Raw genomic sequence first — 69,813 nt, 5'->3', positions numbered from 1 at the left:
TTTGACCTCTGCATTTAACCTATATTATCCTTATTGCACACACAAGCTGGGCAGCACTTATCTGCAACCTTCCCAGGATGTGAACCAGCAGCCTTTCAAACCAATAAAACCCGAAAGATTTACATTTTATTCAAAGCAAATCTTTCATTTGTCAGTCAGTCTCCAGAGCGGCATTAAAAGTAGCTTGACAACCCTTAAGTTCAGTCAGGGACCTGCTTGTCTCGACCACAAATAGGCTCAATATAAGATATGACAGGTTTTACTTTTTCAACATGCTATTGAAAATCTTACAACATCTGCTTCTGGACAAAAACTTAAGTTTAATAATGTCTTTTAAGTATTTAATGCTCAGCTGACTCCACTGAATGAAGGAGCCACTGAGAACCACATGAGGGCAGTATTACACCTGATGTCACACACAGGGCAGTCCCTACAGTACAACACAAATAATGTACTACTGTAGATAATAGATAAAAATGATAAATGACCATAAAAAGAGTAATAATAAAAGTCGGACTGTTAAAAGTGAAGCTCCTTGATTAAAATATATAATATATATTCTTTGTTTTGTTTTTTTCAAAATAATCTGTTTATGCAGTGTAATCTGTTTTAATTGGAAATGTGCTTCATTGATATCTGCATCTTAAAGGGTAAATGTGACTGCATTAATAACTGTAATGAATGTTGTACAGTAAATTGGTTAATTAAAATCGCTGTTAATAAAAACAGCGATTGGTACCGACTTACACAGCATTGTCCCACTTGCTGTTCTCATAAATACTGTATATTTATATCAATGTCCCCGGCGACCCTCATGTGGAGGCTAAAGCTGTAGAAGATGACTGAGTGGCTAACTGATTAGCGTGCACGCTACAGTAGTCGGTGACACAGACACTGACTCTCACTGAGAATAAAGTCTTTTTCATGACCAACACACACATATTCATGGTTTACGTAACAACACTGAAAGAGACCTCAACACATTTAAGAGTGCTGTATTAGTTTATTAGGACAATTGCAGTAACAAAGCAAGCATTGACATTTAACCTCAAGAGGGTTTATTTTGTCCAAGATTGTGTGACTCCATATAAACCTTTCACCCACTCAAAGTGAAGCGACCCATAATCCAAAGAGGTACAAATCTGTGTTCCTGAAAAACTAGACATGTACAAACTAAGAGAAAATTCATAATTATAGCAGCTCGGTGTTACACACCTTCTTACATGTAGCACCACCACATCCCTAAATGTTTTCATTACATGTCATTTTCACACTCTAATAAAATAAGACTTACTCTATTACAAACCCCATTTCCAGAAAAAAATATATTAATATAGACACATAAAGTGCTTAACAATTTTATTAGACCACCACCAAAGGCCACAGCTGCCCTTAATTAACAGCATTGTTAATTATCAAAATAATTTTTTCATGTTTCTGTACTGGCTAATACGTAGAAGCTCTTTCTGGTTTACAAATAAAAATTTAAAAATTGTTGCAACATTGCACATTATTATTTCTTGATGGAGATGTCACATTATAATTATATAGCATTCCTGAACAGTAAAATTTGTTTTAGTGGTTGATTGTTGTGCTTGATGTCATCCTCCTACAATGATGAAAATGGCCACATGAGCATGGAAAAACCACTGTCACTATGTACACAACTTGCCACCGCATCAGCAAACACAACCTGAAACTGTACTAAACTAAGCCACACGTTCCTTTTACACAGAAACCTCACAGCTCTCTGAGCCCGAGCTCAAGTCCAAGTTTCAGCATGTGTTTGGAGGGAAACAGACCTCTATGTCAAAGATACACAATGCCAGGCCTCATTCTGCACGAGTTACAACAGTGTGGTTTAACTTAACTAGCCCTGTCTACAGTTCCAAATCATTTTCCTTTTTAAATGCACAGCAACATTAAGAGGAGGATCAGACAACGATGACCACAGATTGCTAAGTGGTTCAAGTCCTGTACACAGAGATTATGGGCAAACATTCATATAAATATACACAGAAATCTGCAACAATTAGTATATAAAATTCCCATAAAGTGTGATAAAAAACAGTACCATAGAGTACTGATTATACCCCAGTTTTTAAAACATGCATAATATGTCAGGCCTATTTTCCCAACTCATGATCTTGAACATTAGGCTACTTTTCCATCATTGTAGCGAGCAGCACTTTGGAACCACACTTTCTCTGTCTGGTCCTTGCCGAGCTCCCACATTTGAGGGAAAATTGAGATGCCCTTCTTGGATGAAATCATCAGATACTCTGCATTTTCTGGATGCAGAGTCACAAAGTAACGAGCGAAAAGCAATGACTGGCTGAAGCGGCACATCACCAGCACATAGAGGCATTCTTTTTCTACCTCATTGAGAGGAAGCATGCTTTCCCAGCCCGCGAGGACGGGTCCACCCACCTCAACAGGGTTAGGGTGTTCCATCATCATGTACATGATAGTGATCGCCAACTCGTGAATGTAGTAGCCACTGTGCATGTCCCCAAAGTCAAGGATGCCACTGATCCTGTAGCCATCGCTTCCATCAGATTGCACAAGCAGATTGAGGTCATTGAAGTCACCATGGTTTATACCTTGGAAAATAAATAAATAAAACATTATTGGTTATGGAACTGCAAATAACTCTATTTAAAGTAACTTTGCACGTCCCTTATACTGACTGTAATCGTGAAGCCAAGTATAATGAAGGAGAATTAAGCTTCTCATAGAGTTTACTGATTAACTTCTTTTAGGGAAGCATCCTCTTTCTTCTCTACTGTGTAAATCATGATTTAGAATTTACTATCTTCAAAAACATATACACGGTATCATTATACAGTATATTACTGCAGAAAGTAAAGTATGCATAATAAATGACAACAAAAAAAAATTCAAAGTTGCAGTGTTTTGCTCATATGGCCCATTACTTTGATACGGTTATGTGGTTTAGTGTTGAAAAGCATCTTTTAGAGCTATCTCAACAGTCAATGGAGATAATTTGACAATTAATTCAATGTTACAAATTGTAATTTAACCAGAAACAATGAAAAATATATATTATAAGTAAAGTATATATGAAAAAAGAAGTAATAAATAAAGTGTCGGGACAGTCGGGGTCACAGATGAGGACACAAGGGATAGGACAAGATGGAGGCAGATGATCCACCACGGTGACACATAAATAAGCCAAAAGAGAAAGAAGAAGCGATAAATCAAAGCTTTACTAAATGAACTAGGTGTTATTCTTCTTTTATTAGACCTCTGTAGACGTGTACAGGACTGTCCAACTGATGGAAATCCATTGCAGGGGTGGGAAAGTACAGTACAGTGCAGTAGCAAACGTGTGTGTTTTATTGGTCAATAAATTCATAACACCATCATGACATAATATAAATCAAATTGCCTGCACATGACTATAAGTGCTAGCGTGACCAGGTCCAGCTTCCTAATATATATTATGTGCAGTATGTGATAAGACAAGGACCAAAAATGTGTGTTGATTCTCACCTAAATAGTTTCATTTAGAAAAAGTAAAAATCAAAACTTATTGGTGGGAATCTAAAAGTAGTAGTACATCACACACACTTGCTGAAATACATATGACATCTTCCCTCTGCAGCACTGAGGTAAGGGCATGACTGCAGAGCTAATTAGGGATGCACTGATCCGATATTAATATTAATGTTAACTAAATTGGATAAAAACAGGTATCGGATAATGGGGCTGATCTATGATGCCAAGCTAAACACGGAGCAACACCATGGAGCAAGTTAAAGAAGCGGGTGTTAGGAAGTATTTTAAGCTTGCTACGCCAACAGGTTTGATGGCTACTTGCAATATCGGCAAAGTAAATGCTATGAGGGGGTGGTGGTAACACTGCAAAATAAAACACTGTGGATTTAATCAAGCTCCTCCAAAAGCATCATGCAAAAGAAAAACATTAAAAAAAAAAGGGCGACAAGACGACGAAGCAGCTGACTGCTCAGGTGCACTGCTAGCCGACAGCTTGAATGCAAAACTAGTGTAGAAAGTGAGAGACTGTTGTAGCATAATCTCTAAGATTGTAGATGAGAAAAGAAAAATACTCACACCAGAGAGAGAGAAGAAATGCTCCTTTTCATGAGAAAAGAACAGCAATTGATTATTCAGTGAACATTCTGGGTAGAGCTGTAATCCGGCCTTAATAGTTACCGATATTTAGCCAGACAAGTACATTTTGATTGACAGCTTTTTAAAAGCCTGAACCCGTTCACAGCCCAACATTATTAAATGTGTGCACACACAGCTCTTTTGTCTTTTGTCAAGTAATTTATACATTTACACAGGCCACTAATTTAGACTTTATTTCACAAAACTCTCCAACCAGGCCTCCAGCTTTTTTCCTGACAGCTTCCTTAGGACCGCCCACAAACAAAAAAACACAGCGCAAAGAACAAGTGAGGGAGCACAAAGAACAAGTGTATTTTCAAACAATAAAATACAATATTTTTGAATGATTCAATCGATTTTTTTTTTGCTTTGAAAATCAAATCTAATTCCATACAACACAACGTACTAGAGAGTGGTGAGTTTGTCAAAGATTGCTCTTATGTTCATGCCCCTCCTTGTTTACAGGATTTCACTAGATATGACTGCAGCTTTTCTAGAGGAACGTCTGACTCACAAAGTCTTGCCTTGAATCTGTCCAAAGTGATTGTAGCTGTAATTGTGCTTTGTGGAAGCGCACTCACTGTTTGCACGCTGTTTAGAAGCTAAGTGGTCGCTGCTCGTGTTTTTATGGGTCCAGTTGACTGTGTTTTGTGCTGGCAGAAATTACAGAACAACATATCACCTGACTCCGCGAGTTACTTTGTAATTTCGTAACTTTGTACACTGCGTGTTTGTCTCAGGTGGCTGTGTAACAATTTACACTCAAATTATGAAAAGCTCCACATCATTCCGTGTTTAACAGTTGTTATTTTAAATAAATTTTTTTACCACTCAATTCCACAATTCTGTCCGCATATTTCCTGCATCGAAGAAACCATCGGGCCCTAACAGAACGTGACAGGGACCAAAAAGTACATTGATGCTCACCTATATACTTTCACTTAAAAAGCACATTTCACATTTCACAGTGAAGTCAAAACTTCAAGGAGGGAATCTCATAAGTGTAAAACATACTCACACTTGCGAAAGTCTGAGTATTTCGGGGCCACACAGGTCTTGTACTGCTGAATGACAGACTTAATTATGTCCTGAAGAGGATTTCCATCAAGTACACTCAAATAGGCTTCCATAAGGGGAACATTCGACAGACTCCATATGAAATTCTCCCTCTGCAGCACACTGAGATGAGGATGTTCCATCTGGGGGAAGAATCAGAAGGCAGAAGAGAATATACAAAATATCAAGTAATCTGTAAAATGCAATCTGTTGCATATGAATGCCAAGTTTAGTAGCTTCATGAGTTCTAGTCTTATTTTATACATTGTGCTTCATAGTTGTGTTACCTCTTTCAGGAGAGTGTCCATTCTGGCTGCTGTTTTGCCAATGTCGTACAACAACTCTGGTGTAAGAGGGACCTTGGAAACAGTAATGCCAGGCAAATAAGTCAACAGCCGCACCAAGTACTTCTGAGAGCCATAGCCACAATCTGCCAAAAGTAGTAAATATAGATTATTATATGGGATTAGTAATGTAGCCAGGTTTGCGACCGGTGTGTTGTTCATGATCTAAGTTGATCATTTATCTTCCCCGGAGTGTTAAACTGGCTCACTCATAGATTAGCCTTTCATATGGATGCTTTATGGTAAACCAGAATTACCATCCAACAGTTTCAGTCTATACATTTATTTTCCAGAGCAGAATAACTTGCACCTGTTGACCATAATGACTACCACAATGGAATCAATTCACTGTCAAATTCAAGTGAACATTTGAATGACACAGACAACCTAAAATCATAATGCCTTTCTGCCACCAGTGTGGAGGCACATCAAACGGTTGTGCTTTAATTTTAAATCTCACAAAAGCCAATGAACTACACACATGTAGACACCACATACTATGAATTTTGAGTAACATAAAGTATACTATGTGTACTTAAAGAAAGGTTTCCCTTCAGTTAAGATTTTACTTGTTGTAGTGAGTGACATGACATGACACTAATGTGCATGCAAACATCAGTTCACTATGGAGAATGTTACAGTTGTCCATGAGGGGGCAGTCAGTATTTACCTGCAGAAGTGTACGTATGATATGCAGGCCTTGTTCAACAAAGGTCCTTACAACACCTAAGTTGGCCCCACAACTCCTCACACAGAAATAGGGTATAGAGGACAGAAGGGAAGGAAGGACAGATACTGTGCAATAATTAATTCACTCATTCATTATATTTTTTCATTCATTCATTATATTTCTGTTATTTCTTTCTTATTTTATTCTATCTATATTTTGTATATTTAGCTAAGAGTTTACTGTTAACTTTTTTATCCTATTGCTAAGAATTTACTGTTTACTTTTGTATCGTATTGCTAAGAGTTTACGGTTTACTTTTTTATCCTATTGAGTTTTTTATTTTTATCCTATTGCTAAGAGTTTACTTTTTTTTTATCCTATTGCTAAGAATTTACTGTTTACTTTTGTATCGTATTGCTAAGAGTTTACGGTTTACTTTTTTATCCTATTGCTAAGAGTTTACGGTTTACTTTTTTATCCTATTGCTAAGAGTTTACTGTTTACTTTTAAGCAGACTTTCTTTCTTTCTTGTACCACTTATAAGCTGCTGGAAATCTAATTTCCCTGAGGGAGTCCTCCCAAAGGATTAATAAAATTTAGTCTAAGTCTAACAGACAAATGAAGGGAATATCCCCTGGTGCTAATGAGGTATGTCGTTTCACACGTACCTTACAGGAGTGGCTGTGAGACAACGGTAACCACAGCGCCACAGAATGTTAAAAGCAGACATTTTTAACACCATCTCTGAGTTGTGAGCTGAAGATGTGTAATTTAATTCATCCCTGCAACTCCTACAGAGCAAGCCAGAAATCTTGGTGTAGTTATGGACTCAGACCTGAATTTTAACAGCCACATAAAGACCATCGCTAAATCAGACAGATACTGTGCAGATTATGGGATGCTTAACTTTTGTACTACATGATATTATACTTCAAGATATGGACAGTGTTTTGCATACCCATTTCTTCCAGACTCATGAGCTGTCCTGAAGTGTTGGGTAGGGCTGTTTGGGCAGGAAGTCCTTTCTGGTGCAGAAAAGACATGGCATATGTGTGCACCTCAACCAGCCTGTGATCCTGACTGTCCACTGAGTTCAGGATTTTTAGGACGTACTTGCTTCCCTCCTTGGTCTCCACATAGAGGTTTTGGTCATCGTAGCTGGGCAAACTGTGAAGTTCTGATGGTGTCAGTGCAAAAACCCTCTTCAATATCTCAGACATCTGAGAGAGACTGAAGTTGGGCTTGGCCTCTTTCGATGGCATCACTGCTAAAAGAAAAGATAAATCATCAGCAAAAAAACCTTTTGAAGCAAAAATGTGGTAGCTGTTGTATATACATATACAGTATATGTGTGTGTATATGTATATATATCTATATATATATATATATAGATATATATAAAACTTACAGTGAGGGTGGAATTATGGCTCAATGCAAATGTTCTTGTATTCTGTACAAATAAGTGCGAAGAGTGAAAGTTGGCTGCATGCCACCAAAGACCTTAGGAAAACTACAATCCAATTTCCAATAAAATACAAACAGTTGATTCAGTTCAATTCGACGAACTTAAACTGTTAAAATAAATTAATTTGAGTAAAAGCATCAGTGGGTGTAATACACACCACATCAACATGCTTCATATCATTACATACATGATATTAATATATGTATGCAGTAATAATAATAATAATGATACTAGGGATGCACCGATATGAATATTTCGGCCGATACTGATATCCGATATTAATATTGCTGCTATGACCGATAACCGATATCTACCGCTATCGATATATGTTTTTTTTTTTAAAGGTTTCTGAGATGATAAGAGTTTGTACAGACTGAAAATCATGCAAGCTGAATTTTTGAATGTCTTCCTTTATTTTCAAAACATTCTTTACCTCCAAATAACAAGGTTACAGGGCTACCATAAGACACAAGTAACCAACTACAAGTAAAGGTTTTTAGAAACCTTTACCACTTGTAGCAAGTGTGTAACTAAATTAAAGTACAGTTTAACTCCCTCAACTCACTAAACTCCTGTGAGAACGTTTGGATTCTCATAAATTACAAACATGAACATAAATAAAAATAATACCCTGCCAAAGTTACTGTAACCGAGACAAGGGCGTTTATACTGGGTACGTAAATAAAGTCAACAACCCTTCGGCCGCGCCACTTCCCTTAACAATAAAACTACACAACAGATATGAGAAACAATACCTGACAAGCTCTACTAAGAGCTGCCATAATAAAAAAAACATGTTATAATACTTTATCAAACTTGCCAGTATTCATGGCAACCAGATATTTATTAAATTGCAAAACATCGGAAAGGTTGCGCCGACTTGGCAGGAACCCTCGGACCTTCACTATGGAAAAGGGCTGGTCGTCAAGAGCAATCATTTCCATTACCTTGATCGTTATTGCCTTCCTTTGGTGTCTTCCTTTGGTCGAGTACTTGCTGTATTGGGCTCCCAGGTGCGCTGCTTTTTTGTCTGCTGCCTAACGTTACTAGCGTTAGCTTCCTGCCGTTGTTTGCGTACCTCGACTTTGCAAGCGTTGCATAATGCTTTTCGTGTATTTTCTACCGTTAAAAAACGCCTACACCACTGACATTTCTCGCTCCTCAACACACACACACACACACACCACGTGTGCTGCGCTTGCGACACTGTCACATGCCTAAACAAATGCCGCAAATGCGATATTGAAAATGTGCCAGAAGCCGACAGACTTTAGTGTTTGAAATGTGGAGAGACATTTCTAGCACTTAAATGAAGTCATTTGTACATGAAGTAGTACACATTAATTGTCCTGTCCATCTATGGATCCACATAATTATGCCAGCAGGTTTTCTCAAGGATTAAGTTATTTTTAGATTTCAAAAACGCTACAAACTATTTTTTTTTGTATATACAGCATATCGATATATACAACTTTATACATTTTATGCATCAAAGATGACATTTATTTGGGTGGAGAAGGGACAAAATGGCTCTTTTAATACTAAAGGTTGCAGACCCCTGCCTTAGGAGAACCCTGGTCTAACGTTCCTTGAACGTTTCGTGTTAGTAGAGCTATATGAAGTGTTTAAATCAAGTAAATATGAAGTTTTGCACCTTTAAGGTTCCTCTGATGTAAATAGTGATTAACGGTTAATGTTACAGTCCCAAAAATGTCGCTGCTCAGTTTTGTGACTGGGTTTAATGTGTTGCCATGAAAGGCTGCGCAGTTTAAAGTGATGGTAACATTCAATATCAGTGAAAATCACTGAAGGTGTCGCACACAGACATTCTTAGCAAACTTCCTACGCTACCGCTACTGTCTGAAATAAAATACGGCTGCATAAAAATCACAGAACTCACCGGTTACGTCTTATTCCGCCTTCTTCTTCTTCTTCTTCTTCTCCTTCTTGTGAGAGTGAGAAGTGCTGTGTCCTACTTGCTGCTCTTCCCTCATTCCTAACGGTCACAAGCGGCGCCGGAAGTGCGGTGCAGAGGGTAGTTTCAGACGACCGTAGTCTCAGGCGGTCACACGTTTTCTTCACAGCGCCACCGACTACAGTTTCGAAGACATGTTTTTTAACATACAGTTAGATCAACGAAAAAAAGTGAAACAACACAAAAAAAGTCAAGGAAAACCAAAACATATGTACAAAAATAACCCAAACAAGAGTTGTTCTGCACATTAACCCTCTCAAAGCGGCAAAACCACGGAACAATAATAATAATAATAATCTGAAGGAGCACAAATTCGTTCAAGGATCACTAAATAGGATCAATAAATAATATAAAATTGTATCACATCAGGGCCACACGGTGGTGTAGTGGTTAGCACTCTCGCCTTGCAGCGAGAAGACCTGGGTTCGAGCCCCGGTTGGAACAAGGGCCTTTCTGCATGGAGTTTGCATGTTCTCCCCGTGTGTGCGTGGGTTCTCTCCGGGTACTCCGGCTTCCTCCCACAGTCCAAAAACATGCAATGTGGGGAATAGGTAAATTGGACACTCTAAATTGACCGTAGGAGTGAGTGTGAGAGTGAATGGTTGTTTGTCTCTATCTGTGTGTGTGGCCCTGCGATGGACTGGCGAACTGTCCAGGGTGTACCCCGCCTATCGCCCGATGTAGCTGAGATTGGCACAGCACCCCCCGCAACCCTCTGGTGGAGGATAAAGCGGTTAGATGATGACTGACTGACTGTCTGACTAACCTCCACCTAACACCTTTCGCTAACTATAGTTCTAAGGTTTCATTCCAGCCAAATACTAATTATAAACATAAGAGTTGCATGTGGGGCAATCTAGAGCAATTATCTCATTATCAGATAAAATGTAGATGGAATCACAGGCGATGAAATTTGCAAGTTTTACTAAATCTCAACTAGACTCTGTAAACGGTTGTAGAGAAGAAAGACATATGCATTTATTTTATATAATAATGACTTAAGGAATTAAGCATGTAAATGGTTTGTTTTTCTCCTTTTTCCCAAGACGTGTTTCATAAGGTGTTTGGCCAATAATATATTTAAAATGTGTTCTGTTCAAAGTGATGATGTCACATCAAATGTAGGGTCATTGGTAAAAAGACAAAAAAGAAGAGAGAAACAATAGCACAGACAAGACAAGACTAACAGGGGTTAGGGATAGGGTTTTTATTAAGAAATTAATCACTGGTTAGATTAGATTAGATAAGATAAAATTTGGATCAGCACGTTATAAAATATGTACTTTATTGGTTGAAATTGGTGGCTGTGCCCCAAGTTGATACAGAAGATGTTGTGAGCCGTTGTATTCACGTGTCACATGAATACAACTAACACTGCATTATTTTCATTATTGTTAGTATTTTAGGGGGATGCCATCTTCAAATCAATCATGTCTTTCTTAATATTGCACATATTTCTACTGTATGTGTTGTGCACAATATGCAGTGCATCTTGCCTTTGAGGCTACAGGGTATGCAGCCGATCTCCCTGCAAGCTGCTAAAATGTAATTTAAGCTGCAGACCAAGATAATTCACAAAGCAAAGGTTAAAGATGCAGGTTCAATGTCTGCAAGGTTGTTAACAGCGCTGATAAAGTTTTATGGGCAGGAACAAAAAAGCCTTTGGATGTTTCCGGGTGAACACGACAACAAAATGTGTTTGTTAATGTTCAAAAATAGGACAGCCTCAGTAGCTTTCATGGTCCATGTTCAAATCAATGCCAAATTACACTAATGCCCACCCAAACCAGAGTTCCAAGTGTGATAAATATGTGTCATGTTTAGTGAGATAAGAATGAAGCTTTATAGTTCCTGGAGGTCAGTCAGTGTGTCATGATGGCGTCAGCAATGCCTGTCAATCATCTGCAGGCCCTGTTATTGGCAGGAAATTAAAAGGGAACACCTCCTGACAGTTAATGAACTATAGAATATGCCACTTGCCTCAAGTTTCATGTTGTCTTAAGCAATGAAATTATCTTAAGATAGATGTACAGTATGTCCACACATTTATCCATTGTACCAACACAGACATTTGCTACTCGTGGTGAAGCCACTGCTGGGAGCAGCACCAGCCACAATCCTGCACTAAATTATGTCTTTTTTTATTATGTGAGGGTTGGACTAAGCACGCTTGTTGAATTCTTCTATGTGTGACAGTTGCACCGATGAATGCAAGTAGGTGATTTTGGACAAATACCCAGTCAAACTGTGTGTAAGTGGAAAACATGCTCTTTTAGCAGCAGCACAAAGATGGAGGTTGTCGTGGATGTTGTGCATGCAGAGCTCAGCGCACGTTTTGGTGAGAGCAACAGCAACCTGAGTTGTGTAGCTGCTTTAGCTGCTTGGGAGCCATAGGCTGACAAGGGGAATGTTGTGGAAATCAAGCTCAACCATTAGAGGTTACAAGGACTAAACTGGTGAATGTAAGTACATCAGGCTGAGCTCAGAGGAGATTAACTTCCTTTGGATGAAGTTAAATTCAGTAGTGCCTGTTAGCAATGGGTTCTGTGCTTATTGCACGGCAGTGACACTAGACTGCTGTACTTCTGCAACTCTGGCACTGGGTCTGAAACCAAAGAAGTCAGACAAGCCACACCTGTTTTATATTGGTTAGTTGGAGGGCAGCCACATGCACATTTGCAAATAGAGTGACAAGAAGAACTGAGTGACTGTTAGTTGACTGTTTACTTTTTTTTCACAGTACAAACAATAACTCATCGGCTTAATATATGCATCCTTAAACTGTACGAGGTAAACTTTATTCACATCACATCACTTCACAGGCTCAATATGACATTTTCTTGGCATCCAGAAAGTAAACTTGCCATAAATCACAAATCTTTGCAAATCGAGGTTTTCAGCAAAACTTTACAGCAAAAAAGGTTTCACAAACTTGCTTACACAAAGTTAGTAGTAATGCTCGTACCATGCCACAGAAGGAGCAAAAATCAGCTGTAAAATATTCATCCGACAGAGGAAAAAAAGGCTCTATGACCTTAGCAAAATACTCTTTTCACAACACACAGTCCCTGAAGGGGAAAAGAGAGAAAAGTGAAAATTAAAATGCAGTGTGGCGCAACCTCCATCTAATGTGTCCATCCTGTTCATATTTATAAAATGGCCTTTAGCTCGTCCAGTCCTCACCACTATCCTCTCTCATGACTTGATCAAATACCCCGTGAGCAACATGTGTCAGCTCATAGCAGTGCAGCAGTGACACAGACAATGTTGGCTATCAATGTTAGTACGCTGAATATTTATACTCACTCGGGTAATCAAGAACAATGATCACCATGGGTCATGCCCTGCTGACTGATATGAATACATACAATGTGTGTTTAATGTTTACACTTGCATCCACTCTTGAACACAAACAGCTTTCAAAAAATCCTCCCCCTTTCTCTTTTGCCACAGAATCATAGATCAATTACAGTAGACGTGAATGAAAAGGTGTTCGATGGGGTTGAGCCAAGGAAGTTCTTCCACACCAAACTCATCAAACCATGTGTTTATAATCCTTGCTTTGTGCACCGGGATGGATGGATGGATAGATGGATAGATGGATAGATGGATAGATGGATAGATAGATAGATAGATAGATAGATAGATAGATAGATAGATAGATAAAGGTGGCATATGTGTGAGAGAGTGGAAAGGTCACTTCATCAACATACATCAGTCTGGTTGGGTTAACATCTGTTCAGCAGTGATTGGTTATTCATGTACAACAGTAATGCTGTGTGACACCTGTATGCTCTTGAATTATTCACTCTTATCAGCTGTCTAATAGACCTGAACTCAGTATTATTTCCTGAAATTCTTTTCTAAATGAAGAGTTATTAAATTATACTTACCAAAATGCGTAAATCTAAGTTATTATATAATAGGCTTGTAATTCAGAGATTCAGGGCTTATTTTAAACCTCTTACTTAGCAGTTAGAGTTGTGAATGAAATAATGTCTCTGCCACACTGACTTTATAAAAGTAAGATTATTAATATTATAGTTATTACTGTGAAATTTTAGGAACATGATCCATAAATGAATTAATGTATACATAAGATTTCTCACATCTCCAGTTAATAGAGCTCTGCAACCCACCAGACTGGAAAAACGTGTTTACTATTGGGCCTGGTACATTAAATTCCACTAGAATAAGGATAAGGAATATATATATACATATATATATGCATACATTTTTGTTTACAAAGTTGCTTTTGAAGATAACTTTTTAACATTGATGTAAGCTGCGGCACATTTGCTGATTCAGTAAAAAAAGAAAAATCTGTCCAGTGCAATCATCTACAGATCACTGAGCAGGAACATTAATGCAGCAGTGCTCTTAAGTTCTGAGGTCAAGGACATTATTGCACAACAGCACCTTAGCATCAAGGCAGGAAAGAGATACAAGACAAGCGGAGATTCAGAGAAAAAGAGAAATGTGATGAGGAAAACAGGAGCAGTGCACGGCAAAAAGAAACAAAATATGATGGCTTTTTTTCCTTTTTTTAAGCGTTTTAATAGTTTTCATATCAGAGCATCATTATAATTTATTCAGAATCAGATCAGATCATTGGTTTCCATGTAAGTGTCATCACTGCTCCTGGTTGCAGGTTGCATCAAATGCATACAAATTGACTCTGCCAAAGCCTCAGAGGCACTCTTTGTCACAGAGCAAGTACATGGCAAAACATTTATGGTAAGATTATTATTAATATTATTACAATTGTTGTTATTATTATTACTACCAGGGAATTATGAATACATACTTTTCATTCCATACCTTAGCTGCAAAGAGATCAGTTTTGTTCTGTTTGAAAGATGATGCTGATGGGGCAGAGTTTAATTAATTGAAAAGAGAATTCCAGAGGGTAGAAACATAATGACAGTCATCAACAACAGCACGGCATCATCACGCCTGTAACACTTAGGTTGGAGCTTGTGGACACAGAAAAGACACAAATAGCTTTCTTTTACCAGCACTGACAGGAGAGCTTGCTGCAGACCCAGCAAGATGATTTTTGCCCCCATCCACATGGAAACAGGACATAAACCTAAATTACCTTTGTTTTTTGGTAGTTTTTCAAAGTTTTTCCATAAACACAACATTATTTCTAGACAGTGGTGTGAGCAGAAATGTTTTTTTCTGGGCCTTTACAAAAGTAGAAGAATCAGGCGGACCATCTTGTTGCAGAAAGCAAAAAAGAAAAAGGCAAACATAAACAGACTGAAAAACATCCATAATTTTAATATGCCATATCATGCACTGCAAAGGCAATAACAGCAAAATATTGCCTATACAGTATATACATTCATGCTCAACGAACAAAGCTGTCGTACACAATCTTCAGGCCGGCAGAACCAGCAGCGCATGGGACTGTGACATTAGCATTTTACCAAAGTAGAGCTTTGATTGTTTAAATGAAAACTAAAGGGTGGTGTTGATTTTCTCACAGTGGGACCTGTTGCATATGGATAGAAAGCCGGTGCAATAAAAAACGTAAGTAGATTCACCAAACCTCGTGTGTACAGCTCCTGGGCCACATGATCTTAGGCTCCCTCCATCATTAAGCAATGATGATATATTTCAGCGAGGCACACAGTTTATTCCTCAGACCAGCCAACTGTTCTGAGAGTCACATGAGGAGCTGGAACCAACCCCCAGATGGTGTTGGGATAAGCAGCATGTCATACCCTGAACGAGATGATGTCAGTAAAGTTAATTTTTTTAAATGCTCCTGGACTCCATCTTGTACTCATTCCTCTCTTTGTAAATGTAATGTTTTGTTTGTAATCTACTGAACTCTGACTGTCCTGGGAGAGGGATCCCTCCTCTGTTTCTGACATTGGGTCGAAGGATAGAGGGCGTCACTTGCTGTACAGACTGTAAAGCCCGCCGAGGCATATTGTGTTTATGATGTTGGGCTATGTATATGGATATATATTGTACATGAAGACATGGACAAGAGAACCTGAACCAGAAGTTGAAATCCAGCATCAGAGCGAGGATGAAAGATGCTTTTAGTGACTTTGAACATGGCATGTTTGCTGGTGTCAAACGGGCGAGCAACTGCTGGTCTACTGGGATTTTCACTCACTGTCATATCTAGGGTTTATGATAGAATGATCGGGAAAAGAGAAAACACCCAACGAGAGGCAGTAAATCATGCCTCACTGCTTCCATTCACAAAATAAACAATAAAGACTATAACATATTAAAGGTTAGTATTGCTTTTGTTTGTTTTGTCTGTGTGAAAGACACGCACACCACATGTCATCACCTTTATTACTGTATTTGTGTGGGCAGCATTATAAATGTAGATTTTGAAGGTCTGCACATTTATGTGTGGTATAGAGAGGATGGGGGTGAGTAAGAATGACGGAGAGTGAGAGAGAGGGAGAATGAGTGTGTGTGTATGCACTATATGTGTGTGATCATGAGTGAGGCTTGAGGAGAAGGAGCGGCAGAGCAGTAGTACAGTGGACGGAGAGCAGCTTCTTGTTAACCCACCTCTTTAGACAATAATCTGCATTGACTCCAGGGAAAAACAACACAGGAACCCATTAGAGGTAAGACGATTTATGCTCCTTGGTGAAAACTAGACAATTAAAGCAGCAAAGTGATTCATTTTACTGTAAATCCAATATTTCCCATTATTATGTGCTTTAAATATAGCAAGGAATCTTATCAGTTTCCTAATGTAATTGGCCAATTCATTAACCTGCAACTGTTGTAATTTACCCATTTATTGCGACAGCTATGTTTTGAAGAGATGTCACGTTAAAATGTTGGAAAACACATTTAGCTTAATCAAAGATAACATTTTAAGACTAATTGATCATGCAGTGGATCGTTATACAGCTATTTGCTGTAAATAGTAACATTCAAATAAAACAAAACACCAACAAAAATCATGTTAGAGGTACTTTTGAATATTGGGTATTTCTGTTATGTTAATGTTTGTCCATGGAACCAATAAAAAAAAAGCATTTACTGAGGTTACATCTCTGCGGCTATAACTTAATTGGTGACTTCATTTGTCTAAGTGGTGACTTTCTGTTGAATCAGTGGCAGGTTCAGTGTAACTGGATTGTTGGGGGGGGTACACTTACATTTAATCAGACTGCATTGTGAAGTAAATGCATTCAAAAAAATTAAATGTGAATAAGATACTTCAAAAAGAAATTAGACCTCGGGTGTAGGGACTGTCGTATCACTCGTAAATCACCTGGTTCCTTCTGCTTTTAACGTTGCAACAATACAAAATATGAAAAGAAAAATACAGTGACCAGAAAAGCACAGCACTGTGTAGCCAAATATGAGTTATCATCGTTTTAAAGAAAATATGCAGTATTTTCATACAGAGCAGGGACACAAATGTAACTGCACAAATGCAACTGAACCAAACATGAATGTACTTTATTTATTTATATATTAATGTACTAATTAAACCCATTTTGTCCATTGGAGCGATCTTTTTGACCCTCAGGCAGCAATTGCATATTTACTAAATAACATTTAAAGCACATTTTAATGGCAATTAAAGCAGATGACTGTTCTATCTTATTTTTCCTCAGAGAGCAAGTGCACTGGGGCAAAGTCAGCAAAGACAAAGATGTCAACTTACAACTGCTCCCTTGATCTAATACCTGAAAGAGGTGGGTGGCTTTGTCCTCTCGGGGAAAAGTGTAGCAATCTGACGCCAGGAATCAACGGCAGCCACGTCGACCTGGATGAAGCGTGTTTGACAGACTACCTGGAAAAATACCTGGGTCCTCGTCGATCCTCTGTGTTCCTCCCAGTCTGTCTCATCTACCTGATCATCTTTGTGGTAGGTGTACTGGGGAATGTGCTGACGTGTACTGTTATCGCACGGAACAAAGTGATGTGGACGCCGACAAATTACTACCTGTTCAGCCTGGCAGTGTCAGACCTGCTGGTGTTGCTGCTCGGCATGCCACTGGAGCTGTACGAGCTCTGGCAAAACTATCCCTTTCTCCTGGGGAAGGGAGGGTGTTACTTCAAAACCTTTCTGTTCGAGACAGTATGCTTGGCGTCCATCCTGAACGTGACAGCACTGAGTGTGGAGCGCTACATTGCTGTGGTGCACCCACTGCGAGCAAAGTATGTCGTGACGCGCACCCATGCCAAACGTGTCATCCTCACAGTGTGGGGTGTGTCAGTGTTGTGTGCCATCCCCAACACAAGTCTGCATGGGATCGCCATCCTTCATAGTCATTCCACCAGCCAGGCTGGAAACGTAAATGTGGAAATCCCTGACTCGGCCATCTGTACACTGGTGAAACCACTATGGATGTACAATCTGACCATTCAGGTGACCACTCTGCTGTTTTTTGCTCTGCCCATGCTCATCATCAGCGTTCTCTACATGCTGATTGGGCTGCAGCTCAAGCGCGAAAAAATGCATCAGGCACTGGAGGTGAAGTTGGAGTTTGGACAGGAGAGCTTTTGTAACGTCCGTACGCAGCAGCAGAAGACACGTCGCCGGCAGGTCACTAAAATGTTGTGTGAGTATTTAACGCTTGTATTATTTTACTGGGAAGTGTGTCCTGGAGTCATTTGTCAGAACATATTTATGTGACATTTGTAGCACAACTGAGCCTCAATACGTTCTTTGGGGTCAGTACCAATATTTGAGAGTTAGAGGATTTAATTTCTTTGCTATAATATGGGGGCTATCTTGGAACATATATGACCATAGTGCTCCTGGGCTTTTAAAAAATGTACTGTTTGAAACTTCCTCTGGCTGAGTCAGCAGATCCTCTGAAGGGATCCAATCAAAGGAAATAATAAGTCATTTTAGAGGGGGGTTTTACAGCCCTGCCCAAATTTGTAGCCCAGGGTCATTTCTGTGTCAGTGAAGGGGAGATGGAACCACTAACCACAAATCTCTCTTTTAAGGAGTAAGGTGGGATTACCAAATTGACTTAGTGCTGATGGAAATGTGAAAAGTGAAGCGTTTTCATAGTTCCGTCATTGTCTCGCCACATATTCATTGATTCACCTTTAAGTGTAAGAACTGTCATTGTTGTCTGTGTCATGTCTTTGTAAATGGAACATGTTTCACTCTACATTTACATTTAAGCATTTAGCAGACACTTTTATCCAAAGCGACTTACAAAAGAGGAATAAGCTACATAGAAGAAGTCTTGGAAAGAAATCCACTAGATAGGAACAGTGGACTGACAGAGGGTAAGAATGCAAGTGCAGAAGGAAGCTAGGACAGAAGATCCTCTTGGGAAGAGCTGGGTCTTCAAGTTCTTCTAGGTCATTCCACCAGCGTGGAACGACACTTGAATAGAGTCTGGATTGTCTAGTGCGGGCTGTTGGCACGGCCAGACGACAATCCTTTAATGAACGGAGTAGTCGAGGGGTAACATTAGCCTTTAGGAGAGCATTTAAGTAGGTGGGAGCAGCTCCATGGAGCACTTTATAGGCTAGCTTCAGGGATTTGAATTTGATGCTGGCGGGCCAAAGATAGCCAGCGGAGCTCAACGAACAGAGGGGTGACATATGCCCTTTTAGGCTGATCGAAGACCAGACAGACCGCCGTGTTCTGGACCATCTGTAGTGGTTTCACAGCACAGGTCGAGAGGCCTGTTAGCAGGACGCTGCAGTAGTCGATGACCAAAACCTGTTCTAGGAGCTGGGTGGCCTGTTGGGTTAGGTAAGGCCTGATTTTTCTTATATTAAATAGTGCAAAGCGAGACTCTGGATCTGGACACTGGATTTATGAATTACACTTTTTCATTACCCAAGTACCCAAAAAAAGGTTAAGTAACCATTACTCAATGTTTAACTAATCATTGGTTAATGGTTACCTAATCCATAACTAATAATTAACCATTAACTAAACATTCACTAATATTACCTAATGATTACTTAAAAAAATTACACAAAACCTTTTGTGTGTACCTTATTGTAAAGCATTTCAAAATCGTGTTTGATACATCACTAATAAAGGAGATGGAAAACTAAACTCCCAAAGGTCTCACGCTTGACATCTGTTGCCACTCAGTGTTTAATGTAAATATAACAACTATATAACTTTTCTACTCTTGACATAATACAATAAAATCATGCATCTGTATAATTCAGAATACAAATGCTAAAATAAACAGTTTTTACTTCCACTTATTACTTATTACTACTTCAAAATGAAAGGTTACCTAAACAATGCTGATCCTTTCGTCTGAAACATCCTTTCATCTGTCATCATCTGTCATACAAGTGTGTTTATTGATGTAGGCCATGTGTGCTTCCGCATCACTCCAGGTCAGGCTCTCACATCAGATGTTTGGTCGCTGTTGAGACTCTGAAGTGCTGCATAAATAAAATCACACTTGAAGACAGAAGACACTAAAACCATGAAGCCAAATGTGTGTTCAGTCATGGAAGTATTTCCTGAAGATTGCACAATTTCCTCCTGTGTGAATAATAAATACTGAAAAACAGAGTGCAGTCATTTTAGAAAATAACTGAGCCATAATAAATAAATACATACAGGACTATATCATATTTCAAATTACTAAAAACTTTGAGACATATTTTCGTATAATTTAGTGACCACTACTTCAGTCCAGTCAGTTGTCTAAGTCAGTCATCTAGAACTTCCTATGAAACAACAAGAAAGTATTGAATTTAGAATTTTCCCCTTTAAAACACTGCCGTAAGATATTCCTATGTATTGGGTATGATTAATTGGAAATGCTGGAAAGTTCAGAGGTTGCATTCAAAATTAACAGGAAAAATGATTAACTCTGATTTTGCTTTTAATGATGTCACTTTGCTTCCACTGTAATTAGCATGCTAACCAACTAGCCTCAGGTCATCCTGTCTGTCCTGTTAATTGTTGATAATTATTTACAATCACATCCGTCCTGAAAACACTAGTGACGCTCAGAGGGGATTTTATAAACCCTTTGTCTGTGGGCACCTTGTTCTTCAGTAGCAAGCTGTAGGCAACAACAACAGTGGGTTTGCTCCTGGGCTCCCCCAACAGTTGGTCAACAGTATCATTTATTACAACTGTTTTACAATAATGTTGAGGTACTGTGTGCATTTGACAAGCCAATGATACCAGTGAAATCTGAAGCAGGACTTCTAATATGAAAACAACCATGTCTTCAGACCAGGATGTTATAGCATGCATTGTGTTGCTTTAATGTCTATATCTGTCCAATAAGTCACAAAAACAAAAGCTTCTGTTTCAAAGTAAAAGCACTGTATTTGTTTTAACAAGGTTATATATATATATATATATGTATATATATATATATATATATATAAAAAAAAACCTTGTTATATATATATATATATACATATATATATATATATATATACATACATATTACAAAGTAATCTTGAACTTTCAAGAGCTTTTTAGAAGAAATATGTTCTTTCAATGCAATCTTTCACACAGCTGTTACAACTGTTTTGTGAGAGTCATTAGATTTTCCTTCGAGAACTCTGTGAGGCAGATAAATCAGAAGGGGCAATTGACTTTCCAACCACAATGACACTTGTGAAAATGTAATTTTGTTTTTGTATCTCAGGTCAAGCTCTTTTATGAGGAGCACTCAAAAACTATTAAGGACAAGTACTGGTCTCGCACAATGGCATGAGCAAGGACTATTTTCCAATTTCTAGTCTAAAAATGAATTGTTGGCTAAATAAAAGGCTGCATGTTGAGGATCCTCTGAATCATAGACACACAGCCCTCAGAGGGACAATTTAATTGAGAACAAAGGGAGCATGTTGGCAAAATCAATCAATGTACTGCTACATTAAACGACCCCCGGGCTGTTACTCCTGCTGTGTTTTTCTCTCTCTCGCTGTTTTTTCCAGTTGTTTTAGTGGTGGTATTTGGGATCTGCTGGGCGCCATTTCACACCGACCGGCTCATGTGGAGTTTCATCCATGACTGGACTGAAAACCACCTGGAAATCTTCCAGTATGTCCACATCATCTCTGGAGTGTTTTTCTACCTCAGCTCAGCCGTTAACCCAATCCTTTACAACCTCATGTCCACCCGCTTTAGAGAAATGTTCATGGAAGTCATGTGCCACCGGCCACATCACGCAACTCCGAGAAAATACTCGCTCAGCGTCACCCGGGTGACGCTCCGCAGCACACTGAGCGACGCGCCTCTCAACAACGGAGCGGCTGTTATTGAGGCCGAGGCAGAAAATGGAGTAAGACATGAGACCACTTTTTCAGCTTAAGGGGTTTTTCAAGTGTACTGTGGTGTCCAGGTGTCCTCATCTGATTCACTGCATCCATCAGCTGTAATCAACATCCAAACTAAATAAGTGCATCAGCTAAATATCTAATTGCAAAGTGGAGGAAGTGAACTGGAAGCACACTCGTCTGACGTCTGCTGAAACTGCCATTTTAAGTGTTTATTACTAGGCTTCTTGTAACTCACTGGAGATGAACTTCTGTGCCACAGTCCAAACAGGCCTGATTCGAGAATGCAACTAACGAGATGAACTTATCCATGCATTAGCGGATTGTTTGAAAAAGTAATTGCGTGCTCATCTGTTTTAGATGTAGGTCAGTGCTCTCAAACCTGGCAACTTAGTAAGTCCTACCAATACTGTAATTAAGTGAAAAAAGCTTTTTGTTGCTGTTGATGTTATTATTCTGCCTCTGTTTGGTCGTCATGACTATGTACACGGTAATATGTAATATGTACACTGAATCCTTCAACTGGAAAAAAAAGGTCTATCAAGCAAATAGAATCAGACACTGCTTGAGGCTTATAGTACAGCACAAGAACAATTTACCCCTGCTGAATGACCGGGTTTTTGAGCAGAAAACTGCTCTGAACGTCTGAAAACGTTTTCTGTCACACTCTAAAATGTACGCAACAATCTCGCTTTACTAGTGCAATGTCATGACCTGCAATCTAAACACCACTGAGAAACACAGGAGCAGTTTTGTGGCGATGAGAGGCTTACACTCATCTTCACAAAGGTTTAGCCTTCACTCTTCATTACAGGTAAATGAGAGTAAATAAAACATAACAGTGTCGAAAGCAATGCAAAACAAATCATTTTCAATGCTCCATCCAGTAGAGTTTGCATTTCCATTTCCCTGCATAATGGGTAGGGGTATGATTATGATTTCAATGAAAACACGCAAGTTCATTTATTAGGAAAAATACAGCATTACCCTATGTTTGAATTGAAATGATACAAACTGACAGTTTGATGTTGAAAGTGTGTTTACTCTTTGTACAGTTTTGTCCGTGTGCAGTAAGACTAATTCTGTGAATTTGCTAAATGTATGTTGCTTTTTTACAGTTTATACGTGTGTTGTTCTTTATGTTGCCTGTGTAATTTCTCTCTTTTGCATTGTGTTACGTATGATGCTGGAACACAGTGTTTTCAAGTTGTTTCCAGTGATTCTCAGAACTCTCAAATCATTTCACGCGTGATGTTTTAGATTGCCAAACTTGGACAATGCGGTGATTTCACCGCCTTTCGTGACCTGCCGCATTAGTTTCAATCTTTTATGATGTTGACTTATTGATGTGCCCCTTGCAGTGTTTCAGTGTACGCACATCATTAATTAATCTAGTGAGCAAAATGTTATTGTACTCCAATGGATGGCTCACACTGCACAAATAAAGATTTTAAAAAATCCTTTAAAAAAGTTAACAGCCACCATGGTATTCTTATTTAAAGCTATTCATGTGGATTTGTCAGAGGTCCACAGTCATGTTAACTGAGGATGTCTATGGGAAGCATTTGGTGCAGAGCTGCTGTTGGTCCTTCATCAGTTCTTCAAGCAGAAGGCAACAGGTGCAGTACCATGAGCCACAACATGCTCAGAAACAACAGCAATTTCCATGTGTTACTCAATCATAATAATTAGTAGAGGTGTTGATTTACTCTACCCGCTTAGATTTACTTTACTGCTGAAAGGGACCTGTAAAAGCTTTGCTGCAGATACTAAGTCGTCCCATGAGGCAAACTAACGTTATCACCTTTAATCTCATCTCTGCTCAGCTCTCTGTCCTTACAGTTGGGTGATTTAATTTATATGGATTTCAAGGTTGTTGACAGAAATCCCTTGCATTCAAAGTCTGATTATTCATTGTATTCCTGTAATAACAAGCCAATAAAAAACACAGAAGATCAATACTTCATTTTCAGACACGAGGTGTGCTAAATAGCCTTCTACCCCATGAAAGAGCCGCAAGGATAGCCCACCTGTATGAGAACAAACAATGGGCCATTGAGTACCATATCTAATGGCCCAAAAACCACTGTGACACAGCCATGTGGGTAATGGACAACCTGCTCCCCCTGCAGAACCATAGCTGCTCACACATTATTTTTTGCAACGGAGCAGTGGGTTACAATTGGATTACTCTGTCACTGTGGTATAAATTCAGATGTAGCATCATGGGTTGCAAAATATCATATAATCATAGGATAATACTCAGTAAATAGGAGGCATCTGCAGGAGCCTAGTCTATAAAACGCCCTTATTTGATAGTTGATTACCACGGGCTGCACTCAAGTACAAACACACTTTAGATAGTATTTTGTGGTTGAAAGTGTGAAGCTGTAATTGCTGTTTTTTTGTGCGTGAAACAATATAGACAGCAGTCACATGTTACCGAGAGTGAGGCCTTTTCTCATGGTAGTGGCAGAAGTTGTCTGTGAACAGCTACGTACATAAAACTCCTGAAATCGGCAATAACGTTGGAAACCTGATCATGTAATAAAGTCAGGGATGACTACATGTCACTACATGTGAGAGTTCCTCGTGATCTGAAGCATTGTAGATTGCACAATTCACACTTTGACACTCTGTAAATGTAATTATACTAACCCAAGTCTGACAGTAGAGCCTTAACACTAGCTTAAGGCGAGGTTCAAGAGTAATGAAATGCCACTGATTCATGAAATGTCAAGATCTTGACTCAGTAAACCACCACGATCTGTGCTTTTTGAGAATTAAAAATTGACGTGAGGTGTAGTTGAGCACAGTCTGTGGATTAAGATGATTTTAATGTGATGTAAATGTTTGATATATTGGGAGGTGACCTTGTTAACCCTTGGAACTTCTAATATTATCATCTTAGTCACACTTTTTTTCTGTTGTTGCATTGTAAGAGGACTAGAATTATACTGGTTTAAAATCACACGGGAGTAGTGCCTGTAGAAATGAGCCCTTTAATCTAAACTTTAGTTTAGAGGAACGAGAGAGAATGAAAAATGTTGTCTCTGACCCTAATCAGTGGATTCACTAAGTCTCCCAGCAGCAGTATTCATCTCTGTCGACAGCTACAGTTTATCAGAGCTACAAGATTATCTGCTGTAGACTCCTCTTTCCTTGTGAGCGGCTTATTTTTTTTTTAAATTAGCTATTAATTAATTAATTAATTAATTAGCTAATCAGCTGAATCTGTGTGATGCACAGTCGAAGAGGTGAGCAAGATACATCCAATAGAAATGAACTAAACACAGTGCACGTATTGAAGCCAAAACATAAACCACTTCTTACACAAACACATTCAGTTTGTTTGTCAGTGCATAAATTCATTTATTTCTCGATACTGAGTGCAGTGAAATGCTTCTAAAAGTCTCATTTTGCTGTTTATCTGTTCAGGCACTGTGGCTTCAAAGGCTAAAAAAAAAAGCTTTGGTTTTTTGAACTTGGTGTGTGGTCTTTAATAAACCCTTTTACAGTAGGCCTTTCTTTTGCTGCAGGTGGGAAAGTTATGTTCTGTTACCAGGACAACATTTAGCACATGCTGTACGTGTGGTCTGACAACTGTATAGCGCTACAGCTCCACTCCAGACCATTAACCCAAAATAAACCTATAAATACAAAGCACAATATTAAAGCCATCCTGTCTTACTGAGGAAATGTATGAGAGCATTACACCTTTCGGTGTACAGTGTTTACAGGGTGAGTAACAATGCTAATACGCTGGCTGAAAAAACAACATCAAAAATTAAAGGTTTTTCATTCTCAAGATCTAATGGTATCACATTAGAGTTGTGCACTGCTCATTTGCTACCTGTAGCCGCAAGCTCACGAGACAAAGCATATCATTAAGCTGTACTTGCACGTACTATGGTGCACATGTCATCTTCCCATGAATTTTTCAGTCAGGCTAGTATTGCATAGGCGTAGCCTTGAACAGCAAGATATTGTTAAGACGCAAAGTTGGCGCAAATATCTTGGAAGCATCAAGTTATCATGTTGCCCTTGGATGAATAATCAGGCTTCTTCAATGGAGCATGTGGTTTGGTGTTCCCAAGGCTTCAATTTACATATTTTAGCAAAGTGAGAGTTTCTGCCTTTTCTATAACCTATAACCGTGAACATGAAATTACACAGCAGTGTAAGACAAACATGCAGAGTAAACGTAAAAAGCTGTGTTTTCACAAATTATTGTTAACCTATGACTCAGAGCTACTGCACATACCTGCAGAATTATGACTCATCATGCCTTTTACCACTTGAAAGGTTCTTAAAGTGTCATACCCAAAGGGTAGTTGAAGTTGAAATTTAAATCAGATTACGAATGCTGGCAGAGACGCTGATTAGCATGTGTTGTCCTGTCTTGAGTGGTGCCAGATGCTTAAAACCCCTGGATCCGTCGTCCAGATAGATTATCAACACTAGCCACTACTGAACTACTCCAGTGATCTAACGTGATGAAGCCGGCTCTCCCAAGAGGAGAAGGTGCAGATTGGAAAATAAGGTTTCATTCAAGCGCTGGCACAACACTAAAGGTGGGTTTCCACTAGTGCGACTCTACTTGCCTTGGCACGGCACGGTAATTTTGCTTTTCCTTTAGTGATAGTACCTGGTACTTATTTTAGTACCTTCTGTGGCGAGGTTCCAGGCGAGCTGAGGCGATATTAAAACGTGATGTCGACAGAGTCAGAGTGCCGTCACAGGAACCAAACAAGGCCAAACTGTAGAGCAGTTAAGAAGACTTAACCTTAAAAACTTAAAGAAGACTTAATCCTGAAAACGTGGGTTAATCTCCAACATTTAGCAAGGAAATGTCTAAAATGTCAACATTTCACAGAGGAGTCAGGTGTATTTAGCAATAGTGTTAATTTCCCTTGGTTTCCATGATTGACAAACAGCTGTGTAAAGATGATCTCAGCTCACACTTTCCTGCTAATGAAGAAAAAGATACTTGACTCAACTTGGTGAAGTGATATACAGCAACATAATTACTGTAAGAAAATAAACAACACATCACATCACAGATAAATGGACTCAGGAATAACAATTAAAAAAGCAAATGTTCTCATGATAAATGTCTTTACAACAGCTGCTCCAACGTGGCAGTTTGCCAGTTTAGCTTATGTGGCTCAGTTATCATACATGTGACGTCGCTATGGAAACCAGAAAATGTCTTACTGAGCATGAGGGTAAGGATACACATGCACCCATGTTCTCTGGTGATTGCCGATCATCAGTGATTCACAAACAGCTTTGTAAGAGAACTGTTTAAAAAGACACTCTTCTTTCAGTTGTATTCAACTTCCACTAGGCAATTACACGGAGTGGGCATTGAGGTTTTTGTAGTATTTTTATGTTTGCACCGTGACAGACAGCCTGGCAACCTTCTCGCCAAATGTCAGCTGAGAAAAGATCCAGCTCCCCCACTGCTCTCAAAGAAAAAAAAAGGTTTAACTAATGGATGGATGGATAACTATGCAATCAACCAAGTGGGCTGACAAAGTCTTCCATTCTGCAAGTGAATGAGGGATTATATAGCAAATCTTAGAGGTAAGATCCCCATCAGGAAGTTTAGCAGGCATTTGAAATGCAAGATAATACAGCCCCATCTTGCTGTCTTTGTTCCAAAACAAACCACAATAATGTCCAAATTCCTCCTGGTTTTGGAGGCAGAAATGTTTCTGTACAAAATTCACCCAACAAGTAAATCAAACACAATTCAGCACAAATCTCATCAAATTTAGCTCATTTTTAAGAAGGAAAAGCAGCATAAAAAGCCCAACATCACATCAAAATCTCTTCATTTTGAGATTATAATTTGAGAGCACAGTTTTATCAAACGTTGATGACCTCTAACTATTTATATTCAGATGTCACGCTTGCATGGCTGTTAAAAATAATGAAGCGTAGTGATTGAATGCTGCATGTGCACAACTTCTGTGCACATGAGCTCTGGCTAGATTTAAAAGACAATGTTTTCATTTCACCTAGTGATGCTGAAATACGATTAAAGTGTGGATGACTTACTTAAATGCTGCAAAATGCTTTCCTTTTTCCCCTTGCCTCCTTCACTGTATTTGGTTGTCTTGTCATCTCCTCTCATCCTGCAACAGTTCACTGCTGTTTTATCCGTTTCTATTCTGTCCACGTTCAGGGGGACCTCACCCTTGTGAATATACAATATACCAATAACAATATCACAGGGAATTTTATTACATCTGACCAAAACAAAAATAAAGAAGACGATAAAAACAATGCGATGGTTAAATACTTCAAATATTATGGTTAAATGTCGTTGGTTACGGACACTGTCACCTTGTGAAACAACACTATACCAGGAATACCTTGAAGGGAACCAAACTGCACTTATGCAAAAGCTTATGAGGGAAATTAAACTGGTTTGTAGAGGCATACAACTGCAAGGCAGTAACTCTCAGTACAAAATCAATATATTAGAAAATGCTGGCAACATGATACTTAGTGCTGAAAGACTAAAAGGACATACTGCAAGCACTTATTATTTTTTCATCAAATAAACATGTAATCATGCTAACTACCAGTTCTTATGTATGTACCCTGAAAATTACGCTAAGCCCTGCAGTGACTGCATTCATACAAATCCTGCAGTGCTCCAATTACTGCTGATTTATAAATATATCTAAGAAGGAGTTTAATTATCATTGCACGGTTCTGGGAAATGGAAAACGAGAGAGCCGTTGACATTGTTCTGCTAATTATCACATTCTGCTAATTATCATCACGCACGTTCCCATGACATGACGCAACATATGAAAAGAAGAAACGTGTCTCAGTTTCACTGATCAGTACTACAAAATGGTTGAGCTATAGGGTCACAGACTCTAGGACACTTAAAGACACTCTTCTTCAGATCATTAAAAGACACCCATACGGCCTCTGCATGTCATTTATATTTTGACAGTGGATAATTATGTACTAATACACAGGTCGCTGATAGATATACTGTTCTATTTTGTGTCAATATAGAAACGGCTCAAAAAAAAGAGTGCAGCAGGTGTATTTTTGTGTCTGGGCTTAATACGTTAAAAAAGTGCATGGAAGTATATTCACATAGAATAATTTCTTTTTTTTCTATTTCCACACAAGCATTGCTGATCATTGCAAGCTGAAAGTCAGACAGAGTCAGGCCACATCCCAATAAATGCCCATTTTATTACCTTATTAGTCAGGAAAATGAAGGTTTGGAATCATATATGTCAGAAGCTTACATTTGCCTCATTGGCTATACTCAATTGTAGTTTTCAGTAAAGGCCAGCTCACTAAAAATATCACATTTGTAATCATTTTGTAATGACAGTGTGGACAGAAGCATCATTTTTCAAGGTCAAAATGACATATGTGGACAAATTATATGCAAATGAATAAAGGCAGGTGGCCTCTTCTCTGCTGCCGTCTGCTTTGATGAATAAGCTTGGTAAACGGAATGGCCACATGAAAACGACGTCTGGAGTCATGCTCACGAGTAGCAGAACATGCGCCAATGAATCTCAATAACTACATGAAATAAAAAAGGGATAAAGCACAGTAACCCTGAAGACATAATGAGTGGTGAGTGATGCAGTAATCTCTGCAGATGGGAGCAAATGACTCCTACACTGATATACTTAAAAGATCAACTATCAACCAGCCGTAAACTAAAAAGCACTCAGAGATCAAGCTTAATGATTGAGGGATATGTATTACACGCTGATGTTCAATCAGTCAGTACAAAAATGAAAAAACTACGACGGCATCAAAGTGGGTAATATACAGAAATGTGACACTGAATGTGTGCAGAGGTGATGGAAGAGTAAACAAACATTACAAAAACAGCTCAGCCATTACATTTATTTAGTCACGGTGGTTGGAGTGAATGTTCCCATCAACATTGCTCAACTTCACATTTACTTACATGTATAGAGTAAAGGGAATTCCTCTGTGTGCAAGCAGAGCTGCTTTGGCCTGTGGTTTGAATAGCAGGTATTTAGGTAAGTCTGTTGGCTTTGAGCCAGAAAATTAAGGCTCAGGAGGAGAGCAAATTCCCCGAAAAATCAATAAACCTCCTTAATTGGTATAGGCTCATGGGAATAAGGCATAACCAACTGGTGAGGAACACTCTCCTGTCCATAAACTAAAAATGAAGAGGACATCCCAGCGGATACTGCACTTTAGAAACTCAAGACTGGCCTCTGCATATATTTTAACAGTCATCCTGGTCAACACGGATTCATATTCTTGCACTTCTTGGAGAGATTTCCAATACCGGAGTGTTGTTCTAGCGTCTTACCCTGGCAATAACAACTGAAAACTTTTACTGTACATGTTTTCTCACCTTCGCATGTTTGACCACACTCGACCACGCTCGACTGTGGACACAGATGACCCAGAGATGTTCTATGTGCCCGTGAATGACAAACTATTGGTCACACGAGGAGGACCTCCAACGTATCTTAACCTCAAACTGAAGGTAGTGTGTGTTTCTGGTTTACATGTAGATTGGACTGTATCAAAGTTTCACTCATGACGTCTGATACAATGTTCACCGAACGCAGTCAATAACACATAACATTACCTCCAAGACAAAAGCCAGTCAGAGTAGTAGAGAGCTGAGAACAACAGAGGATTTGCAGAGGTCACCATGACCACTGCTCCTTACTGTAAGTGGCAAACCTTTAACAGACGGTATCTGTCATTGTGAATTCACACTGAAATACATCAAACCATGTACCAAACCACTGCACAAACACCATCATAAAGAATTTAGACACACATTTCTCACAGCCTGCTCAAACAGAAGAGGAGCAATCTGACTCAAACACCCTAAGGTTTGTGTATGAGAAAGATAGAAAGGGAGTATTTCCACAGGTCACCACATAGATCATTGTGTCTTAAAGATAGCGGTTACCACCAACAGTGTCCAGCTGTTGCCATAGCTACCTAAGTCTAGACTCTGCATATGTGGAACATAAGAAGAGGTGATTTCTAAGATGGGAAAGTATAACATATAGTGGCCCTGCAGGGTCACAGATTAAATGACCTACACTCTTAGAGATTACACACAGAACATATTACATAAAGAACACCATGAGTTTTATCCAATATAATACTAATTCTGAAGTGAGACAACAATCAGCCACCTCCTCTCGTTGCATGATCTCAAGCTGAGCGGGACATCGACTCTCTGACAGCGAAGACATTGAAACGTGGCCGAACGATGAATAGTAGCACCTTGATCCAGCCCATCTGTACCTATGCCCTGCCCTGTTGGCATAATTGCCTGGCCAAGAAGGAAGAGCTAGAGGCCACTGACATCAAGAAAAGCATGGAGAGGCCGAGGAGCAGTAGGTGTCAAAGCCACTATCCAGGATGAAAAAAAACGAACATTCAATACACAACAAGAAGATGGCTCCCAATGATGACCCGGCTTAGTAAATGCCTTAGGCTGCTGAAATCCAGGAGGAGGCAGAGGTGCAAACATGGAAGGACAAGCCCCTACATGTCATGTTCCACTGTCAAATTGAAGAAGTGGCTGATATGCCAATGGCTGGAGAAAACCAGACTGAAAGACAGCACAGAGGCTCTAATCATGGCTGCACAACAGCAAGCTCTAAGCAGAAGATCTATGGAGGCTGGGATCTGTCACACCAGACAGGAGTGTAGGCTGTGTAATGACACCCAGATGAGACAGTGCAGCACATCACAGTAACGTGTAAGAAGGGGCACATGGAACGCCGCAACCAAGTGGCTGGAATAGTGTACAAGAACATCTGCACTGAGTATGGACTTGAGGTCCCAGGGTCAAGATGCCTACAAAGGTGGTTGAGGACAACAGGGCTAAGGTCCTATGGGATTTCCTGATCCAGAAAGCAAAACTGGTGATGGCTAATTAACCGCACATAGTGGTTGTCCATAAGCAGAAGAAGAGGGCAATAGTGATAGATGAAGCAAAGCAACTGCAACATCAAGAGGTAGAAATCTTGAGAAATATCAAGGGCTGAAAGAGGAGTTAGAGGAGATGTAAGGAGTAAAGGCAACTGTGGTCCCAGTGGTTATAGGAGCACTAGGGGCTAGAACCCCCAAAACTAGGAGAGAGGCTCCAACAGAAGATCTGAGATCTTTGTCCAGGAGAGTGTAGACCTAGGAACAGCTAAGATACGGTGCAAAATCCTCAGGCTCCTAGGTGGGTGAGTGGGTATTTTTTATGTGTGTGCATGTGTGTGTGTGTTGTGCCAATGCCATAATGAGACATTTCAATAGCATAAAGCTCCAAATGTGTAACAAATATTCTGCTTTCATAAAGGAAAAAAGAAACAGGTCCCAACTCAGATAAAACTCAGATAAATGTTAAAATAAAAGTTTTTCCACAACAAAAAATGTAACACCCTTCTCCTTTATCTTCCACACAGCTGGCATGATTACTGCAGAGTGACGGCACACGTTGTGGTCACATGATGGTGGAGCGGCATGTGCTGAGAGAAGCATTTGTGTGATGATTAGGGTTTATAGATGATATCAATTTTATTTTTTTATTTCTTCTGATATCTGATGCAGTAATCTTGACCAGTATATGGCCGTTGCTCCCTTCTGCCTCATTAATCTTTATTTATATATAGTCTGATAAGCTTCTGATAATCTTGTTTTCCTTCTGGAAACCAGTTTGCAAAATTTCGAAAACGAAACACAAAAATATATGAATGGAAAGCGGGTGCCTCAATTCCACCAACTAAATACAGAGAAGAAAAATGGATATGGAGTTTTCAGATAACCAGAAATAATGGTGAACAGTATTTATTTATTAAAATATGTGTTGTTTACTAAATATAGGATTTACATGATTACAAGATACATCTTTTGTCTAGTCTAAATCTGAGGTTAAATTGGCAGCAAAAAAAAGTCACAAAATCAGTCATAATTTCTTCTAAATGAAATGAGAACAATAGAAAATTCCACAAAAACACATAAAAAGCAAAACTCTTATCAACACACAGTAACAAATATCTAATGCATTTTCTTACGTCCTGTTTAAATTACAGTGCAAATATCAAACGTAAAAACTTAGTCATCTGTTTTATTGTGAAACAAATTCCTCCTCAGGATGAATTTCGAACAGGAAACCTAGGAACAGTCATAGATCCAGTTAAGTGTGGTGGCTCCTCAATAATTAGTATATATCTGTATAAATGTAGACCTTTTTCGCTTGCAGCAGACTGATATAACTTTCTTGTTTTACAACTAAGACAAAAATGAATCAGCTCTCTTTCGGAGTAAAACCACTCGTGACCAAAAGGTCAGTGACTTCATTTTAATCAAGTGAAAGCAGCATGAATAATTTACACTAATAACTGGCGGTAGTCGTCAGGATGTCTTTGACAGCACTCATTTTCTCTTAAACCATGCATACAGTATTATTTCCGGCTGATGGGCATTAAGATGTCAGTATTTTTCTAACTTTAATATCTCCTGTCAGGTGGACACAGGATATCATTTTCACCCCGACAAATCAGACTCGACCTTATGTGTCTTAGCTGATCCGAACTGATCAAATCCTATAAAGTGGACAACCGTGACTCATCGCCAGCCACAACTATATCCAAAGTTTCCTGCTGGCTATTTCTAATGTTTCTGTCGGGGATGCATGAGCGAGTGATAGGAGTGGTCACAAAGCCTCTTGAACAACCCGTGTGTAACATGTGGTTTTGAAGGCAGACATTGAATATATTGGTCGTGAGTATGTTTGTGTAAGCCTAGAACTGCTTTAAAAAGTGAGCTCCATGTTGTAAAACGAAAGCTTACTTTACAAAGAGAAGAACAAGTGCATCCTTTCTTGTATGCAAAGGTCACCATAACAGCCTCCATTTGTTATATATCTGTAGCCTCTTCATTAAAGGTCACCAATTACAATGAGGACCTTCAAAGTAACATCCCGTTACATTTAAATTGACCAAAAAGTCACACTCCAGGGGAGTGAATTCAAAACCAGGCTGAAAGGTAGTCAGACAGTGTTTCTAACGGCATAGTGCTACAGAGGTTTGGAAGCTAAAAAATATAAACATGCATACGTGGCTGTAGAGATCTCTTTGTAAGCAGGCACTTGAAATTATGCAAACAAACCTGAGCACATTCAATTTCAACCTTCAATATGAGTTAAAATCAGAGTTCTAAGAAACTGACCCATAGTTATATGTGTTATGATGCTGCAAGTACTGAAATGCATGTGACCAAAAATAGCATCTACTAAAAAGCCAGGTCTGCTAAATACTTATAATAAATATAGTTAGGAGGTATTTTAATTTGTTAATCACTTGAAGTAGAAAATGTGCTTTTTTTAAATATTTAAATTCATGATCAAAGTACATCTTAGTAAGATCTTAACTAGTGTGAAATTCTAGTATTTACACACCTTCGGCATGTATGTCTATGCAACCTTCTGCACTGAATTTCACCAGTTCTGATCATCAAATGTAGCATTTACAATACTCCAGATCAGTGCATTATGGGCCCAAAATGCTGGAAGTGAGCAGATGTTCACCTCACCCATTTCCATCCAAAAGAGTTCTGCCATCCCTCCTCTAGTTCGTCATCTCATCTTCAGTAATAATAGCTCCCGAAAACTGCTGCCAGGCAGAACAAGCTCTCCTAAAAAGGTAAGACACAGAGAGTTTAAGACGATGTACTGAATACTACAAAAACTAAAATGTTTTACATGAACTAAAAACTAAGGTAAAATAGCTCCTTATTTTTGTCAAACAAAATGAGGAGAGGATTATATCCAGCTGTTACTCCTTCAAAATATTCAAAATGAGTTCAAGTGCAGCAGCTTCATCTCCGGTACGTGCTGTTGCTGTAACATGAAACTAAACATGAGCAAGAACACAAGAGAGAGACACTTTTATCAAAGCTTCTTTGAAGTATTCAATATGTGTTTGTTTTTTCTTTTCTGGTAATCATGACATTTCACAGAAGTGTGAAACACTATTTGACTGAAAGGATAATCAGAAATAATCTCAGAAATAATTTTAACTTGCTTGTTATTAAGAAAAGAAGATGTTTTGACTTAATCTTGATGAATTAAAACGGTATGTGAATGACTAAATATGACTAAGGCTAATATGTACATGGACAAAATGGGTGACAGAATGAACACTAGTACAAAGGCACCTACGTTCATGAAAATATCTTCTGCATAATTGTCTGTGTCGGCATCCCAGAAACATCTGGAAGACATTCTGAAAAGAACCAGATCACATACTGTAAGTCATAGACAATACACTGAAATACATTCATTACTTAATTATTTTCAGAAATAATTTGAGTCAATACCTGTTTGACAACACAAAACATGTTTTGCAAATGTGAACAGCTAAGCAGAGCTTAGCTTAGCTGCTGTTGCAGCTTGTAAAACAACTATAGTTTTGGTTTTCACAGTATTTTTACTGCAATAGCACTCTATTGACAAGCGAGCGACACACACATTTATTCTTTAATGTAGAGAATATGCAACAAAATGTCCACCTGTGTTTCCCCGGTGCTACAAAATCTATAAACTGTGACAGTTTGTCTACACAGCATCACATGATCACTCACTTGACCCCCTGCCCGCGCTGTTCTCCGATGACAACCTGCACGACAAGCTTATATCTGTCAAATCCAGCATCTGTTGAGGACGAGAACGGAGCTGTAATACAGCGTGCAAAGATAGCAGGATGCCATACACAAAACAACATGCAAAGTATGTGTTATGCAAATGACCAGAGAGAAACAAAAGAAGGTTATATACGGCATGAGTCACATGCCGTACATCAGAGGGGGAAAGGTGAGGAGGCGGGTGTGGGGAGAACTAGTAATGTCCAAAGACTTCTGGTGGGCAGATGCAGAGTGGTGAGTGAAAAAAACAGGCCGCTTTTTTCACAGAAGTACTGGGGGCACAATGCAGCAACATGCTGCTGTGGATGGTTTTAATCTCAGATATGTGAATTTGGAAGTGTTTCTTATTGAAACCAAGAAGAAAATTAAAAAAGGGGAGAAAAAAAAACACTCATTATCTTCATAAATATAACCTTTTGGGTCATATTGCCCAACTCTTCATTTTATTAGTTGGACTATGACTGAGCTACATCTTATTGATGCTGTATATAAATCCTGTAGCTATATTTGGATTCATTTATATTCACTCTTGCACTTTGTCCCCTCCCATGAGTTATTCCAGACCGCAAGTCACATCAATCAAAAGTGTCATTAGTCGGCAGACTTACAATAGGGGGCATAAATATCCAAAAAGGACATGTTCATGTAAAATGAAATGACTCACTCTTCACTTTGTCCTTGATGCAGTCTGCCAGTGAGCGGGACAGCTCTGGGACTTGATCTGGGTCATACTGCACTCCAGACAGTCGCTCCCTCACAATTTCACGAATGCACTCCTTCACAATGGCTGGTTTAAACCTGAGGTAGCAACAAGGCACAGGGAATTAAAAATGATAGGTCAGAAATGATGATACTGTACATGTAGACATCTCCCATAATGATGGTTGTGTAGGCTGGTACATAATGTAGCCAAAAGGGGTGTAATGGTTTTGTCATTTTCACAAAATGGCGAGAACAAATGTCTCAGTACTGTTGCGTGTGGACCTAAACTACAGAAACCGTCCTCCTCCTGATTAATAAATAGAATTTAAGAATGTTGTCATTTTAAAAAAATAAATTGGGGAAAAAAACAAACATATCATCATACGATGGACTTGTTACACTGGTATTATCATATTAGTAGTAGCCACCAATAAATAATAAAGAAATATAACATATATAACATGTATGTCCTTATACTGAGACATGCACAGTATGTCACTTATGTGGAGATACTGTTTTGATCCTCTGGGGAAATTAAGATACACACAGTGCTTAAAAAATCTATTGCCCTGAATTTACAGCATTGAAGACTATCAAATTTATTTGTATGTTTCTGTAATAGTTATTGTAGAAGCTCTTGAACCGAAATTATATTTTGTTTATGCTAAAAATATCATTATTAAAATGACAAAAAAAACGTATTGATTAAGATCTCAAATTATAGTTATTTATATTGTTTTCTGGTACGCAATGACACACATGTATATGTAGCTGGAACTAAAATGTTTTAATTTGGTCTCTTGAAGTTGGCATCTGATATGCAGCTTCCTATTCTGCTGTTAAGGGGAAAGTTAAAGGGAAACTTAACTTACTCCGCTGAGTGACCTGTTTATTTCACCTCTGACTGTGCATTTAACACATGTGAAATACACTTTAACGTTGTCTGAACCCCTGCCCCAAACCCCACAAAATTTTTCTTTTATTTGTGATATGGGAATAAATCCAGAAAAAGGGACATTTCACTGCCTTTTCTGCATCTAGACAACGTCGGACCAGGTCCAGATCCAAAGTATCTATATTGAAAACTGTCAAACCTGGACTGGATTGTACCAGAATGGCTATAGATTATCCAAAACATTGTTTCTAATTTGTGAATCATTTTACCTATTTTCTGAAAATGCAAAAAAGGAACATTTCACAGATTTTTCTGCATCTAGACTGCATTAGACCAGGTCCAGATCAAAAACCTCTATATCTACACTTGTCAAAACTGGACTATATTGTCCAAAAGAGGCTGTAGATTCTCCAAAACATTGTTTCCATATTGTGAATCATTACCCAATTGTGAAAATGCAAAATGGGGCCATTTCACTGCTGTTTTTTTCTGCATGGAGACCATATTAGACCAGATCCAGATCCAAAGTCTCTATATTTAGACTTGTCAAAAACGGACTGAATTGTCCCTGAGAGGCTGTACTCTAGATTCTGTTGATACAGTTATGATACAAATGAGTCGTCACGTTCGTGAATACACTACTAAACTTAACATTATTAGCAACGTACGTGGCAAACATCGTCTTTCAATAACACGTTATTGAAACTGTCGTGTGTCGGTAATGTGAGGAGTTAAACTCGTGGCACAGCCGCATCACGAATGACACTGAAGACGCTGATTTGGTGGCTGGTGAAAAGCACGTCGTTAGCAATGAACACGCTAAAAGCTAATTCAAGCCGCGGCTACAATAGCGGTTTTACCACTGAGAACAACTCACTTGTGTTGATGATGAGGTCGGATTAGATACGAATCAGATGCTTCCATGGTTAGTAATCAAAGTTTCTGCCCCAGTAAGACTGAGGACCCGAAAAGAGACACATTGATGCTAACCAGCTAATATCTGCAGAGTGCTACCCGTTACCATGGCGACGTAGGCTCTGCGCTTCCTGTTTCAAAATAAAAGTCGACTTGTGGTTTTGGAAATCAAGGCAGCTGTTAGTCGATTTATAATGCCGACTTGTGTTTTTACGTTTGTATTTTATGTAATATCTCTATGTTTCGCTGTTCCCTCCAACTGATAAATGTCAATATTATCAATTCATTCTTGTCTACTTAAATGCACTTTTAATGGAAAATCACACTTATATCTCTTATGATTTCAATGTCTATTTTTATTTTAATCCTTTGTTTGTAACAAAAATAAAGTTGAGTGAATAGAGTGAAAAGAGCAAATATGAGTAAACCCACGTAAATGACATTTGTAATAATTAATAACTAATTAATTACATAATGATCTACTGATTATGATGATTAAAATGTTTGCCAGTCACTTCCAATTATTAAAGAGCCTAACTCTATGGTTTAGTTCTGAAAACATGTTTAGTTTACTCAACTGAATTAATTACAACCTCCAGGAAGTCAGGGTCATGTTTGTATGTGAGCAGCACAAGATGTAGTGGAAGGATTCTGAGGGTGTATTTATGGCCAAAGGAATAAATTAATCGATTTTGGCAGTGATCCCACATTAGTGTATTTGCAATTTTAGAAACCAAGCAGCCTCAGTGGAGGTTTAGCATCTTTCTGAGTGCTTTCTCTAGATTTTACATGTGTTACACTGCTGTCAAAGCCTGTGAGGTCTTGAAAGGGCCATAAAAGCAAGACAAGAAGAGAAATTAACATATGTATGATCAAGTCATACTGCTCCAAAGAGCTGCTCCAAAGTAAAGGTTGGGGTTCAGGCTCCACCTGATATGTTTCGCAAATGTCAACGATTGCGTTGCCTCATCCACACCGCTCTTGTCTGCTGATTATATGTATTTTTGTCTTTATCAGCTGTGCGTGAGATGATCCAAAATGACTGATCCTGATCTTATTCCCACTGTTCTGCAAGGCTATGGTGTAACAGTCTGTCTTTTTAAATGTCACTGCTACTGCTGCTGTCTCTTTTCGTTTTATCATCTTCCCTTTACTCATGGTTGGAATTCAATTCAATGTAAAATGGTGCATCCATTCCATTAAAGTCTTTATCATGATTCCTGAATTTTCTGCTTTAAAAATCGGTATCTAGCTGTCACTGCAGCAGAGATACTGGGGACTTTACACCCTTCAAATCTCCCATTTCTTCCATTTCATTTCTCTCACACACAAAGAGACCAAAATTATTATATAATGAATATGAATAATAATTAATATATATATATATATATATACATATACATGTATACATGGTCAAATGAAACCTAAGGAAACCAACTTTAAGTTTCAGTTTCATTGCACTCCTCAATAAAAGCCAGTGGCTCAGGCTGATTCCTCATTCCCACAACCTGCTCCTTTACTAGACCAGCTGTAAGTCTCCAGATCTTTTGTGTCTTGAATTACCGACCGGAATTGACTGTCACTGTCAGGATGGCACTTTCAGAGTGGACCAGAATTTTCCTGGTAGAAGCCAACGGTGTCCTGCATGGAGACACTTGGAATCTGGAATTTGATCCCTCTATTCGAGCCAACTCTCCAGAGCCAGGATGGAAGGAATACATCAGGACCACAAGTGCAAGGTCAGTGTACTGGACTTAAATTATCTAGACGATACAGACCGTCTATACACTCTAATGTACAGCACATATGTGATTCTCTCTTAAAGCATAGACTAAAAAAGTATTAGATCATACAAGTGAATATACATGTGTATGATGAAAAGAGAGAGAGATTAAATAATGTAGTACTCAGCAGTTGTGTGAGACATTAAGACATTTAGACATGAGGACAGACCTGTTAAAGGAAACATACAGATATAATTTACACCAGCACTACATGACATTACTTTTGCTGTGATTTAGAAAATAAGTGTCACTTGACATTTTAAAGGTTTCAGTGCACCCAGTGTCGAAGAACCTGGCCTTCCAACCGAGTGATGGTGATCTTCCACATGAGTCTGTTGGACGGGAACGGCCGTGTCAAAGTGAGGAGTTTCAGGCAGAACTGTAAGAAATGCACTGACGCCCCAATGGTGGATCCCAGAATCAGTGCAGAGAACATCACCATCCTCATGAAGAATCTGGTGAAGAAGATAAGAATAAAGTGCTACAATGAAAAGCTGGATCAAGGCCACTATAATCACGAGAGGCTTGTGGTCAAAAGTCCTCATGAGCCTGATCATTGTGAAGGATGTAGAGAAGGCATCTGCAACAGAGAGAGAGATGAGGTTTATGAATCTTCAGCTGAATATTCTGTTCTTTGTAACAAATTAAAACAAATGTTCACCGTTTAGATGTTCACCCAGATTTATTAAAATGATGTGTCACAAGATTTCAACTTGATGCTTCTTGACCAAAGCTTTCTCTGTCCATGTACACTGTACTATAATCTTGTTTGTGCTTGTAATGTATATAATAATTATACTATTGTAATCATTTAAATATGTTGATGATGTATTTTCTGTCAGTTGATGCAATGTATTTGCAAAAGAAAATATATTTGTTGTCAAAAGAAATATAGTGTGTAAGGATTAAAAAAAAACTAAAACCTGTAACCTCCTTATAGCATCTGCATCGTTGCCCTGGTGTTTATAAGACTGATGTTTGTCCAGTAAAAGCCTTGTAATATGGATTTCAAAATAAAGCTGGCTTAATTAAATCAAATTGCTTCTTTGACTGTTAAATGGATACCTCAGCCTTTATGTTGTGAACTACAAGATCATCATTTGTTACAGTAAGTTGTAAAAATAAGAAACTATGCCTCAATTCTATTCTATTTTCACTATTTCACTATTGCACTGCAAATATGAATAAAGTGAATAAACGGCATGTAGTCATTGAAAACTGTACTGCAAAATAGATTTTGTCCAAGTCACTGTAGACCATTTGTTTTTGTTCTTTGGTAAGTCATAGTGTTGACATCTGTCCTAGCATCACAAGTCTCTGTTGCCTCGCCCTGGTTGCTCATTATTGCGTAAATGAAACTAAAAGTAACTCACTTTAGTTTCATTTTTCCTCTAAATCTCTCTTGGCAGTGTGGCTTCACTTAAGTAGGACACAACCACAGAAGTGCACTCAGGGCCGGCTCTTGGCATAGGCGATATAGGCGGTCGCCTAGAGCGCCATCTGCTGGAGGGGCGCCGCGAGGCGACTAGTGACTAGTATACAGTCACTTTCGAGCGCGACATACACGCACACACACACACACACACACACACAATCTCGCCTAGGGCACAAAATTAGGTAGAGCCGGCCCTGAGTGCACTGTGCGCACAAGCCAGCAGTAACAGGCTGATAGCTGTTTTCTTTTTATCTATCCTGAAAGCTACGTCATCAGGATAGGCCCATTCACCCCTGTTTTCTGTCAGGGATGCCTGCAGTTTGAAGATGAGTAGCAAAGTGAAACAGAATAAATAATGATCATAACACAAAAACATGCTAAACACAGTCAAAAGATAAAACCACAGGAAACATACAGAGACATTTAAGGAAACAGCTGACTTGAATAACTGAAGAGAAAAGATCCACTGACTTCACATCACAAAAGAAACAATTCAGACTGCTGCTAGATTTGTGCAAGAGAGCTATTGAGAGTAACGTGAAGTCCACAGCGTGTTAAGATCAGAGGGGCAATCAATGACCCGCATAACTTCATAATTTCTGCATACTACTAACCTAATGATCATGCTGATGCATTCAAGGACACTTTGTTACTTCCACAGACAGATGCTTTTGACACGATTCACAACTAGTGTTGTTAGGTATTTTTGTATCTTTTTAGTATTGTGGTCGTCATGGAAAATAACACTTGCTCTGATTATTGCTTGGTTTGACATACACACTTGTACACTACTCGTACCCAGTACATGCCTAAATATCTTCAATCACTTCCAGGGAACCAAGGTCATCTTTCTCAGCTACATAGATGATCTTAGGACGTGAACACAAACTATAAACTGTACAAACTGGCCGCTGCCGTCTCTTTGTTTTACTCTCTTACCTTTAGTCATAGATGGAATTCAACATTGTAAAATATTGCATCCATTTCATTAAAGTCTTTATCATTCATTCATCATCTTTATCATTCCTGAATTTTCTGCTTCAAAAATCAGTATCCAGCTGTCACCGCAGCAGAGATACTGGGGACTTCACACCCTTCAAATCTCCCATTTCAATTCGCACACACACACACACACAAAAAGCGGAAGAAAAGGTGTTTGCATAAGACAGACACTGCAAATCAGTTTTGTGTTTTTGGCAGCTGGGATTGAAAACTGTAACAATCTGGCAGCGAGTGACTGGAAAGCTGGAGTATTTAAGCAGAGCATTGATGAGATGATTTGCACCAGGTGTGTAACCTGCAGCTGCCTGAGCCTGGGACCCCGCCCCTTGGAAGAGAGTGACACACAAGGAAGGGAGGGGAAATGCAGTAAAAAACAGACTGCCAGGCATGGACACCCCTCAACGGTCGCCACCCGGCGACCCACTCTGCTTGTCAGGATGAAACGGTGGAAATCCCTCACCATGACCGGATCCACGATGAAGGAATGTGGGACCCAGGAGCGATCGTCAGGACCCGCCCCCAGCGGTGGGCATCCAGGAGCTGCTGGACTGCATACACAGGATGACCATCGAGAAGTTGGGGGCGGAGGGGGAGCAGCTGGAGGGCACAGGGCTGTCACTGACAGGCTTGAGCTTTGAGAACAGGGTGCACTCGGAGAGAATCAGGGAGTTTCAGCTTGACAGCAGCTGGAGCAGAAATTTCAAACAGGCCTAGGTAGCAGGTAGACAGTTTCCAAGAAGTAGTCTTCAGGGAAATATTCTTGGAGGATAACCAGACATTTTGACCTGTACGATACTTGGGTGGTGGAGTACGATGTTGGTCTGCTGCCCTTACTGTATAATATTGATCAGTCAAGTGCCTCTGTTGTTTGGCAACAGTGGGAAAAAAAAATACTCTCAGAATTTTAGGAAAAGGAGACCACAATGATTTATATATATATATATATATATATATATATATATATATATATATATATATATATATATATATATATACTATATATGAAAAACAATTACTTTCCTGTGATTGTAAGACAGATCAAAATTATTCTTTTCCCATCTACATGGTAATTGCTGTTTCAGCATCTGCCACAGCTACATAAGCATTTCCTCACTACACTGTCATTACCATGGATGTATTATGAAAACATCATAAAATACATCCATGGTCATGACTGGTCAAATGAAACCTAAGGAAACCAACTTTAAGTTTCAGTTTCATTCCACTCCTCAATAAAAGCCAGTGGCTCAGGCTGATTCCTCATTCCCACAACCAGCTCTTTTATTAGACCAGCTGTGAGTCTCCAGGTCTTTTGTGTCTTGAATTACCGACCGGAATTGACTGTCACTGTCAGGATGGCACTTTCAGAGTGGACCAGAATTTTCCTGGTAGAAGCCAAAGGTGTCCTGCATGGAGACACTTGGAATCTGGAGTTTGATCCCTCTATTCGACCCAACTCTCTAGAGCCAGGATGGAAGGAATACATCAGGACCACGAGTGCAAGGTCAGTGTACTGGACTTAAATTATCTAGACGATACAGACCGTCTATACACTCTAATGTACAGCACATATGTGATTCTCTCTTAATATTTTGGACTAGAAAAGAATTAGATTATACAAGTGAATATACATGTGTATGATGAAAAGAGAGAGAGATTAATAATGTAGTACTCAGCAGTTGTGTGAGACATTAAGACATGAGGACAGGCCTGTTAAAGGAAACATACAGATATAATTTACACCAACACTACATGACATTAGTTTTGCTTTGATTTAGAAAATAAGTGTCACTTGACATTTTAAAGGTTTCAGTGCACCCAGTGTCGAAGAACCTGGCCTTCCAACCGAGTGATGGTGATCTTCCACATGAGTCTGTTGCACAGGAACGGCCGTGTCAAAGTGAGGTGTTTCAGGCAGAACTGTAAGAATTGCACTGACGCCCCAATGGTGAATCCCAGCATCAGCGCAGAGAACATCACCATCCTCATGAAGAATCTGGTGAAGAAGATAAGAATAAAGTGCTACAATGAAAACCTGGATCAAGGCCACTATAATCACGAGAGGCTTGAAGTCAATAATCCTCACGAGCCTGATCATTGTGAAGGATGTAGAGAAGGCATCTGCAACAGAGAGTGAGCTGAGCTTTGTCAGTCTTCAGCTGAATCTTAAAAAAAAAAAAAAAAAGTTCACCATTTAGATGTTCACCCAGATGTTTTTATTTTTTTTTTATTTTTTAGACACTTTATTAATCCCCTTATGGAAATTAAAATTATGTATCACAAGATTTTAACTTGATGCTTCTTGAGCAAAGCTTTCTCTGTCCATGTACGCTGTACTATAACATTGTTTGTGTTTATAATGTATATAATATTTCATTTAAATATGTTGATGATGTATTTTCTGTCAGCTGATGAAATGCATCTGCAAGGGGAAATATATTTGTTGTCAAAATAAATATAGTGTGTAGGCCTTACCAAAAAAAACCCTTGTAACCTCCATGCATCGTTGCCCTGGTGACAACACATAAAGAAACTATACTCATATACCTAATTTTACAACAACATATAAGGTAATACATACTCTATATGAGGAAGTGCAATTCAAAGTAAATTTAAGCTGCAATGTTGATAACATTGATGTTGTCAGGTAAAAGCCTTGTAATGTGGATTTCAAAATAAAGCTGGCTTAATTAAATCAAATTGCTTCTTTGACTGTTAAATGGATACCTCAGCCTTCATGTTGCAAACTACAAGATCATCATTACAGCAAGTTGTAAAAATAAGCAACTATGCCTCAACAACTTACTTATTCTATTTCCACTATGTTTATTGCACTGCAAATATGAAGTGAATAAACTTCATGTAGTCATTGAAAACTGTACTGCAAATTACAGTACATACAAGAATTTAATTCATTGGATACATTCAGGAACTTCATTCTTGTATGTGTATGTACATGTCTAAGTCACTAAGTCATTTTAGCATCATCCTGCCCTGGTTGCTAATTATTGCTTAAATGAAACTAAAAGTAACTCACTTTAGTTTCATTTTTCCTCTAAATCTCTCTTGGCAGTGTGGCTTCACTTTAGGACACAACCACAGAAGTGCACTGTGTGCACAAGCCAGCAGTCACAGGCTGATAGCTGATTTCTTTTTATCTATCCTGAAAGCTACGTCATCAGAATAGGCCCATTCATCCCTGTTTTCTGTCAGGTGCCTGCAGTTTCAAAATGAGTAGCAAAGTGAAATAGAATAAATAATAATCATAACACAAAAACATGCTAAACACAGTTAACAGATAAAACCACAGGACACATACAGAGACATTTAAGGAAACAGCTGAGTTGAATAACTGAAGAGAAAAGAGCCACTGACTTCACATCACATTTGCTTTCCACAACAATGTGCCAGCATCGCACTTGAACACAACACATTTTATAAAGACCAACATGGAGGTTCAGACAGATGCCGAGTGCATTTTCTATTCAAAGATGTGGAAACAGAATAGAAAAATGACGACTGCAAGCTTGAACCAAAGGTTTTTACATGACATAAGAAAAACAAAGTGCTCGATTTGGAGGTATAAAGTAAGTAGGTAGGTGTAGAGGTCAATCGATTAATCATTTCAGCCAACTTATCAGCTCAGACAGGACATTATACATCCATTGTAAAATGCAGACCATGGCTCCAATAATAACTGCTTCCACCCATCATGTAGATACACAGATCACTACGACATGGAGGCTCCACAGCCACACCTAGCAACAACAACAACATCTACATCATTTCTGCAGACAATCTATCAACCTAATGATCATGCTGATGCATTCAAGGACACTTTGTTACTTCCACAGACACACAGACAGATCCTTTTGACACGATTCACAACTAACTAGGTATTGTTAGGTGTTTTTGTATTTTTTTAGTATTGTGGTTGTCATGGAAAATAACACTTGCTTGGTTTAACATGCACACCCTTCTCACACTACTCGTACCTAGTACGTGCCCAATTATCTTCAAACACTTCCAGGGAACGGAGGTCATCTTTCTCAGCTACACAGATAAGCTTCGGACGTGAGCACCAACTATAAACTGTACAAACTTTCTCATGTGCCTCAGAGCCATCTTTGACCTGCTTCTGAGCTGTTGTCCATCTTGACTCTCTCTTTGCAAATGATAAACCACGCTTCACCAAGTTGATTGTTGAAGCGTATCCAATTTTATTTCTCTTCATCAGACACCTTACGACAACTTTAGCCACAGCAGTGGTGAACATTGTTCATGCAAATTTTGTTGAAATACCATGACATTGACCAACATTTTGCATTTGTGATGTGTTGTGGATTTTTTTTTTAGCAACTGAGTAACCGGCTGTCAGCTTGAAATGCTTCAAACTTTCATTATTTTATTAGCCTTTAAAAATCCAAAATTGGTCGGCCTCCAGTAGGTTGGTAGATGGATAAGAAAGTGGTAGGTAGCTAGATGGGTTGGTTGGTTGGTCGGTTGGTCGATGGGTACATAGAGGGCTGAAACCAGAGGACACCTGTTTCCATTCACTGTTTATTTGCATCTGACCGGCAGGTGTGACACCGATGCTGCTGTGGGCACATGTCACTATCTCCAAGTCACACATTGAGGACCAAAAACATAAACTATGGTTTTACTGTGCTTTGAATGAAACCACATGCAGGGAAAGTTACCCACATTATTTGCCAGTAGCACTATGTATATCTTGGCTGGACTGAGGTTCAGTGTTTAGTCTTGCAAGAGTTAGTTTCTCAGGTAAGTAGCAGCTGTCTTTTCTGTCTGCCATTTGTAACAAAAATAAAATGTTTTCATGAAGCGAGACTATTATTTCTTCTCCAGGCATAAGAACTCAAAGACAGATAAACACTTGATGTTTAATGTCATGGCATCCCAGGTAAAGTATCTTTTCTTGCTGCATATTCTGAATTTTACACATTACATCCGAGGCTGAATACAGCATTGGTTGTTACATACTGTAAGTGATCATGTTTTCCTGTATATTTTATCAATCAATAACAGTTTCTAATCTGTGTTCACTATAGCGGCTGATTTTAATATCCATGTCCACCCTGGTGTGGTTTCTAATGCAAGGTAAGGGTTATTTATATATAGTAAAGCTTAAGTATTATATGTTGAGACTGGTATAAGCTATTTTTGATTTTGATTACACTTTGAGACTTGTTCTTGAATTTTGCCAGCGGCTCCATGCAGTGCCTTCACAGTGAATTGCTCTGAGCCAAACCAACCTGCCCTTCTGGAGGCTCTGACTCCACTCTTTAACCTGAGCTCCATACGACCTGTCATGAACACATCAACATGTACCAACGTCAGCATTTTCTTCATCATGTATGGAATATTAGGAGTGGTAAGTTTACATCTCTATCTAATCAACCACAAAATCTCTATGAGGTGTTTTATAATATATTTTATATTAATGAGTAAACATCCTTTGGGCTGCTGTCTACAAACACATTCTTCTAAGGATCCATGTGTTGAAATTGTTACTCTTGTCTTCCAGGATGAAAAGTCTCAACTCTTGATGACATACCTTTGGCTCAATTATGTAAGTTGTGCAATCACCCATTTCCAGGCCGTGATGATGTAGCAGTAGCGTTGTGTGATCAAGTGTAGCATCTGCTCTGTGCGCTGACAACAGGTTTGTTGTTTTAGAGGTGGATGAACGAGTTTGTCAGCTGGGATCCAACCCAGTGCGGCTCAGACAGGATTGCTCTCCCCAGAAACAAATTTTGGGTGCCAGATATTGTGATCAATGAATTGTGAGTCCATTTATTTATTTTCACTGAAATGGCTCAGCACTGTAATAAAATTTTTGGCAAATATTGATCAACTGTAAACGTATACATCTTTGGTACTTTAGTGAGAACTGACACAATGTATACAGTAACATTAGTCAATTAGTCAATATTTGGATTTACACTTTTACTCTCAAACAGGATCAAGTTGTTGTTTTTATTGTTGGCCTCACCATAGCATCGTAAGTGAATATAGGAGCTGTGGAAAAAGGGATTTTATTTCCACAACATAATTCATTTACAAGCAAATTGTGTGATATTGTGTGTAAACATGTAGTTCTGTTTTCAAATTTAAACTCAGCAGAGAAAGTTAAGACCCCTAAACGTCTACTAAAAGTGCCACATTTTGCCACTTTTTTCCATCTTGCAGCATGGATGAAAACACGGCCCCTGAGGTTCCATATGTGTACTTACATAGCGATGGTTTGGTGCGCGACGCTCTACCGGCCAAAGTTGTGAGCTCCTGTAACCTTGATATTTATACCTTCCCATTCGACGTACAGAATTGCACTTTCACTTTCAACTCCTACCTCCACTACGGTAAGAAAGGTTAACTTTCATTACAAAGAGTTTTCTTGGCAAGTTTGGACAAAAGCTTCAACCAATTTTAATCTAAAACAACTGCTGAGTAAGAGTTTTACAGACAAGAAGCTATGAATGAATGATGAACTGTTCTGATATTATTTTCAATTTCAGGGCATTAAACAACCACTTACCAATGGCTACTTTTTATTTGTTTCTCTGTTATTTAACCCATCACCAAATGTCTGAGTCAGTTATTAAAGTTTTTGCCTTTCTTTTCATTACAGTGATGATCTTAGAGGTTGATAACATCCTGTGTTTGTCTCTCCTCAGCGAGCGACATAAAGATTTTCCTGCACAGAACTGTACAAAGCATTACAGAACGCTCCAAAAATGTAATGACCACAATGGGAGAATGGGAGCTGCTGGATATCACCTTCCACGATTACATGGACAAGCATGGAGCGGAGTACATCGATGAGCTTGCATTTCATGTATGTTGAGGGTACCCGCTGTAAAACTTATTATTTTGTGTGATGGTATCTGTGTGAGATATTCAAACACAGCCATCCAACTAAAGTCCTTACTTGTACAACAAGAGTAAAGATGTGTGTGAAAACGGAGTGTATCATAGCACAGAAGGTGAAAAATGGCCGAAATTGTTTGATTCGATTCCTTGTACAGATACAAAGGAAATTGTGAGACCAGTAGCATGTGGCAATAATGCACCTGGGGCAAATGTAGTTATTGCTCAAGAGTAGCTTGACCTGTAGCTGTGTGATTTGGTGTTCATTTTTGAGATAATAAGAGCCTAATGGTACAATAATATACTGTGTTCAATCATGAATTTAAATACTATTCTTTTTTGGTTCCTGACAAACTTTTTTTTGTCTGTCATCCTGTTTCTGTAGATCAGAGTGAGGCGCCGAGCGACGCTATACGTTGTGAATCTGCTGATTCCCAGCTGCTTCCTCATCACGGTTGACCTCTTCAGTTTCCTGCTGCCTCCACAAAGTGTGGACAGATCCTCCTTCAAGATGACCCTCATCCTGGGCTACACCGTCTTCTTGCTCATCATGAACGACCTGCTGCCCATCACTGGAAACACTATACCTCTCATAAGTCAGTGGTTTTTAGAGAACTAATAATAACTGTGTGCAGTGTGTTGACTGATATTATTTAAAAACAATAGTTTTCAGTTTTCACCTCACTAATGAATTCCTTGACATCCAGATATCAACTAATAACTGATAAAGACAGTTGCAGTAAAGCCAGCCTATTTTAGGACATCTTAACTTAAATGACCCGTTGGAGGATGGGTGTTACACCTTAAAGGTGCAGTGTGCAAAGTTGTGTTAGTTGTGAAGTTGTGTGTTGCAGCTGAATGTCTCTCACCTTCCCTTTTGTGTTGGAGAGCCTACAGTATGTAGCCTTCAGTTAGCATCAAAGCTCACCTCACTCACGTTTGCCATGTTTGATGTTTAGTTTGTCCACTGTGGTCTACTGTGAAAACATTGTGGTCCACAATGGTGGCCTCCGTAGAGCTGACCTGACTCCTGATATAAAGGTAAAAAAACAACAACAACAACAACAACAACAACTCATATAATCAGGTGATTGTGAAAATTAAGTATAAATATTCTATCTTCAATTTCTGCAAATGAAAATTATTTCACCTGAATTTTACACACTGGACCTTTAAATTTCCTCAAACTGAGAATGTGTTTAGATTTACATAATTGACGATGGGTGTAGTATTTAGAACTTCACCTTTACAGCAACAAGGGTCTTTCTGTGGGGAGTTTGCATGTTGTCTCCGTGTGCGTGGGTCTGCTCTGGGTTCTCCAGTCTAAAAAAAGAAAACATGCAGATTTGAGGATTAGGCAAATCGGACACTTAAATTGACTGTAAATTAGAGAGTGGCTGGTTGTTTGTCTCTATGTGTCCTTGTGATGGACTGGAGACCTGTGTACCCACCTTTTGCCCTATGCCAGCTGGGATTCAGGACCAGCAACTCCAAGTGGAGGATGAATTTATGTAAACCTTTATTGGTGAGGGGTCCATGTCCCACCTGTCTTGTTGTTTGTTTCTTTGCTTTACATCAGATGTGTTCTTCTCTCTCTGCCTGGCTCTGATGGTTGCCAGTCTACTGGAGACAATCCTCATCACCAACCTGCTGTGCGGCTCTGTCAAAGTCTCTCCAGTTCCTCACTGGATCCAAGTGCTTGTTCTACAGATTTTAGGTTTTCTTGTTTTCCTGCCACGCAAAGCTAAACATTCAGGTATTTATCTTATTAGTAGTTAAACACAGTATAAAATATAAGTATAAATCAGAGATTTGCAAGTTTTAATTCACAGAAAATAGCTTAAGCATGATAGTTGATCATAAACTTTGAGGAAAGGGAGGAGGCAATACTGAAAACTATCTGAATTTCTTTTCCTTTTTTTATATATATATAGACATGGAGCAAAGTGTTGCAGTGATAAAGCTTGACACTGTTGAGGGACCTCCACAGGAGAAGGGGCCAGTGGTGGAGAACAGGGTCGTGCAGGAGCTGAGAAGCCTGGCCACGGACCTCCGGGCTCTCCGCCTCCAGGTGGAGCAGCGGCTTGATGGGAGCCAAAGCTCGGAGGATTGGATCCAGGTGGGTTTCATCATAGACCGCCTGCTGTTCGGCATCTACATCCTCTTCATATCAGTCAGCTTCATTACCATCATCATTATCTGGAATAACTCATACAGTCAGTAAACAACTGCTTTGTGTTTTAAAAAGGTTCCATTCATGTGAATAGTGACCTGATAGTGACTCAGATGTTTCAGTTATGACCAATGTCATTTTGCTTTCTTGGAGAAACATTGCTGTACACATATGGTTTATTCTACACTTCTACAATGTACTAATGTTTAGCGCAACAATCGCTCATTATATTATATCTAGTCGTTATTTAAATTATTAGATGTGATGTGGAATTGTATTAAAAAATAAAAGTACTTGAAAAAAATTCTGTCAGTTTTTGATTGACATTTATTTCAAGCAGAACAATAATGCCCTTCAGAAATGATGAAATAGAGATCACACTATGTAGAAACTACGCTAATGCAACAAAGTAGAAAATAAATTTGTTACTCCAACACGTGTAGATGATACATTTTGAAATTATAAAATAGTGATCAATCAAAGAATCAACTCTCAAAAACAAACTTAAATACTGATAATGTGTTCCACTGAAATGGGAACAGTAAACATTACGGTACACGGTAATGTCACAAATACGTGGACAGCGGCTGAGGTCAGGCACGGATGTTAATCGATGTGGTCTTGCTCACTGTCTTCAAAACTGATCCTTAATGTTTTGGATGTGTTTGAATTCAAGTCTCTGTGTCACAGACGTAAAAGCACCGCTGCATCAAGAGTCTGTGAAATTAGAAATAAGGGGCAGGTAACAACATATGTCTTCATGTACTTGAGGATAGGATTAATCCATTAAAGTAGTTAAGTTTGAACCAATTTATCTGTAACTCAGTATTCTGGGAAGACAACTTTACAGGACAGCTCTTAACATCAGGAGGCCACACACACACACACACACACACACACACACTCTAACAGCCACTTCTGATCCAATGTTAATGTTTTTAGTGCTGCCTGCTGAAAGTCAAGCCTTCTAAGCTTCTGTTCATCTTCATCTTTCTGCTCATGCACGGTGAGTAAAGCTCCATGAGTCAAGTGTATATAAAACTACATGTTATTGATTTTCACAGGATAGTTAGAAGATATCCTGCAGTTAGGATTCAAGTCATTTTCATTTTCATTTTGACATCGACTTCACAGCTCTACCTCCTCTTTATGTCATGACATCATTTTGAGCGAGCTCAAGAGACAAACGTGTTTTTAACATATCACAGACTCATAGAGACAAGTGCAGATTTTAATAACGTTTTACATTTGCAGCTGTTGGTGCAGCCAATGGTCAAAAAAATGACACATTTCTTTTTTTTCCCCCTCTTAAGCAGGGAGCAGTTCCTCCATGCTGAACTGCTCTGAACCCAACACACCATCTCTACTGGAGGCGCTCAAACCAGCCTTCAAACTAAACTCCATTCGACCAGTCATGAATTTGTCAACCGTAACTAATGTCAGCATTTCTTTCACCCTGTTTGCCATTTTGGGTGTGGTAAGGAACACATTAGCTTATTAGTCTACATTAGGAAATTCTGCATCCAACTAAATGTCTTTATCGCAAGCACCTAAATTACTTTTTTTTTTTTTCAGGATGAAAAGGCACAGATTTTCAAAACTTTTATTTGGCAATCTTTAGTAAGTACTCAATTTAAAAATATTATTTTAGCAGTACTATCCCTGAGGCTATGTCTCATTGTTTGGAAACGTTTCTAAAGTGTAACAGCAACAGAACACTGGATGCTTTATAATGGGAACACACTTGATCAGATCAGAATTAAGACAACAGCTCTATAAATGTACATGTGCTTATTAATTATGTGCAGGTTAACGCATGGCTGGTTTTATGATTCTCACTGCAGAGATGGAGAAATGAGTTTGTCAGCTGGGATCCAGAACAGTGTGGTACTTTCCGAATTTCAGTTCCGAGGAAACTGCTCTGGGTACCTGATGTGGTCATTAATGAGTTGTAAGTGCTCTCTATTCTGTACAACAGTGCAGCCTGTACATGTTTATTGGAGGCTATTCAGTATAACCAGTGGTACATCTTTAAAAAAAGAAAAATGTAGCTTGGCCTAAATGATAATTTCCTTATAACTGTTTGTTTGTTTGTTTTTACCTCTTCTCATTCTCCAGTATGGAAAAGAACCAGGCTCCATTTGTCCCATATAACTATGTGTATTCTGATGGCTTTGTTTTCGATGCACAGCCCGTCAAAGTGATCAGCTCCTGCAGGCTCGACATCTACATGTTTCCATTCGACTTGCAAAACTGCACTTTTAGCTTCAACTCATACATATACCGGAGTAAGAGAAGCCGACTAATCTTCTCCTTGCATGGCGTTAATGTTCATTCTGTGAACTGAATTGTACAGATGGAGGGGTTAATTCATTCATGTTCCCGTTTGCCTTTCAGAGAGTGACTTTCAAGTTTACCTAGCTACATCTGCAGAAGAAATATTTCAAAACTCAAAAAAATGGATGGTAACCAAGGGTGAGTGGGAACTCACTGGAATCACAGTGAAGAAACACGAGTTTCCGGCGACGGAGGGAGAAACGTATGAGGAGCTTCGTTTTCATGTAAGGAAAAACTCTGACTACACAACATCTACTGTCCTTTTTAAACTTTTATTTATTCACATGACATACATCTACTGTACAACATCATATGCTTTTTTACACTCGAGAGCTCACGACTGAGTTTGCTTACACCGCCATGTTGGCAGGAAGACTTTCTGAAAGTTCTGAGTTCACTGCACACTTTTAATCCACAGAGATTAAGCAGCATGTCACAGATGGGCTCAACATGTCCGATCCTTACCCCCATACCCCCCATATTTTCAAGAGTTCAACAGTTTTACATACAAGTAATCTCTGACAGCCATCAAAATATGACATATGCAGCAGATAGTGAATTTGATCCAATTATGTAATAGTTGTGTTAAAAAGAAAATAACAGTAACACAGCAAGCACCAGCTTTTTAATTTTCACGGTCCTCTGTACTTCTGCTAATTGAGTTGAATTTGATATGAAATAAAGAACATGTACAGTAATAAGACAATGGCACAAGTGTGTTGTGTCGCAAAACAATGAAATGTGACTTTTATAAGTGTAAAATAAAAGCGTATTACCTGCATGTGAGGTTTACCCACTGCTGTCAACTCTGCTGCTGCTGCAGGTGTCAGTGAGACGCCAGTCCACCATGTATGTGGTGAACCTGCTGATCCCCAGCTTCTTCCTCACCACAGTCGACCTCCTCAGCTTCCTGCTGCCTCCGCAAAGTGTGGACCGATCTCTCTTCAAGATGACCCTCATCCTGGGCTACACCGTCTTCCTGCTCATCATGAACGACCTGCTGCCCATAACTGGAGACACCATACCTCTCATAAGTCAGTTGAATCATTATAATTGATATTTGATTAATATCATCAAACATACAACCAGTGCATTTTCTGATATAATTCTGACAGTCGACCAACTGGGGAAGACCAAACTGTGGCTCCAAAGAAGGAATAAACTTAAAAGACATCATTCATATTAATATTCCCTGAAATAATGATCAATAATAAACTATGACCAAACTTTGAGATCAAACTCTGAGTCTCAGCTGCTCGCTGGATGTCACAAAGTCACATTCACTGAGCATGTAAGGGGTTTTTAAATGTACTCATTTTTATGATTCCAGATGTGTTCCTGTCTCTGTGCCTGGGGCTGATGGTAGCCAGTCTACTGGAGACTATTCTCATCGTCAACCTTCTGCGTGGCTCCGCTCATTACTTTCGAGCTCCTCACTGGATCAGAGTGTTTGTCCTTCGTATCCTGGGTCAACTGGTGTGGCTTCCTCCAACGTCCAGTGATCTACACGACAACACCGACATCATCCAAAATCCTGCAGCTCATGGTGGTGTGTGTGTGGTTCTAAACTCTTTATGGTTGTCACACAGGTCAGTGTAAATCAGTCACATATTTGTATTTCCTCTGCAGCAGGAATGAAAGTGTCATATTGTGTGGAGGAAGACAGCGAGGATCCAGAGCAGAAAGGTCCACTGAATAAGGACACGGTCCTGAAAGAGCTGAGGAACCTGGGCAGCGAGCTTCAGTCCCTGCGCCTGCAGACGGAGCAAGCGCTGGCTGTTAACCAAAGCTCAGAGGAGTGGATCCAGATGGGTTTTATCATAGACCGCCTGCTGTTTGGCCTCTACCTCCTCTTCATATCAGTCAGCTTCCTCACCATAATCATTTTGTGGGTGTGGTCATAATTTTCATTTCATTTCATTTTTCATAATTTTTCTTGTTACTTTTTTCCAAAGAAGGAAAACTTTAGCATTTTGAAGTGATGTAATGTTACATGACACATCGCCACAGTGGATCATCTGCCTATGTCACATGACACGTCTTCAACAGTTTTAATACGAGCATAATGACATAACCACATTCACAATGGCTGATGTGCGTATTGAAGTAGTAGTGAAATGTGAGGATAAAGAATACATAAACGGTCCGAGTTGCTATTTTGCATTTTTGGCATTAATATGTAATAGTTTGTGTCTGCCATTGTAGAAAGTGTTCATTTTGATCAATTAATAAAAGACGCTGCCATGTGTTTATGAAAATGATGTCTTGTATATCTTTAAATGCAAAGCAGAGGTGCAATATTACTAACTTTCTTACCTGTTTTTAACTTCTTTGGTTTCCATGTTGTGTTGTGTTTGTTTTGTGTGGGTGTGTGTGTTGTACCAAGCTCATTGTACGTTGAGGTGTGCTCTCAGTATCTGTTCAGGTCAAGGAGAAACTTAGATAAAAACAATACCACAGATGATGGTTTGACTGGTTTTATTGAACTGTGTGACGCTGAGGCTTTGCCAAACCCAAATATTTCACATGGGGAATATGTGAGCGGAGAGAGAACAAGATAGACAGTTTGTTCGGACTTTCCCTCGCACACGTGCTGCCACCTGTGCTGTCTGATTCACTTTCTCTTAAAATGACACTCTGGGAAATGCAACCTGCTGGGCTATCGTTTGAAATCTACAGATTGGGATGTTAATCTGAGCAGAAACAACACTGACATTTGCAGCGTAATGAGGGTCGTAGCGGTTAGAACCAGTGTTTGAATCCAAAATGGATAATAATCATTGTGAATAAAACATGGGATTGTTTTTGGTCACATATCTGAGGAAGTGAAAGGATCGACACAGTCGTCCCAGTGATTCTCAGATAGTGGGAGATTTGAATGCAAGACATGTTACATTTCACTGCAAAGAAAAACAACACAGTTGTGTCAATCAGCAACAACAATGTAAGAGAACACACTGTATAAACTGTCCCTTTAAGCAGCGCAGACTGTCAACAGGGCAGGCTTACAAATTAAAACAAAAAGATTAAATTATTTATTTTTTTTAATGTATGTATTATTTAAGAATAAATAAATGTAGTTCTCTCCGTCTCAGCCATTCATTAACCTAACCAAACATCAGCACACAGACCAACAGCAACAGTGTACAACAGATTCGAACTCCCAGAGGTTGAGGTGTTGAAAAATAAAACGGGCGAGTGGTTACCAAAGGTGTTGAACAACAACTTATTTTGTGTGTCCATATTCCACAGTTGTGTGTTTTTCCACATCTGTAGATTTATATTCTTCTATCTATTCACAAGACTTTAAAAGCTTAGTTATTTTTTATCTGAAGCAAAAAATCCAGTTATCATCAGCCTAGTGGTTGTCTAATCTAAAGACGAATTATTTAAACCCTAAATGTATTTACTCAAAACCATGTAGTATAGTGTATCTACATTTACCTCTTTGTACTTTCAAATTGTTTAGTAATTATGTGATTGGAACTGATCACACATTTTAAAAAAACATATGGTTTTTGTACTTTTAGATTAAGTTTGGGTCAGGGTTAGGATTAGGTTAGTGGTTGTGGCTCTGCTTAAATCTCTAGAGAATAATGTTGGTCATTGCAGTCTCCCATTAAGTTGCACAAACATGTATACATGTATGTTCAGTGCCAGCAGTCACGTCGTTTGTTCCCTAAGAAACATCAAGCATGAGTCCAACTGTCGGCATCATCTCAGGTTTACTCCTAATGTCAGGTAACAATTCACCTTTTTATTACTGTGCGTAATTTGTATGTTATTTCTGTGAATAATAAGCAGCAATGTAATAATTACTGTAGTTTATTCTGTTTAAGATCTAAATGAGCTTTACAATGCAATTAATGTCGCTTTTGTGAAGGAGGGGAGAAAAAGCTTGAAAATCTTCATCTGTCATGTGTTCCATTATTAATCTGTCAGCTATTTTAGGCAGAGGCTCAAAATATATTATGCTGGAGGACACTTTCAAGGATTTTATTCCAGTGTAGAGAAACACAACAGATGTGCTATTCTCAATCTCTGGACTATAGCATTATATAATCTCATGGCTAACCTGGTACAGCTCAGAATCTGAGACAAACTGATAATATAAATGTTTAGACAATTAATGGATGCCTTTGTGACACATTATCTATCAAATATCAGTTTCTTTATGCCTTACCATATCAAAATCATAAATTAAGTTTTACGCTCATGCAACCTTTGAAAAAAATAATGTTCTTGAAAATGGGATTTTTTTTGGTTTTTTTGTTTCTTTTGTTTAGTGTCACTGTGGAGCGTAAATCAAGACAGCAGTCAGTTTACTTGGTCACAAAATAGTCAGGGGTCAGAAATACCAGAGATTCAGTTCAATAAGGCAAACAGATCCAATAAAAAGTGGGTTAGAATCCAGGGTCAGAACATAAAACAGGTCAGATCAGACAATAGATGTATACATATATATATACATATGTGTGTATATATATATATGTGTGTATATATATATATATATATATATATATATATATATATATATATACATATATATATATATAGATATATATATATATATATATGCAGGTGAACAACAGCTGAAGGGAATGAGCAGACTGCGTGGAGTTATTAACTCCCTCTAATGTCCCATCTCGGTGCAGTTGAACAACCATGATTTGTCACCTTAAATTGATTAATTTGTTAACCCAACCTCAGTCCTGAAAAAAAAGTGGTGTCCAATGAAAAAAAACTCAATTTAATATTTTAAATATAAAACGATATTTAAAGAACACTGATTCAAAGACAATGGGCTTCCACTGGCCATTTATAAGACACCACCACCACCTGCTGGACTGCCACGGAAATACATCTACACAGCAAATTCTGGCCTTAAAATCAGTTCAGTTGAGTGTACATGTGAGACCATTGAGTTAACTCGACTACTGAGTTAAGGTGAGTTGTGAGTTGATCTTTTACCTCTGTTCAGTTGTTAAATCTGTTCAAATATTAATAATAAAACAATAATAATATTTTTTTGTACAGGATCAGCAACATTGTTCACACTGAAAAGAAAGAGGAACATGAACAGATGAATTGACATGGAAGAAGCTATATACACAAACCAATGTATGAACTTCAATATTTAGAATTTGTGATGTCTTGACAAACCTTATCAATATTAAGGTGGTGATCTGTTGCTTCTTCGACTCCAATCGTCTCTGGCTACTTCCTTCCAGCTGGATATGCAGTTGAAGGACACAGCAAGACAAGTAGAGAAGTCATGTCACTGTCCCAAATGCAGACTGTGTAAATAACACAATTGCCAAAGTCACATTTCTGACATGTGAAGGTTACCTTCAGCAGCCAGCTGAGCCACAAAGCTCTGAGTTTAGAAGTAAAATGGCTCGCTTATACCTGGCTGATGATGTCAGAGTGCCGTGCAATGCTGAGCAGATGCAGATAACACCATAATAAGTGTTGAATCTGGCTCTTCGACACCAAGTGAATGAACGCTGTTAATATTACACCACCAAAGATTATCCCTGAAAACAAGCCGAAGTCCAGTCATCAGCTGTGTGTGCCAAACAGAGGAAAACGGGTCAAACGGGTTTTTCACAGAAACCAAATCACATGCTACGTATATGCATTAACACAGTTGATATTATCAAAAAAGACACAAAAAAATGTTAATCTAAGTGTTATTATCCAAAGCTTGTCTTCTTCGTATAAATTTAGGAGATATTTTTCCTGATATTTAAGTCTTATTTAATACATTATTAATATGCTATGACAGCTTTGATATATTTGAACCATTTACACACCCCTAATATAATTGAGAATGTCTCCTCAGTGTCTCTGTGTTGCAGTAAACTGCCTTGTAAAAAAGGTCACAGTGGTCCGACCTATGAGTCCATGCAAGCTGTGTTTGACCTGCAACCCTTCAGGCCAGCAGTGAACCTCAGCAATCCGACCATCACCAACATCTCCTTCACCCTGTATGCTGTTCTGGGAGTGGTGAGTGTGAAGATTACAGTTCGAACAAAAATACCAAGGTTCATGGGTGGAGGACATGAGGACATGAGGACAAGATGGAGGCAGATGATCCACTGTAGCGACTGCTAAAGGAAGAAGCCAAAAGAAGAAGAAGAATTCCATTATTTGACTTGATGGGGAAGCTTTACAAAAGGTTTAACTGTTGTTTACTGTCATTTCTAGAATGAGAAGACCCAGATACTCACTACTTTCCTGTGGCTTAGACTGGTAAGTAACATGGAAAGACACAATAACCGGGACAGATCATCTGTAACCACAGCGCAAACAAGTATCAAGACTATACAATGATGAACACATTAAATATTTCAGTTATCATTATTTTCAGTACTGGCATCACGAGTTCCTGATTTGGGATCCTGACAACTGTGACGGTGTCACCAAGATTTCTCTACCTGTGAAGAAACTCTGGTCACCTGACATTATTGTATATGAGTTGTAAGTACAACTTTATTTTTGTATGAATGTGAATTCTGAAAGTGAGTCTCTGAAAGTGTGTTTGTCTACGTCACTTGTTTTCATTCCTCCACTTGCGACCGTCCCAGTGTGGACGATGATGTCTCCCAGGCTTGTCCTTATGTCTACGTCAACCACACGGGTCACATCCGCTGGGACAGGATGCTGCGGCTCGTCTCAGCTTGCAACTTGGAGATCTTCAGTTTTCCTTTTGATGTACAGAACTGCACATTCACATTTGGGTCCTACATGCACACCAGTAAGAAAAACACTTACACAAACACACACGGCTACAGTCAGACAAACTCAATCCAAAGCTGTGCTCAGCAGTGAGTCAGAACATTTGACTGAATACGGAGAAAAAAACTAAACAATGACTAGGGAAAAAAAGCTTAATTTGCACTTATTTGTAAAGGTTGGTGATTTTTCCCTGTCACAGTCAAGGATGTAAGGGTCAGTCCAGCACTGACCTTTGCCGAGATGTCAGCAAACTCAAAGCGTTACCTGGAGGCCAGTGGAGAGTGGGAGCTGGTGGACATCCTGGGAGAGACATCCATTCTCCAGTTTGGAATTGACGAGTGGGACATCATCACCTTCTGGGTAAGAAAAATCTCATTACACATGGTATACTACTCTGAATTTGCAAAAACATTCATTGTGACTATGTGTAACAATGTCAGGCTGATAGACGTGCTGCCCCCCTCAGCTGTTGGAGCTTCACAGAAAGTTAATTTCATGTCTTGACTCCCCACTCACATGTGTCAATTGTCATTTTCAACCACAACAAGCAGCTCAAAAAAACTAGTGTGCTAGAGCAGGTGAAGAGCCAGATGTTGGTCCTAACCAAAAACAAATGGACACACAGTCTTAAATAAAACAAATAAAATAAACACAAAAGGCAAAATCAATCCAACATTCAAAGTCCATGAAAATAAAAACGAAATATACCACAACACATATACACGTGTAGTCCAGGGGTCAGAGGTCATGACAGATGAAGCCATTCTATAACCATCGGGCTTCTTGTTCACCAGGTGGTCATCAAGCGGCGTCCAGTTCTCTATGTGGTAAACCTGCTCATCCCCAGCTCCTTCCTCATGCTCATCGACATCCTGTCCTTCTACCTGCCGCCCCACAGCGTCGACCGCGCCTCCTTCAAGATGACCCTCATCCTGGGATACACCGTGTTCCTGCTCATCATGAATGACCTGCTGCCCAGCACAGCAAACGGCACGCCCATCATAGGTCAGATGTGATGCCACGTAGAGCTGATGACAGACAGAGATGACAGAGATTAGAGTGTTTCCTTGTCCCTTTAATGGTGTTGTCATTTAGTCATTTCAACATGCCCAACTCACGCCAGTTTTACAAATCAAACAAATCTTTATTCTGAACAGTAAATTGGTGTTCAGTTATGAAGGAACAACAACAATAAGTTAAAAAAAACTGACATGCCTTACAATAGTGTCTCAAAAAATAAAATAAATCAAATAAACCCAGCACTGAGGATGGTTTAAGGTCTCAATATATTGTCAAACTTATCAGATGGGCTGCAAACACATTTACGGTTCAATAACTCTGGCACAAACACAATTGACAATCTGCAATTTTACAATTTTTGATACCAGAATTTAACAATACCAGAATATGGAGCTGTTCAGGAGTGCTAACAGTGGTCACAGCACATTATGACAACATTGCAATGGTGACTGTCTGTTCCTCAAATGGCCTGAGTGAGATCTACTGACATTGAACAAATACCATTCAAACCCCATCACAAAATGCAGGTTGTATAAATTCAAAATGACCAACATTTGATGCATTCCGGAGCTTATTTACATTCAAAAGTGCTCACAATGTCCACTTGAAAACTCCCCATCGAGTGAAAATACTGTTTCTTTCCCAGGTATCTCTTGAGATCGTCACCCAAATGTGCAAAAGTGCCCTCTAGTGGTATTAATGAGGAATGTTTTCCCACCCGGCCACATATGTTGTGTTGCTTTAATATCTGTACATGTCTTGATGCTACACTGCTCCCAGTGTAATGTATTGCTTGCCTTTTTTTTAACTTAATGTCGTGGTTTCCATGAACATAGTGACTTTCAGCAAAAGTAAATTACAGGATAATAGAATCTTCAACATAAGATCTAGCAAGTAGAAAAAGAAGAAGAAATTCTCCCCAGTTCATCTTGGTTTCTATTTACATTGGAATTCATGTTATTGTCTTTCAGGCCAGTATCTTACCACAGATTTCCTGCATTTTAGGAAATCTGAAAGTTCAAATCTAAGATATAGTTTAAATTTTAGTTTTTTCATTGCTCTAAATTAATGAAGTTAAAGACAATCATGCACTCGGATCCACGTTTCACTCACACAGATATTGGAAGGACCATTTTATACACTGTATATTAGTGAGTGACCGAGTAATGGAGAAAGAGAAAACATTTATAAAGTAGATATTTATTTAATCCAAAACTGAAAACCAACCAAAAACATAACAGTTGGGAAAGCTACTGGTTTTGGTCTAGTTTAAATGTTTCCCTCTGTCTTTTAATCCACTGCAGGTATCTATTTCTCAGTGTGTCTGGCTCTCATGGTCATCAGTCTACTGGAGACGGTCATCATTACCAGTGTCCTCCACCACAGCTCCCTGAAATATCAAGAGGTCCCAAACTGGGTGAGGATAGTCGTCCTCAAACATATAGCCACCCTCATCTGCTACCGCTGGCCGGAGGACACCCAGCCTCCGTCCGCACCAAAGACAGACACACCTGAGAGTTCAAACGACAGCCCGGGCCTATGGATCGTCCAACCAGCCGAGCAGAGTTCTCCCCAGCACACGACCAATAATGAAGGTTATTAAAAAACAAGTAGCTGTACATCAAAGTGGTCTGTGTTTTAGTGGCAAATGCAATTGTTCTTGTGTTTTTCCTGATGGTTATGGTAGTTCTGGTATAGACAATAGAGTTGAAGGTTTAAGGTTTAAGAAACAATGACTTTCACATGACAAATCTATTTTCACATAATTTCCGGTAGTTTGACTGTTAGGTTCTTGTCCTCATGTGATCCCGTCCATCATTGTTCCCCCTGACAGACACAGCGCCACTGACTGAACTGCAACAGATCTGTCAATACCTGGGTGACCTCCGTGCTCACCTCATCTCGCTGCAGAAGGAGAACGAGCTGCAGAACCAGTGGTGTCATGTAGGGTATGTCCTGGACTTCCTGCTCTTTCGCATCTATCTGCTGCTCATAACCTGCTACGCCCTGGTCATCATCTCCATGTGGTGCGTCTGGATCAGCCAGACCTGAACTACAGACCAGACCAGAGCTGGGACCAGTTCAGTCCAAGCCGTTTATGTAACTAGACCTGTCAACGTCTCACAGTCTGTTTATGTAAAGTTAATTTATTGCTTTAAGCCAAATGGATTTGGGACAAGGAGTGTATTTGTCATCATAATCAGAATATTTACTATTCCCATGTGTCATTTTCTGCTGTTTATGAATACGCAGAGGTGGAAAGAGTATACTGAAATGTTTTACTCAAGTAAAAGTACCACTATTTTGATAAAAATTTAGGAAAAGTGCTGGTCTAAAAATGTAAGTTACAGTAAAAAAGTAGCCTGTTTAAAATGTAGTCAGAGTAAAAGTTACTTAGTTACTTTTTTTTAACAAGGTTGGGATTTTTTCTTGTGTCATGCAAAAAGGTCAAGGGGACACAAATCTAACATAAATTGTCTTAAATTAAATGGAAACACATAATGTGTCAGTCAAAATGGGTCAACTTTCTCCTTATTTAGCTCCAATTCACCTGTCCTCATTATTCACTGCCAAAGTTTCCAGTGCATGAATTCTTTTTGTGTATTTAGTTATTTAAATTCTTTTTATTTACATTTTTTTACTTAGTAACGGATGTGATTTAGTGAAGTACAGTACTTCCAAAAAAACATACGTAAGTAAAAGTAAAATTATAAATTTAAAAAAAGTACACAAAAACCTAGTCAATTACAGTAATGCGAGTAAATGTGATTCTTTACTTTCCACCTCTGTAATTACACTGATGCCTTCTCTGTTAGTGAGTGTAATGAGTGTCTTTGTGTAACAATAAAAACTTCAAAGGAAACCAAAAGTCTCTTAATTTCTGGGCTGTAAATAAACGATATTCAGAGAGCAAAAGTTCTCCCCACTGACATCAACATTTGTGAATTGCAGTAAATTTCCCCCATAAATTACAAAAAAGGGTATTTATCCAAATAATCGTTGTCATGCGTGTAACCACTGTGCCGTCGGCAATGTTCAAAATAAATGAAATAAAGAAATCCACCTCCTGGTGATTTACCAAACTGTTGTATAATCCAATCCAGTTTTCCAATAAATTATGCCACCATGTAGGAATCTGGAGTCAATATTAGCCTCTGGAGGAGGCAACTCATTTTCAACAAATGATCTGGCTGTTGCAGAACATCTCAGTATGATGGAGCAGCTCGTGCACCATTTCACTTTGTAATCAAATGTCGCGATAAAGACTTAAATGATCCTGAAAATGACGGAAGCAAAACTCATCTCCATCTACTTTCTGCTGCTTCATGGTAACACAAGAGACATTTTGATTATTTTTGAATTAAGCAAAGATGTCTATCTATTAAAAGCTGGAACTGTGCAGAACTAACCATACCTTCAAGATAAAGTACACAGCATACAAATAATATTATATTGTTTCTGTTCATGAAGACTAAACACAATTTTATAGAAAATGACCAAAACTTACCCACAAAATACTTTTTGAAGTTTAGGAAAGTTTTGTCAGTGTATTCAGCACAGGAAGAAAACCTGCAGTAGGTGAAGCACCCCCTTCTTTCTGAGTGGTCTCATCCTCCTGTGATGCTACATAGTTGTGAGCCTGTAAACAGAGAGGTGTAAGAGATTATTATGGATTTATTGATCATTTACAACAAAATCTTGCCTACTGTTTTCTCAAACAATGATATCCTGAGCATGTAATAATAAAACTCACAATTTAATGTTACATTTTCTTGAAGCTGCTGATGTGAGGATGATTCAAGGCAGCACTGTGGCGCAGATTCTGCAGGAGTCCAGAGAAAAGCTGCAGACCAGAGGGGAGTGGGAGCTGGCAGACATCAGCGCGTCTCATACTGCCCTAGAGTTAAATGAGGGGAAATATTCTGATATGAAGTACTTTGTAAGCACTTTTGAATTATATGAGCTGGTGTACATGTGTACAGTGAGACATGAACAGAACAGAAATAATGTCAGTGTGTGTTGCTTTTCCAAAGATTCATTTTTCACTGTACGCGATGAACCTGCTGATCCCCAGCTGCTTCCTCATCACAGTCGACCTCTTCAGTTTCCTGCTGTCGTCACAAAGTGTGGACCGATCTCTCTTCAAGACGACCCTCATCCTGGGATACACCGTCTTCCTGCTCATCATGAGCGACCTGCTGCCAGTCACTGGGGAGACGCCGCTCATCAGTGAGTGACATTACCATTCAATTAACTACTGAGGATAATATTCATAATATAATATTTAGTCAAGTGATTTTTGATATACAGTCATTTTTTCACCTGTAGGATTTTCCTCCAATTTACCATCAGAGGAAGCTTGTGTGTATTGATGATAACTAACTTCCCGCAGATAATGTTCTTATTGCATCATTTAATAGCATTTCATTATTTCCTTGTGTGATTTTCAAGACAGGATCAAGTGAAGTCATGAACTCTTGCTGTCGTTGTTTCCTGCAGATGTTTTCTTCTGCGTCAGCCTCGTTCTGATGGTGGTTAGCCTGTTGGAAACTGTGTTAATCACCAACATCCAGTTCAGCTCCAGCCAGTACAGCCAGGTGTTACAATACCTGGCTGTTGTTGTTTTCATTCCTCCAGTGAAGAAGAGCAACAGAGTCACAGTCTTCTTCAACCCATCTCCTAGAGGTTACTATTATTATCATCATTATTATTAGGGGGCCAAAACAGTTGTTATTAATTAATTATTATTATATCCATGGCTTTGCAGTCATTTTTGAGGGGGTTAACATGCATAAAAGCGCTTGAAACTTTGCATGGAGGTCAGGTCTGGCAAAATGTGATGTTGGCATAGTTCCCGGACCCGTGCATTACTCAAGGGCTCTATAGTGTCCCCTAAGGTTTAAACAGAGACAAAATTGAGTTCCACCGAATTTCCCGAAACTTGGTGGGAAGATGTTACCAAGACGAACAAAATAGTCGTCTGTAACCTTCGCCTCAAATCAACGGGAAGTCGGCCATTTTGCAATTTGTAAATGAGCAAACTCGCCTGAGCGTGCTTGTCGTACCAATTTGTACTAGTTATTAGTCAGTAAAATACAATTAGAGAAATTTAATAAAAAACAGTGTCAGGCAACTACAGTGGCCATCGTATAGTATGCATCGAGGTGCATAATATTCAACATACATTTCATGTGATGAGTGGAAAAACTACATTTACCTTGTTTTTGCTCCAGCCCCTGTGATGAATAACCCCAACAGCAGCAGCATCTCAAGTAGAGCTGCGCAGAGTGTGCCAGGAGACGGCACTGCAGATAAACCCGTGCTGGATGAACTGAGGAGGCTGACCACAAATCCTTAAATGATAACTGGTTTTATTGCTCCAGATAAAAAAACAACAACAAATAACTAAAGTATATTCTTTTAAACTGTTGTGAAATAGATAGATGTGGAAAAACACACCACTGTACAATATGGACACAAAGAAGTTGTTGTTTAGCACCTTAGGTAATGACTCACCCGTTTTAACACCTTTTTAACACCTCAACATCTGGGAGTTAGAAGCTGTTGAACACTGCTGTTGGTGGTCCATGCGCTTATTTTTGGATAACTTAACAAATAGAAGAGACAGGGAGAACTACATTTATCAAAAAATACACAAATAAATAAAAATTGAAGTGACTTGAATCCTAAATGCAGGATATCTTCTATCCTGTGAAAATCAATAACATGTAGGAGTTCAATACACTTGACTCGTGGAGCTTTACTTACCGTGCATGGGCAGAAAGCGGCTTGACTTTCAGCAGACAGCAATAAAAACATTTACATTGGGGCAGAAGTGGCTGTTAGAGTGTGTGTGTGTGTGTGTGTGGTCTCGTGGTAGTAAGAGCTGTCTTCACAAAATACTAAGTTACAGATCAATTGGGTCCAACTAATCTACTTTTCAAGATAAATAGACATTGAAAATCATTTTGAAGTGCAGGATCATAATAGATCAGGATCCTGCCTCTTACTTGTAAGTTCACAGACTCCTGATGCAGCGGTGCTTTTATGTCTCTGACACAGAGACTTGAATTCAAATTCAAAACATTAAGGATCATTTTTGAAGACAGTGAGCAAGACCACATTGATTAACATCCGTGCCTGACCTCAGCCACGGCCCACATATTTGTGACATGGATTGTGTACCGTAATGTGTACTGTTCCCATTTCAGTGGAACACATTATCAGAATTGATGGGGTTTGAGATGATTCTTTGATTGATCACTATTTCATCATTTCTGAAGGGCATTATTGTTATGCTTGAAATAAATGTCAATCGAAAACGGACAAAATCTTGTTCAAGTACTTTTATTTTTTAATATAATTCCACATCAAATCTAATCTAATAATTTAATAACGACTAGATATATTATAATGAGCGATTGTTGCACTAAACATCAGTACATTGTAGAAGTGTAGAATAAACCATATGTGCTACAGCAATGTTTCTCCAAGAAAGCAAAATGACATTGGTCATAACTGAAACATTTGAGTCACTATCAGGTCACTATTCACATGAATGGAACCTTTTTAAAACACAAAGCAGTTGTTTACTGACTGTATGAGTTATGCCAGACAATGGTGATGGTAATGAAGCTGACTGATATGAAGAGGATGTAGATGCCGAACAGCAGGCGGTCTATGATTAAACCCACCTGGATCCAATCCTCCGAGCTTTGGCTTCCATCAAGCTGCTTCTGCTCTACCTGGAGGCGGAGAGCCCGGAGGTCCCTGGCCAGGCTTCTCAGCTCCTGCACGACCCTGTTCTCCACCACTGGCCCCTTCTCGTGTGGACGTCGCTCAACAGTGTCAAGCTTTATCACTGCAACACTTTGCTCCATGTCTATATATATAAAAAAAAAAGAAATCCAGACAGTTTTCAGTATTGCCTCCTCCCTCTGAATTAAAACTTATACTCTGTACTTAATCACCAATAAGATAAATACCTGAATGTTTAGCTTTGTGTGGCAGGAAAACAAGAAAACCTAAAATCTGAAGAACAAGCACTTGGATCCAGTGAGGAACTGGAGAGACTTTGACAGAGCCGCACAGCAGGTTGGTGATGAGGATTGTCTCCAGTAGACTGGCAACCATCAGAGCCAGGCAGAGAGAGAAGAACACATCTGATGTAAAGCAAAGAAACAAACAACAAGACAGGTGGGACATGGACCCCTCACCAATAAAGGTTTACATAAATTCATCCTCCACATGGAGTTGATGGTGCCAATCCCAGCTGACATAGGGCAAAAGGCGGGTACACCCTGGACAGGTCTCCAGTCCATCACAGAGCCACTTACAGACAAACCACCATTCACTCTCACGGTCAATTTTGTCCACTTTGCCTAATCTCCAAATTGGCTTGTTTTCTCTTTTTTGGACTGTGTGAGGAAACAGAGAAGACCCATGTATACAGAAAAGTGAGAGATATTGAGCTGCGACACACAACTTCACAACTAACACAAACTTTATATACTGCACCTTTAAGGTGTGAAACCCACTCTCCAACCGGTAATTTATGGATGGATGGATGGATAGATAGATAGATAGATAGATAGATAGATAGATAGATAGATAGATAGATACACAGATCTTTATATATATATATATATATATATATATATATATATACACATATATATATATACATATATATATACATATATTAAAGTGTATATGTGTGTGTATATATATATATATTAAAGTGTATATGTGTGTGTGTACATATATATATATATATATATATATATACATACATACACACACACACATACATATATACATATATATACACACACACACACACACACACACATATATACACACATATACATATATACACATACATATGTACATAGTTATCTGCTCACGACTAACATGTGCTTTCTCTGAAAACCACTAACTTAGGAGAGGTACAGCGTGTCCAGTTGTGGGCAGCAGGTCGTTCATGATGAGCAGGAAGACGGTGTAGCCCAGGATGAGGGTCATCTTGAAGGAGGACCTGTCCACACTTTGTGGAGGCAGCAGGAAACTGAAGAGGTCAATGGTGATGAGGAAGATGCTGGGAATCAGCAGATTCACAACATAGAGTGTGGCTCTGCGCTTCAATCTGATCTACAGAAACAAGATGAAGGACAAAAAAAAGGTTGTCAGGAAAATGTAAATGTAAATGAAAATGTAAATGTAAAATGCATAATTGCTCAATCAGTACAATTTATTGATCACTAATTACTAAATAAATTAATTAATAAAAGAAAATATTTAAA

General features: G+C 39.0%; 9 protein-coding genes across 13 annotated transcripts in view; 6 read left to right on the top strand and 3 right to left on the bottom strand.

The window, feature by feature from the left end:
- Window positions 1-983: 983 nt before the first annotated feature.
- LOC122781172 (hydroxylysine kinase-like) lies at window positions 984-9,704 on the bottom strand. Of its 4 annotated transcripts, none has more exons than XM_044044721.1 (5): window positions 9,594-9,704; window positions 7,187-7,495; window positions 5,502-5,644; window positions 5,177-5,357; window positions 984-2,603 (listed from the first exon to the last, which is right to left on the bottom strand). In XM_044044721.1, exons 2-5 carry the CDS (start codon window positions 7,488-7,490, stop codon window positions 2,155-2,157), a joined length of 1,077 nt encoding a protein of 358 aa, XP_043900656.1. In that variant the 5' UTR covers window positions 7,491-7,495; window positions 9,594-9,704; the 3' UTR covers window positions 984-2,154. The 4 variants fall into 4 exon arrangements, with proteins under 4 accessions (XP_043900656.1, XP_043900657.1, XP_043900660.1 ...); XM_044044722.1 differs by having other exon boundaries at window positions 7,187-7,492; window positions 9,594-9,703; XM_044044725.1 differs by lacking the exon at window positions 9,594-9,704 and adding an exon at window positions 8,641-8,878.
- Window positions 9,705-16,106: 6,402 nt separating this feature from the next.
- Window positions 16,107-22,400, top strand: nmur1a (neuromedin U receptor 1a). 2 transcript variants are annotated; one of them, XM_044043388.1, is made up of 3 exons: window positions 16,107-16,276; window positions 17,285-18,235; window positions 21,576-22,400. In XM_044043388.1, the coding sequence occupies exons 2-3, from the start codon at window positions 17,323-17,325 to the stop codon at window positions 21,950-21,952; spliced, it is 1,290 nt and encodes a 429-aa protein (XP_043899323.1). In that variant the 5' UTR covers window positions 16,107-16,276; window positions 17,285-17,322; the 3' UTR covers window positions 21,953-22,400. The 2 variants fall into 2 exon arrangements, with proteins under 2 accessions (XP_043899323.1, XP_043899322.1); XM_044043387.1 differs by lacking the exon at window positions 16,107-16,276 and having other exon boundaries at window positions 17,204-18,235.
- Window positions 22,401-32,746: 10,346 nt separating this feature from the next.
- Window positions 32,747-38,250, bottom strand: dynlt2b (dynein light chain Tctex-type 2B). Its single transcript, XM_044044318.1, has 5 exons — window positions 38,093-38,250; window positions 36,283-36,416; window positions 35,559-35,628; window positions 35,137-35,200; window positions 32,747-34,610 (listed from the first exon to the last, which is right to left on the bottom strand). The coding sequence occupies exons 1-5, from the start codon at window positions 38,137-38,139 to the stop codon at window positions 34,563-34,565; spliced, it is 363 nt and encodes a 120-aa protein (XP_043900253.1). The 5' UTR covers window positions 38,140-38,250; the 3' UTR covers window positions 32,747-34,562.
- A 1,372-nt stretch (window positions 38,251-39,622) lies between these two features.
- On the top strand, window positions 39,623-40,952 carry LOC122780492 (receptor-transporting protein 3-like). The gene is made up of 2 exons (XM_044043478.1): window positions 39,623-39,869; window positions 40,180-40,952. The coding sequence occupies exons 1-2, from the start codon at window positions 39,721-39,723 to the stop codon at window positions 40,580-40,582; spliced, it is 552 nt and encodes a 183-aa protein (XP_043899413.1). The 5' UTR covers window positions 39,623-39,720; the 3' UTR covers window positions 40,583-40,952.
- Window positions 40,953-43,602: 2,650 nt separating this feature from the next.
- LOC122780494 (receptor-transporting protein 2-like) lies at window positions 43,603-44,565 on the top strand. The gene is made up of 2 exons (XM_044043479.1): window positions 43,603-43,855; window positions 44,158-44,565. Exons 1-2 carry the CDS (start codon window positions 43,707-43,709, stop codon window positions 44,486-44,488), a joined length of 480 nt encoding a protein of 159 aa, XP_043899414.1. The 5' UTR covers window positions 43,603-43,706; the 3' UTR covers window positions 44,489-44,565.
- A 2,884-nt stretch (window positions 44,566-47,449) lies between these two features.
- On the top strand, window positions 47,450-51,667 carry LOC122780523 (5-hydroxytryptamine receptor 3A-like). Its single transcript, XM_044043527.1, has 9 exons — window positions 47,450-47,469; window positions 47,577-47,743; window positions 47,897-47,941; window positions 48,049-48,155; window positions 48,562-48,731; window positions 49,047-49,207; window positions 49,625-49,835; window positions 50,819-50,995; window positions 51,174-51,667. The coding sequence occupies exons 1-9, from the start codon at window positions 47,463-47,465 to the stop codon at window positions 51,461-51,463; spliced, it is 1,335 nt and encodes a 444-aa protein (XP_043899462.1). The 5' UTR covers window positions 47,450-47,462; the 3' UTR covers window positions 51,464-51,667.
- A 2,929-nt stretch (window positions 51,668-54,596) lies between these two features.
- LOC122781001 (5-hydroxytryptamine receptor 3A-like) lies at window positions 54,597-55,964 on the top strand. The gene is made up of 3 exons (XM_044044478.1): window positions 54,597-54,783; window positions 55,080-55,298; window positions 55,379-55,964. The coding sequence occupies exons 1-3, from the start codon at window positions 54,597-54,599 to the stop codon at window positions 55,651-55,653; spliced, it is 681 nt and encodes a 226-aa protein (XP_043900413.1). The 3' UTR covers window positions 55,654-55,964.
- A 1,292-nt stretch (window positions 55,965-57,256) lies between these two features.
- On the top strand, window positions 57,257-63,810 carry LOC122780566 (5-hydroxytryptamine receptor 3A-like). Its single transcript, XM_044043621.1, has 9 exons — window positions 57,257-57,490; window positions 59,595-59,758; window positions 59,960-60,004; window positions 60,123-60,232; window positions 60,340-60,509; window positions 60,690-60,850; window positions 61,285-61,495; window positions 62,815-63,105; window positions 63,345-63,810. Exons 1-9 carry the CDS (start codon window positions 57,445-57,447, stop codon window positions 63,560-63,562), a joined length of 1,416 nt encoding a protein of 471 aa, XP_043899556.1. The 5' UTR covers window positions 57,257-57,444; the 3' UTR covers window positions 63,563-63,810.
- A 4,141-nt stretch (window positions 63,811-67,951) lies between these two features.
- Window positions 67,952-69,813, bottom strand: part of LOC122780565 (5-hydroxytryptamine receptor 3C-like) — a 4,576-nt gene continuing 2,714 nt past the window's right edge. Inside the window, 3 exon segments of the mRNA XM_044043620.1 lie at window positions 67,952-68,393; window positions 68,497-68,673; window positions 69,451-69,649. Coding sequence (XP_043899555.1) covers window positions 68,101-68,393; window positions 68,497-68,673; window positions 69,451-69,649 — 669 coding nt within the window. The 3' untranslated portion in view covers window positions 67,952-68,100.

This window comes from Solea senegalensis, linkage group LG14 (genome assembly GCF_019176455.1).
Source record: "Solea senegalensis isolate Sse05_10M linkage group LG14, IFAPA_SoseM_1, whole genome shotgun sequence".
NCBI classification, from domain to species: Eukaryota; Metazoa; Chordata; class Actinopteri; order Pleuronectiformes; family Soleidae; genus Solea; species Solea senegalensis.
The sequence above is the reverse complement of the archived record's forward strand: the minus strand, read 5'-3'. Positions and strand labels throughout refer to the sequence as shown.

Excerpts from the sequence above, each read along its gene's own strand:
- LOC122781172 (XM_044044721.1), bottom strand. The coding sequence starts at position 7,490 with ATGCCATCGAAAGAGGCCAAGCCCAACTTCAGTCTCTCTCAGATGTCT. Across the intron at positions 5,645-7,186 it reads CATGAGTCTGGAAGAAATGG|ATTGTGGCTATGGCTCTCAG; the intron begins GTATGCAAAACA and ends TACTTTTGGCAG. Across the intron at positions 5,358-5,501 it reads TGGACACTCTCCTGAAAGAG|ATGGAACATCCTCATCTCAG; the intron begins GTAACACAACTA and ends TTCTTCCCCCAG.
- nmur1a (XM_044043387.1), top strand. The coding sequence starts at position 17,257 with ATGACTGTTCTATCTTATTTTTCCTCAGAGAGCAAGTGCACTGGGGCA. Across the intron at positions 18,236-21,575 it reads GCAGGTCACTAAAATGTTGT|TTGTTTTAGTGGTGGTATTT; the intron begins GTGAGTATTTAA and ends TGTTTTTTCCAG.
- dynlt2b (XM_044044318.1), bottom strand. The coding sequence starts at position 38,139 with ATGGAAGCATCTGATTCGTATCTAATCCGACCTCATCATCAACACAA. Across the intron at positions 36,417-38,092 it reads CGACCTCATCATCAACACAA|GTTTAAACCAGCCATTGTGA; the intron begins GTGAGTTGTTCT and ends TTGCTACCTCAG. Across the intron at positions 35,629-36,282 it reads CATCAAGGACAAAGTGAAGA|ATGCTGGATTTGACAGATAT; the intron begins GTGAGTCATTTC and ends CGTCCTCAACAG.
- LOC122780492 (XM_044043478.1), top strand. The coding sequence starts at position 39,721 with ATGGCACTTTCAGAGTGGACCAGAATTTTCCTGGTAGAAGCCAACGGT. Across the intron at positions 39,870-40,179 it reads ATCAGGACCACAAGTGCAAG|GTTTCAGTGCACCCAGTGTC; the intron begins GTCAGTGTACTG and ends GACATTTTAAAG.
- LOC122780494 (XM_044043479.1), top strand. The coding sequence starts at position 43,707 with ATGGCACTTTCAGAGTGGACCAGAATTTTCCTGGTAGAAGCCAAAGGT. Across the intron at positions 43,856-44,157 it reads ATCAGGACCACGAGTGCAAG|GTTTCAGTGCACCCAGTGTC; the intron begins GTCAGTGTACTG and ends GACATTTTAAAG.
- LOC122780523 (XM_044043527.1), top strand. Across the intron at positions 47,744-47,896 it reads TGTATGGAATATTAGGAGTG|GATGAAAAGTCTCAACTCTT; the intron begins GTAAGTTTACAT and ends CTTGTCTTCCAG. Across the intron at positions 49,836-50,818 it reads AAACACTATACCTCTCATAA|ATGTGTTCTTCTCTCTCTGC; the intron begins GTCAGTGGTTTT and ends GCTTTACATCAG.
- LOC122781001 (XM_044044478.1), top strand. The coding sequence starts at position 54,597 with ATGTATGTGGTGAACCTGCTGATCCCCAGCTTCTTCCTCACCACAGTC. Across the intron at positions 54,784-55,079 it reads AGACACCATACCTCTCATAA|ATGTGTTCCTGTCTCTGTGC; the intron begins GTCAGTTGAATC and ends TTATGATTCCAG. Across the intron at positions 55,299-55,378 it reads AAATCCTGCAGCTCATGGTG|CAGGAATGAAAGTGTCATAT; the intron begins GTGTGTGTGTGG and ends TTTCCTCTGCAG.
- LOC122780566 (XM_044043621.1), top strand. The coding sequence starts at position 57,445 with ATGAGTCCAACTGTCGGCATCATCTCAGGTTTACTCCTAATGTCAG. Across the intron at positions 59,759-59,959 it reads TGTATGCTGTTCTGGGAGTG|AATGAGAAGACCCAGATACT; the intron begins GTGAGTGTGAAG and ends TGTCATTTCTAG. Across the intron at positions 60,005-60,122 it reads CTTTCCTGTGGCTTAGACTG|TACTGGCATCACGAGTTCCT; the intron begins GTAAGTAACATG and ends CATTATTTTCAG.